General features: G+C 37.7%; 2 pseudogenes; both read right to left on the bottom strand.

Annotated features, from left to right (window-relative positions):
• Nucleotides 1-49701: 49701 nt before the first annotated feature.
• Nucleotides 49702-54178, bottom strand: LOC149146404 (glutamate receptor 3.5 pseudogene; annotated as a pseudogene).
• Nucleotides 54179-54188: 10 nt separating this feature from the next.
• Nucleotides 54189-55787, bottom strand: LOC149146403 (glutamate receptor 3.5 pseudogene; annotated as a pseudogene).
• Between the last annotated feature and the right edge of the window lie 16302 nt (nucleotides 55788-72089).

The raw sequence follows: 72089 nt of genomic DNA, 5'->3' as shown, positions 1-72089 counted from the left end.
TGAGTAAACTGCCTAATTTTAACCATGGTAGTGAAGTCTTTGGCAACTTGGTTTGGGTCAAACTATCAACCTGGAATTGTGGCTAGTTTTAGAGATGTAATATTCTCTATTTCTTTCGTTGTGTGCCCAAAATCATGCAGTTTGAAAGCGCCACACTGCAGCGGAAAGGTTGGCCAAATGGACTTTTTCATTTCCTTTACGGCTTTCGTTAAACCATTTCCTATTGTTTGATAAGAAATATCTCTTGCTAGTAGTTTCTCTGGAACATAATATGGAAGGACATGTGGAGCTGAAATGCTCCTAAAAAATTTGATATACGTAAATGTTTCTTCACCAAACCATCTTGCAATAGGAAAGATGTCTATCTTTGCCTCTTCGGAAAGCCTCGGGGCTGTTTGATCAAAAATGGTTTTATAAATGGATAACATAATACCATAGAAAATTCTCTAAAAATGGGAATTGAAATGGGATTCCCACAAAATTTTATGATACACATGGATGGGGATAGGGTTTTGTATAGTCCACTTCCAACCCATGTTTGGAAATTATGAGAAAAAACATATGGCATCCATTACATAAGCACTCATGTAAAAAGGGGGAATAGTTTGTGAGGAGATAATTCTCTTTTTCCTGTATTCCCTAATAGCCATAGCTAAATTATTTGACAAAATATGACTCCAATTCATAATCATTGTATTAAAAACTGCATCAATCAATGGAACCCACTCTATAGAAAATTTGGTACTATCAGCCTTCCCAAATAGTCTACACATCATCACAGCTGCGAAATTATGTGGAGCCAAGAGGGATGAAATTGGGTACATACTGGATTTCTCCCATTTGAATTTGCCAGAGCCCAACCTCCAGTTCTACATAACATCCATTGGTTCCTCATTTTCTTTGGCAAAATGTTCAAGAAAATATTTATCATAGAGCTTTTGTGGCTCTGGTAGATGGTACATCTAGCGCAAGTTGTCTGGTGTGAAAGATCCCATAACTTCATGTCTTGAATTTCTGAAAGTCCTATCTGAAATATTCACATTATCAATTATCCATTTCACCATATCTGTGTATGGTAATATCTTGGGCCTTACAGCTATTCTGTGTAGAAATGAACATGCTACCTTAAAGTACGAAGCCTCAGATGATTCTTTGGCATCAGTTGTCTTCCAGTGGTCTCGGTTTTTCTCCCTCTAGTAAGTTATACATGGATTCCCACGATGTGGTCCCTCCATCTATGTTGTAGGTCGTACCAGAGAAGAGTGGGGGCATGTTGGATAAACACACAGAGTGGAAATGACAGCAAAAATGCAATGACACATTTAACTCTGAAATATGACAAGGAAGAAGCTTTTATTTGAAAATATGGATGAAAGATATCAAATCTCGTCAAGCCATTTTAAACGTAAATTCCATTAAAACTCATTAACTACACACTAAGGTCTTTTCATTATTTCTTTTATGACTCATTTAAACCATTGCATCACAAATTTGTAAGTGATACTTCAAGTTGACGCGTTAAAGGGTGCGATGTCAATGATGTGATTGCGATTAATATTAATTATCACAATATCACAAATCGCAATATCGCAATATCAGTTATGTATCACTTCAAAGTCATTTAGTATTTTGCGATATGTGATGCGAGTGACATACCTTTTACCCTTTTGAGCACATTTTTCTTAAATGAATAATTATTCCATAAAGTAGTTGTTTACTATACGTCAGACCTGATCTAAGTTATAACAGTTTTCATAATTCCATCGGGTCCGGATGACATCACATTTCACAACTTTTTCATGGTTCACATGTTTGGCATTTGTGTAAAAGTTGTGATGCGATGAGCATTTGACTTATCATATTGCAATAACGCAAATCACATATCATTAAGGTTTTGTTTGTCTTGTGCTTTTATGAATGCTGCTATGTGATCACGATAATAAAAGCTTTAAGCCTTATTTTTAATGAAAAGTTTAATGATATGATAAGTCTACTACGATGGTCCCTTTTATCGAAATTCACGGATTCTGACTGTCAATTAACCTTTATTATCTAAGGTCCAGCAATTTGCGATAAAGCAGGAATGCCTAGTCACAAAGGGATTTCAGCTTGATATCTTAGGTTTATTCGAAATTTTATTTCTAATAGTTCAAAAAGGGAAGCTCTCATTTGCTAAGTTTTTTGAAAAATTTTAAAGGGACCCCATTTATTAATTGAGTATTATTTATTAAAGAAGTAAATGGGGGGGGGGTTGTTGAACAGTACAACATAACCATAACAAATCCATGCTCAAATCATTGCATATGCCAATTGTATAGAGTATTACAGGATTCACAAATGGCTCAGAAGCACACCAACAGGAGGATGACCAACTAGAAAAACATATATTTCTATGTGTAGGCCAACGATTTATGTTATCTTAAAATTTATGGGTCTAGGCAAGATTAGTCAATGGTGCTCTCGGAGTAGTCATGCAAATTTTATATGCACCAGGGCATATCCCTCCAAGTTTACCAACATATGTTTTTGCGGAATTTGATAAATATATTGGCCCTCCATGGGACCAAAAACAACCAAAGCATGTACCAATTCCACCCATACAATGAAGTAACAAGAAACAAATCCCCCTTAAGATTGCTTGGGTTTGAACTATACTTAAATCTCAATGAATGATCTTGACAAGGTTTACCATTGACATTGGTAACACTGAATGTCAAGGCTTGACCTTCACAACAATGTCACGCACTACTACTCTAGAAGGAATGTTGATATCAGCATTGTTCTCCTTTGAATGCTATGAGAAGATGAAGGATAATTCCTATGTCTCACAACGAACTAAAGAAGAGGCATGCTTACATGCTTTGTCGCTCTCATAATTACAATACCCAACCTCATCCTTACCATGTGGGACACAACATGCTAAATTTGCCTTTCATAATTTGCACATTTTCTCTCTTCATTTTCTCCTTTCAGCGTTCCCTTTCCCCATTTCGGGGGTATTCCAGTCATAGATTTCATGTGTTTGGTTGGACTTAATGCAACTTCAGTATTATTCATCCTAAATAGAGATTGAGGGTCGAGACTTTTAAAAAAATCCTTAAATATGTAATATGTTCATTTTATGTAATTAGGAGATTTAACATTAACTGCATTCTAATAGTATTTTTCATGATAAAAAAATTAAAAGATAATTGTGTTGTATTTATTTAAGAATTAAGGTTTCTTAATGTAGGTTTTTCAAAAAATAAGTATTAAGTCGAAGGCCACAATTTAATAAATACAAAATATTTTTTTTTCATTGTCCAAAATGGAATGAGGAGATCCAACTTAGTCTAATTTGTTAGAGTATGTAACACCTACTTGTTTTGGGTATAATCATATTTTGGTTATTAAGATTATTGGTCACTATTAGGTAAATTTAATCTCTATAGAGAGTTTGTTCCTGGTTTCTAGGAAGTAGTTAAATGTAATTAGTCTTAGAGATATTCTCCAACTAGTTAACTTCCTAGATTAGTGTGTGGTTTAGATATTCTCTTAACTGATCGATTATGTGTTCAATATAGTCTGTCTATCTTAAAACAACTTATGGCAACAAAATAGACTTAAGCAAGGATATGTGGATAGGAGGTGATGGTCTTAAAATAATCTCTTTGAATCTGGTAGTGGTGTTAAAATACAGTGTAGTTAAGGAGTAAATCCATACAGGTTGGTTGAATTTAAAAGTATTTGTGAAAAAAACTTTTTATCCATTTATAACAAACATTTTAGACTAACTAGGTGAGTCCATCATCAGGGAAATGTAATCTGCATTTTGAGAAGAGAGAGCGTGAATGCATGGAGGAATTAATAGTTTATTGAGGGAAATGTTTATTGTCGACTTATTTATGATTAATTGATTATAATTTAATCAGTAATTTAATTATGGTTGATTTTAATTTCACGATTATCAATAATATTATATATAAATGCTTTTAATATTAATTATGATTTAATGATTTAAGTTAAAAGAATATATCTAATCTAAAATTAAATATTTATAAAAGATTAAATTTATATTACTTTTAAATTTATTGTTGGCTTATTTATGCAGACTTTAATTAATTATATTTAAATGAGTAATTTAATTAAGGTAGGTTATTAATTATGATTAGGATTAATAATAATATTTATTTATGAATGCTTTTAATTATTAATTATGTTTTATTTTTTTATTTTTTTATTTATTAATAAGGGTTTCCATGAGTTACTTAGCTTTAGACCATCATCTCTGTTCATTGTGTTGGATGATTTCTCAATTTGAATAGCTTATTTCACCCTTGTTTTTAAATAATGTTCCTCTTTATGAAGGGTGAAAGAAGCCATTGAAATTGCAAAATCATCCAACACAATGAACATAGATGATGGTCTAAAGCTCATTGTGTTGGATGATTTCTCAATTTGAATAGCTTCTTTCACCCTTCTTTCTAAATAATGTTCCTCTTTATGAAGGGTGAAAGAAGCCATTGAAATTGTGAAATCATCCAACACAATGAACATAAATGATGGTCTAAAGCTAAGTAATTCCTGGAAACCCTTATTAATAAATATAAAAATATAAAAATAAAACATAATTAATCATTAAGAGCATTCATAAATAAATATCATTATTAATCCTAATCATAATTAATAACCTACCTTAATTAAATTACTCATTTAAGTCTGCCTGGGGTAGCTCAAGTGGCGATGGTCATGGAATGTAGTCTCACCGAACCGGAGATCTTGGGTTCGAATCTTGTGCTACCCTCCCCCGTAGCGGGGTGAATAATGGACATGTAAACAAATTGGAGAGTCCTACCAAGCCTACAAAAAAAAATACTCATTTAAATATAATTAATTAAAGCCTTCATAAATAAGCCAATATTAATAACAATAAATTTAAAAGTAATATAAATTTAATCTTTTATAAATATTTAATTTTAGATTAGATATATTCTTTTAACTTAAATCATTAAATCATAATTAATATTAAAAGCATTTATATATAATATTATTGATAATCCTGAAATTAAAATCAAACATAATTAAATTACTCATTAAATTATAATAAATTCATCATAAATATGTTGACAATATGCATTTCCCTCAATAAACTTTTAATTGTTCCATGCATTCATGCTCTCTCTTATCAAAATGCAGATTACATTTCCCTGATGATGGACTCACCTAGTTAGTCTGAAACGTTGGTTATAAAAGGATAACATGTTTTTTCCACAAATACTTTTAAAATACAATGGAATTTCTTTACTTTCTAAAATTTTTGATCCTGAAGCCAATAAAATGTCCCTAAGACTATGGAAATTAGTTAATGATTTGGGCCTTTAAGGGTATCTAGCATGGGAGGGGGCACAATTTGTCTTGTCATTTGCATAGAAAGTCATTAGACTAAGTAAAGACCCATACAAACTCATGTGGAAAATGAACAAATAATGCAGGGTTGTGATGATGAAAGTAACATATGAAGTGTTCATGACACAAGAAGTAGAGTCAGACCCCTTTCAATGGTATAAACTTGTTTGGAAGTGGATTTTTCCTTTACAAATTTTCCTATTTTTATGCTTGGTGCTAAATAACAAGATCCTCACATAAGATAATCTCTATAGGTGAGGTTGGGAAGGGCCTACAAGATGCCCACCCTACTGTAATAGTCAAAAGTCATTGACACACTTGTTCATGGATGTGTTTTTTCACAGGGGATGTGGAGAACGATTTTGTTCGAGGACGCCTGTGTATGGACGTGGTTGGGTAGATTGTTAGGGTAATTCCTCACAGAGTGGAAAAAAAATCCCAGCCTTGGAGCATCTTTCTAACCTTCCAAGACTGGTCCTTTGGAAAATATGGTTACACTAGAATAGAACCATCTTTGATAATCATATCCCAAACATTTGATAGGTGGTACACAAAATAAAAACAACAATGAAGGAGCTCAACTCTGAAGGTTTAAACAAGAAAATTAGAATTCCAATTGGACCCAGAATAGATACCTTGAAGGTGTGGGCCATCTTTGATGGAGCCAAAATTTGTGTTATAGTTGGATGCTGAGTGGGAGCTGCATTTCATCTGAATAACAACTACACCTTCCTTCTTGGCATGGGGCTCGGTCCTATAACTAATAATAAACAAAATTAATTGGGCTTTGGCTCTCACTTAACTTTTCAATGTATAGGCAAGTGAAATGTTTACAAATCTTTGTTGATTCTCAACTGGTTATTGATTGGGTTTTGGGGACCAATACATAATTTGGTCCTAAATCCTTGGCAACAAAGAATTCATCAATTACATGATTTTTTTGATGAGATGGAGGTATCAAATATCTATAGGGAACATAATATTGAGGTGGAAATAAGATCAAAGGAAGCTTTACTCTAGCTTGTTGAACATTTAATGATTATGGAAAAAGTTGTTGATGTCCATAGGATGTATGCCAACAACATTTTTTAATTTGATGTTGTTATAATTGTTAGGTTCTATCATGTTATTATGTTTGATTTTTTATTGTTGTGGATTAGGAGAATGCCATATCTCTTGATATACATATCTGGGAGATTGTAATTGAACAATAATATGTATACTTTGATTTCTATAAAATAATATGTGATTTTTTTCCATGAGAAAAGAAAAAGAAAAAAATCTTGAAATAGTTTTCATGTATTTATATTTGTATTATTACATTGTTTAATAGAGAATTTTAACATAATCTTTATAGTTATTTCCATTATTTTCCATTTTTTCTTTTTAGTTTTAAATATTTTAATTATGGTAAAGTGTCCATTTAGTTTTCAATAATAAATTCTCCTAGGCACGTGTAATCTTCCATATTTAATGTGATTATCAATGTGCCTTCTATATTTGCAAAGGAGAACATATAGAAACCAAATAGAGTACCCCACTACATAGGGCTATTCCACAATAAATGGTCATGGTGCAACATCATGTAGGCCCATTGCAAGTAGGATTGCATTCAATCCTCCCATCGAGTATTTTTGAACATCCTCGCAATGGAATTGCTTGATTGGATAGAAATACAGCAAGCACAAACTCATTCAAATGTCATCAAGATATCGACTTTAATGGATTTTAAATTTGGTTGATTATTTTAATCTAAAAGACAGCCTTGGGCAATCAGAAAAATGTAATAAAGTAAGAGAAATCACATCTTTTGGTAGTTCTTTGGCTTTGTATTACCAATGCATAATATGTGTTTACTAAAATAATCTATCCAACCATGAAAGATTTTATCAATACAATTTATTCTAAATTTATTATGCATGTTATTTGTTTATATGGTTAACTTATGGTGATTTTTATCGACATACACCATCCACAGCGATTTGGTTTCTATGGTTTATATATAATGGAAAAAAATGCCTTCATTTAGAAGGGGAAGGGGCGTAAGCTTGAGACCAATATATTAGAGCACTCAAATTCACTAACGTTTCTATTTCAAACTCTAAAGATCAACTAATTTGGGCCCTTAGTTCGACTGGGTCATATGCTCCAAAGTTTGGTTACCTTTCACTACTTCAAGGACCAGAAAATCCCCCCATGGTAAGAGAAAAAATTATGGAAACTTTGTTGTGTTCCAAAATAAAAGCTACTCATGTGGCTAATCCTTAGTAACAAAGTAACCACCTTGGACATCCTAAAAAAATTCGTTTCAAGGCTCCAGTATCCATCCCTTTTGTTGGATGGACTCAGAAATGATCTCTCACCTCTTCATCACTTGTCCTTTTACTTGAGCACTATGGGAAGTCATCAGGAAAAATGGAAAATTATCTATCCCCTAGGAAGCAGAGAATATAAACAACTATCTCAAATTCTATATTTCCCACAATCTCTCAGGAAAACCTCAAAGTTCTTCCTTTGTGCATTTGATAGGGGATATAGTTGGAACAGAACATTGTGATTTTTGAAAACCGACCTCCAAATTCGATAAAGGTGTCGATGACCAGTTTGGCCATTGCATCTTCTTTTCCTAAATCTTTCTCAAATGGATCCAGAGATCCTCCTCCACTAAATGAAACACAAATTGATTATGTTTGATTTTTTTTCGATGGATTTGCTTAGGGCACCCCTCCTTTGGGAAGGGTGGGGGAATTCTACATATCTCAACCTCTCATTTTCTCTCCTTCTCAGCCAACATTGATCTTGCTACAAACAATTATGTTGAAATTTTAGCTTTATATGGAATTCTTCTCCTAACATAGAAATATGGAGTTCATTCTATTTATATCTATGGTGACTCTCAAAATGTTATAAAATGGATGAAAGGAACAAAAAGCATCAGGAACTTCACATTGCTTCCTATTTTTCAAAAGCTCAAACAAAATCTAACATTTTTTCTCTTATCTTCTTTGATCATATATATAGGCACAAAAATGAGGAAGCCAATTGCTTGTCAATAAGTGGATTGGATATCGACTGAGGCACATGCTCGATCCTTGAAGTTAAAGAGGGCAACCAACAAGAATTTTTTTTTGACCCTTGGATCTGATTAAACGCAGCTACCATTTGATCATTTTCTCTTTTCATGTGGAAAAAATGGTTTACCAATGAACTTTTTTTTATCACATTGATTGTCTATTCAGGGTAGATGTTGCATCATTCTATCCCTTTATGACTAGTATGGGTATTATACTTTTCACATAGCAAATCATAAATCTATTGATTTTGTAAATAAGTTTGTAATACTCAAAGGTCTTGGGCCATCAAAATGCCATAGGAATATACTTATGTAACCTATTTATTACTAATAAATACAAGTTACAAAAAATTTTTCATGGAAAAAAATATATAATAAAAAAAAACAATTGAAAAAAGAAATCAAAGAAAAAAATTTATTAAATTGATAAGTTCTTTTTTCATCCCACTAACACAAAAATATTTTTCAAATACAATATTTCTCTGTCTAGTTTAAATTTTATATATATATATATATAGTCAATTGGGGTTATCTTAGGTGGTTGGGAAAAATGAGTGTTATTTCTCGACCTAGATTCAATTTCCGGCCAATGACATGATAATGAAAATTATTATTGTAATAGCTACGTGGCTATGCATATTGTTATATTGACCCTCACTCTAACCCTCAAAAAGAAAATATAAATACTTTATATGTATATTCTATTTGCAGTGAAAGTATGTGTCTCTCCTAGTTGATCTTTCCTCGTGTTCATTGTGTTGGCCTGACGCCTGTACCTAATCCTTTTGTTTATTCTTGTATGTTGTGATCTTCTCCCCCTATATCCTCATTGCGTCAAAACCCACAAAGGTGAGAATTTACTCTTCTATGAAGCCTAATCACTCAGGCATTCATGGCACACCCTCGATCTTGTCTCTTCCTCCTCCCGCTGAAGTTGGATCTCCATCCCATTTCACTTTTCCCTTTTGCCCTTCACAACCTACTCCTCTACTATATATCGCTCCACATAACCCTGCTAAGTGTACTAGGTGTAGGTCTATGCATACTTCTCTAGTTGTTGGTCATGATGTGTCCTTAGAGGCCACCCCTAATTTTTTAGGTAAAACCCTAGTCGAGAGATTTAGTGGAAAGGTCACCACTAAGAATCAACTCAAAAATTGGATAGATGGAAATTGGAAGTCAAGGTTGGGATATTCTTCATCCTATTTTCTCATGGATCGAGGGTGGCTGGCTTTTAATTTCAAAATAGAGGGAGACACTTCTGAAGTTTTGGTATTTCAATGGAATTGGGGACTCTTTGGCTTCTTTCTAAGGCCTTGGGTCATTTATTTTGACCCTATTAAGGAACCATTATACTCTCAGAGGGTCTGGACCATATTTCCAAAGTTACATCTATATTTTTGGTCAAAAGACATTCTCCATACTTTGGGGGACAAAATTGGTGTTTTCATTCCATTTGAATCCTCTAAGTCAAAGATATGAGACACATGATGGATCTTGATACAACTTGAGTTCGATTTAAGAGGAATATTGGAAGAAATTGAATCACACCTGGGGTCCTTTTCATGGAAGCATAAAATCAACTATTGGAGGGTTGCATTTAGATGTTGCATTTTCCACGACATAGTCCATCTTCAAGCACAATACACATCTTTTGGCCCTCAAGGAAAAATTTACAAGAAGATATGGAAAATGAAGGGCAGCCCATACCCTAGATCCCCATCTACCTCGAATCCATTAACTATAGCTACAGGGGATTCTTCTGCAAATGTGGTCCTCTAGACGTCATTATGTCTTTTTCTCCTTTGCCCTATGGTATGTTAAATCCCTTCATTTCCCCTCTTTTTAATGATTATGTCTCTGTAACTACTTATGCTTAGTCTCCTCTTGTCCCTTTTCCCCTATCCAAGCCCGACTCCTTTCAGCCTTTGGCCTCCTCCGCCCCTTCTCCCCCCATTTCTTGTTCATCCCCCTATCTGGTTATTCCTTTTGATGCCTTTTGACATTGGACTCCAAGCAAGGGCCTACATCCCCTCCTCTTATTATCCCTAAATATACTTACTCACCCTGCAATTCCTATAGCTTACGTACTCGTCTGAAACTAAAGGAAGAAATCCCCTCTCGAGGTGGCCTAGCCATGGACTCTATCCTCAACATCTCGGTTGGCTACAAATCTCATCTCTTAAAGGTGCAACAAAATATTGTCGCAGGCATTTACAAAGGGATATAATCTACTATTTCCACATTTCTTAGAGCCAAAGTGGCTCTCCAACACCCCATATTATTATTATTCTCTCGTTCAACATCAAAGGTTTAAGGGGGTGCCTATAAAAATATCACCCTCAAACAACTTGTCCTTTTGCACAAAATAAACATTTTAATCATCTAGGAAACAATGATTTGTGGCTTTTGATTTCACTTAGTCATTGAGTTGTGGCTCAAGGATTGGTCTTTGTAACCTTATATGTGGTTGGTCTTTTTAGCAATCTCCTCACAAGCTGGTTCCCAAAGGTAAGGGGTATTTCCTCCTTAATTCTTAATTCAACCATTCTGGTTTATTTGGAGTCCAAAGAACTTGGCACTGATGTTTCTATCCTCAACGTATATGGGTTATACACAAACCATATTCCTTATTGGGATGGTCTTGCCTCGTTATACACAAACCAGATTCCTTATTGGGAAGGTTTAGCCTCCTCGAGAGCTTTCTCATATCAAAATCTTATTACTGGAGGTGATCTAAATCTCACAGTATCCATCTATGTGTTCTGGGCCCTAATCCAAGAGTTGAGCGCCTCAATAGTTTTCTCTCTTGCCTTTTCGAACATTATTAGCTCATGGATCTAGAGCCACTAATGCTCTCTCACTCAAGTAGAAATTTTGTATCAAAAATGGTGTTGTTTCAAAACATCTGGATTCCTACTTTCAGTGGATCTCTTTATCTCATCGAACCTTGTTAAATCTTGGGTCTCCTTGGGAGGCCTATCAGATTATCTTCCCATTATTCTCTTATTGGTTAATGATAAGAACAAATATCTTCCTCCCTTATGTTTTAACCATTCTTGGTTTCAAGAAGAAGGATTTAAAATCTCAGTTTCAGAATCTTAGGTTCATCTATCTACTGCTAACTCAGTCTCATACATGGTCCAATTCATAAAGAACATTTCCCAGCTCAAGGGAGTTGTAAAGGCATGGTCATTCCACTTCAAGAAGAAACAATAAACTTGGTTAAGAGAGTTTGAACATCTCATTAAATCATCCTTCGAAGATAAATTACCTTCTCGATAGAGGAATTAACCTCACTTCACTCCTTGGAATAGGAAAGATAAACTCTCCTCGAACAAGAAGAATCTAAATGGAGGTTAAAAAGTTGAGAAATTTGGATTAAGGCAGGAAACAAAAACACCAAATGTTTTCAACATTTTTCCATTGGAGGAACAAAATAGCCATTAGAAGGTGTTGACCACTAGAGTACCACTTAATAATTATATGAAGACCCCATGCCCAAGGATGATCTGAAGGACACTTGTACCATCAGATATTATCAGTCAACAGAGTTTTTAAACTCTACTTCTATTTCTCATCATCTTTCTTGTACCCAGATTACACACCCTACGAGGAATTGTAATAATTGATACTAGTAATGATGATTTTTGAGTCTGTAACAGGCCTACGATGTTGTGACGCGATCATAAAATGAGTACACCTTGGAGTGTTTTTTTTACTTGGTTAATTATCGCTTTTTTTTAGAGGCAGATAATTTTCTACATTTTTTCACTCACTTTTTACCCCAAAGTCGGGGTGACGGTTTGAAGGTCGAGCCCCTAACACATATTAGTATCTAAATTCAATGCTTATTACCATGCTAGATCACACAAAAAAACTTGTGGAATTTGATTAGGTCTAAGTAGTCATTTTTTAATTTTTTTAATTTTCCGCAGTGCGGAAATTGCTAATAAAATTGTATTTGTAATGTAATAAGTTATGTCTAGAGAAATATGAGTAATAAAGTTTGCACCTCTCACCCTAAAATTTCTACTATTACACACTTTGAGGGGTTCAAAATGTGTTTTAAACTCTCAAAACCCACTTTTCCTAAGTTTAGTGCGAAAACTAGCAAGTAATTAAGCTAGAAATTAAATAAATGGAGAAAAATAAATATCCACACATGCTAAATGTTGTGGAAATGAGGTAGCAAATTATGGAGGAGTTAAAGTGAGGTCCCAATATGATGTGGACTCCTAAAATCAAGGAAAGAACATGTGCTAAAACAAAATCGAATTTCTGTCATTAAACGAAAAAGTTGCTTACTTGAAAATTCGAATTTGTAAAGTTAATGCACATTTGGGAGGATTTTGGAGAATATTTGGTGGAGATTTTTGTGGAAAATTGTCCCCTCATGGGTTACCACCCATCTACACTTGCCCTTCCATCATAAAATTTGAATTTGGCACATAAGGGAATAAGAAAATGATGTCCACTTGAAAGAATTTGATTTTTACACTTGGCATTGGAGCTCCATTCAATAAATTCGAATTTCTCTTTGGGATTGTCACCTCATGCCATTTGTTTAATCTCTCTACTTTGGGATTGGCTCCAATTCCATTTGTCATTTCCATTCTTCATCGGGATTTTCTCCCTGTTAGCCTCCTGTTGCAACAGGGTTTCATTTTTCATGATTGACATTTTTACATGCCAAATATGTCATACTTTGCAAGTTGCAGTGTTCCATATTTCCAGAAGAGACCAAAGAAGAAAGCCATGAAGTGTGTTAGTCCAAATGCCACTGCTGATTCCAATTTTGATGAGTTGTTCCAGTTTTGAAGAGTTTTCATTTAAGGGAGGTCCAAACTGTTTAATCTTGGTCTCCCTAGGTTTCAATTTCCTGTTTTAGAATATAGAGAATGATATCTGTCCAAACAGTTTAATCTTGGCAGATTTGTAGATAGGTAGAGAATCAAAGGGACCCAACTGTTTAATCTGGGCCCTGGCAGAAATAAGTGCAGATTTAGATAGGAAACATTCAAAAGAAAAATTGTAAATCTGGGTCTGCAAGTCTAAGTGCACCCAAACCAAAAAGAAGAAAAAATGTTAGGTGAGTAGGCCGAGTAGGTAGCTGTGAGGTTGCAGAATGGTGATTTATGATAAATTTTGTGTTTTGAAGTGTTATATCTTTACAGATCACAGTGCAGGCAGTTTTGCATTCACAAGAGCTCAAAGGTGGACATCACTAACTCCCCTTTCTTCTAATTCCCTAAATCACTTACTAACTTCCCAAAGAGGTCAAGATCTGCTTGATTCCTCTTAGTTTCATCATCATCCATATCAGTTGCCTTGGTGAAGATCTGCTTCACTCAAGGATTTTATTTCTTTTCAAGGTCTTTTCCCCAAAATAGCCTAAGGTCCCTGACCTTAGCGCTTGCTGATCACCTTCATATTAACTACTAACAGTATTATATAACTCCCTATCAGTTTTCCCCTTTCCCCTACTAAAACTTTGTATATAAAATTCCCCTATGTAAATATCCCCTCCCTGGCAATATAGCCATATTCTTTATAAGTCCAGGAAAAAATGGTCCATCCGGGGTTGTTTTTAGCCCATCCGAGTCATAACAGGGGTTAGATGACACCTGGTCATGCTAACAACCTCTCCCCTAGCCCTAAAAACCCTCAAAAAACCCTCTTTCCGCCCCTAAACCAAAGTTTTGTGCATAAACCTTTAAACCCGCGCGCAAAAAACCACGCTTTACCCCTTATCCCTAAGCCCCGACTGTAAATACATTAATCGCGCTCATTTTAAACCCATGTTTCACCCCTTACCCTAAGTCCCGAGCGCCAATACATTAACCCGCCCATGTAACTTCAAACCCCGCCTTTCCCTAAGTCTAAACCCACCCGCGTTCTTTATCAAATTCGGAATATCCTGCGCATATTCCCTACCCGTATACCCCCGCCAACTCACCATCGCCGCCAGCCGTTGGATCATCCGCCCCGCAGATCTACGGCTGACGGGCCCTCCCATCCCCGAACCGGCCGAAGCTTAGCGTCCGGGAGATGGGTGGTATTACCCGCCGTACTCTCGCGACGCGTCAAGCTCTGGGGTGTGGCGGAGCCCCCTCCCCCAAAACCACCCAGGTGCTAAGGCGGTGTGCCCAAAACCTCTTACCGCCCTCCCCTGTGACGTAAGCCCCACGTCACCCGCCTACGTCACCCCCCTACCCAATCACCTGCCACCGTACCCTGCCACTGTACATGCCACGTCACTGTCTGTACATGATGACGTCACCCGCTGACGTCATCCTGCCATGTCATCTTGCTGATGTCATCGCTGACGTCACCCACCGTACGAGGTCCCATCACTGACGTCATGTTGACGTCATCATCACTTTTTGGCGCGAAGGAGCAAAAATCGCACTTCGGAGCCCCGGAATCAGTTTTTGAGGCAGTTTTTGATGAGCGATTTGCGCCTAGATTTTTTGGGCCAGAATGGGGAATCTTCAGGGAATCTTTTCATTCTGCAGCCCCCAGGAAGCCCGAAAGGCGCTGAATGAACCATTTTTCTTCACGAAGCTTGCAGAAAGGAGAAGAAAACAATTTTGAAGGAAACAGAGGCCGAACAGCGGCCATTAATTTGTGATTAGACCCACATCACGTCAGAACAACATCGGTTTATTGCCAAAGAGTATCAGAGGAAGATGAAGATCCAAAGAGTATCAGCCGAAGATTTTGTTTAGGGGCTCGAAGCACCTGAACATTGATGAGCCCCCCAGAAAGTCAAATCAAGAGGCGTAAGCCCATCCTTGCCCTCAAATCACAGTTAAAGCTTTAAATGCAGACAGACAGCAAAGAAGCAGAAACCCATACACATTTATTGCAGAAAACACTGCACCAAGCCACCAAGGACTACATCATTTACTTAGTTTTGATACGGCAGCCCTGAGCGCAGCCCGAGATATTTTTTGCATTTATTTCTGGATAGGATTAGGTTAAGTAATGATCTTTCTTTCAGACCTGTTTAGGTCAAGTTGTAATAAAAGCAGTAGTAGAGAGTTTTTCCCTATATATACCGCCCTCTACATTGTTTCAAGGGTTGGTTGATTGAGAATTTTCACTAGAGACTCGCATTGTATACCTGAGTTTTTCTATAATCAAAGATTGTTGAAAGCTTGGAGAGCAAACTGACTGTTGTAAATGAATGTTTTTGGAGATATGAAGATGGAATTCTTGTGCTGCAGCCTGAAGCAATAAGTGCATCTTACCTCTGTCTATTGTTTACCATTATCTAAATAGCAGAAAGAAAGAATAGCTTAGAATTTGTTTAAATACACTCTATGCTCAATTTCTGCTATTTCTTTATGTTTTCCTCTGATTGAATTGGTTATGAATATGAATTCCTCCTAGCTCATGTTTACCCCGATTCACTTGTGTTGGCCAATTATCTAGGGATTCTTCACTGCCCCTAGGTAGAGCTCTGTTACCTCCATCTGTTAAGCTGATTGAGAGATTCTTAACTGCCTCTCATTACTTAGCATTCTTTCCATCATTTAAACCTGAAACATTGTTTCATGCGCAGCTATCTTGCTCCACTTTCCCTCTCTTGTGACCGAAGAAATGCACTAGCAGTTCTCCTCCTCGACTCCACGCCCAATGGTTTGAAACTTCCAGACTATGCCTTGCCTCTTTGTCTGAAAACATCAATTTTCCCACCAAAAACACACAAAAACCCTCTGAACTCAAGACCTAGCCTAAAATCCTTTTCAACAAAGCTAAATCATAAAGAGAGAGCCCTCTCTGATTGCAGGTTGGCTAGAACCTGCAGTCCAAAGTTGGTTTGTGGCTACCTCGGCCGTATCCTTTTCCGCAGCTTAAGGACAACCTGAGTGATAATACTCCCAAATCTCTATATAACAGGGCCATGGGCTCTTATACTGTATGATGTTATGAGCTATTGTGCTTGGGAAAGCTCTGCTCTCATGTACACTTTTTCTCAATTGCAATAAAAGGCTTTGGATTTCATTCATGAGTTTTTCTTCTTTTGGAGTATGATGATTGGCTAACTATTGGTATAATTTCATTTTCTTATGCTTTGATTTATTTTATTTCCTATTCTCTTGTAGATTTGTTAATGTAAAGCTATCTTACATTAGTAATTGATTTAGGAGTATGCTCTAGGTATGGAAATCTCTAGTTATTTTCCAATAAATTTCTATAGTTTTTTTATCATTGTTTATTTGCTAAATCTATATGGGATTAATGTTTGATTGAAGTTTTGTAGAGGAAAAATTTTTTGGGATTCAAATATCAAATGTGAGGGGAAGTCTTTGGAGAGACCAACCCACTCATGACACATTTTCCAAAGAGCTCTCATTGGTTCTTTGAATTTCCATAGTTTTATCTTATAAAGTGGTTTCTTGTAGATAATTGTCTGGACATAGCTTATGTGCAAGAAAATACTTCTGAATTTAATTTCTTTTAAAAAATTGTGCTTTCATTGATTTATTTAACTATTTAAGAGAATTTTCCAAGTTAGGCAAGTGATGGGGTTCAAACTTCACTCCTATCACTGTATTTGGTTTTGTACATTATTTTGTATCATACTTGTTCATTTTATATGCGTTCTATGCTAATTTTTTCTTGGTTTTGCATACAATAGTTGGAGTTTTGATTGGTGTTTTGACAATAAGTTCTAATGACAGCTTAGCTGCTTTGATATAGCAAAGTTGCATCTTTAAATAATTCGTACGTGGACCTGTGGTTTATGGGCCCACGTATCTATCTGAAGCATTCTTATTGGTGGAAACATAATGAAACCCGACCAATCACCGTTGGTTCATCTTTGAATGCATATGGCCGGAACCTAAAAGGAGATAAACCCTTGTTCATAACGTATCGGGTTCGCCAAAAATGTTAACCCATGCGCACATTCGAGTGCGATTACCATCTAATCATTCAATCAACAAATCATCTAGATGTCTGGAACTCAACAAGGGTTTAATCCCGTTGTATAAAACCTCATCGTGTCTGTTTTTGGAATTAACGGTCGCGCTTTTTTGCACACGATATGCGTCTGATCACATTTAAATGGACGGTGTGGTCACCTCCGGACCTTAAACTCGATTTAATGATTTTCTTGGGTCTATTAGCCGAGATAACTTGCTCGCAAGTTTCCCACACGATCACCATAGATCTTCTTCCATCGGATGGTTGTGATGGTTCCTCTGCCATTCCTCTTCCATTGTTATTATCCGTCGATATAGCCAATCCGATAGTTTTCGTTCTTTGCCATTTTAATTCTTTCTACGTCGTCAATCTTCCATTTTCAACGATGTGACTTAATCTCCACCATTCTTTCACCCTTCACTGTCTCTTTACAATCCTTTAGGAAATTGAGAAAAAGCCTGCGTCCTCCACTATAGAAGATAATTCTCAATCTTCCTCTGTCTACTGTGAAAACCAATTGCGCTCACTTCCGGCTAATCCCTCCATCCATTCAAAAGGGAAATCCTGATTTCTACATGCCTATACACAAGTTTTATTAGACAATTAAATTCTAATCTCGTAAAGGAAATTCCGTTAGTCATTCATACTATTCAACACAAAAATACCACAGTATTTCTCATATTCACAATCAATGCACCATAAGACGCTTAAGACACATACAAACACAAATTCCCACACATGATATATATAAATCCACATTGTTTTGTTATTTTTATAAAATATTTACAAGGAAAACAGTGACATTCGATTGTTTCAGTTCTTTTCCATAAAATCCATCTATTTCTCTTTCTAACTCCTCACTCCTTCTCTTACTATCCTCTAGCTCTCTAACCTCTAGCTAGCCTCTAGCTAACCTCTGCCTAACCTCTCGAATTATTCAAAAGATCACAATTTATACAAAAACGGATTCATGAACCAATTTAGTTCAGATCCAACAATCTCTCACTCTCTCCTAAAGTATCTCTCCAGCTCCACTCTTTTCTCAAATAGAATCCCAAATTAATCATTTAAATCCCTCAAATCCTCACTCTTCCTAGGATTACTTAACTGTCTCTAAGATCTCTACATTCACGACATATTCTCCATTAATCAAATTACATTCCAATCTCTTTAAAACTCAAAATAAACTTGGAAAATTAAATAAATAATTAAGGGAACCCACTCCCTTTAGTAAATGTGTGATAAGACTCTTAGGTCTTATAAACCTTGAAGAATTCTCCTGCATCAGACTCCCCAGGTTGAAATAATTCATGGACTCCTGTTCATGAGTCTTTCCACTTCCTCTATTGTAAACTTCATTAGATTTCATCTTCCAATTCGTTGTCTGACCTCTTCCAATTGTAGGTGCATTTACTGCCTTCTCTCTTTCTCCTAGATGCCAAACTCTATGTTGTGGATGTCCTTTTTCTCTGCTTTCATAAGCATCTCCTTTGCATAATGTTTTGGTGTTGATATCCTAACTGTATAGTCTAATTTCTAACTCAATCACTAGCATCTTCTTCTGTTTATAGTACATTTTCTTTATGTTGTCCTGTATATCCTTCCATCTTTCCTTGACTTGTTGACTTTGACAATTCCTCATGCTCATCACCTTTGTAGTTTTCACCATCCACCTATTCAATATCTTGAGTAGAATCCTCCCAATCTCAAAAGAAGATTGTTTCTTATTTGATACAAGAACATATACCTTTCAAGCACATACTATCCACCAGCTGCAAAAAATTTAGTTATTGAACCTTGTTCAATTGTCTCCATATTCATATTAAATTTAACTGAACTGTTCATCCCAATTTTCAATTGCAAATTCAAAATAAAATCTTTGTTATGAAACCAACTAACAAAAAGATAGAAAAGATAGATCAACGCCTTAGAATTCAGCCTCTTCGAGGGGGAAACCTCCTTTACATTACATAAATGAACAATTCTTGGATGATTCAAATGACAAAACCTCCTTTCTATATATAGGAGTCTAAGGTGTCACAATGTAACCCATCCGGCCTAACAATAATAATATAATGGCACAAAAATAACAATAGAGGGATTCTATGGGGCACAGTAATAACAATATGGGGACAATAGGGGCACCACAATATTAATAAGGGATATAACTACCATAGTAATGGGGTAATCACTAGTATTATAGGGACCTAACATGCCCCTCTCCTTCAAAAAAGTGTTGTCTTCAACGCTTGAGTAGTTTTGGATGCTTCTATATAAAATTCTCATCCTCCCATGTGGAATCTTCAGTGGATAAGTTCTTCCACTTGATGAGATACATTGAAATTGATCGATTTCGTAGCTGTCGAGTTCTTGTTTCTGTGACTGCTTCTGGTTCCAATATAATTTTTCCTTCCTCGTCAAATTCTGGCAATATTGTTTGAACTGGGAGCTTGTCACCTATAACCTTCTTTAAACATGAAACATGGAAAATTGGGTGCACTCGAGAAGCTGCAAGAAGCTCCAATTTGTATGCCATAGTACCAATATTTTGCAACACCTTGTACGGACCATAATACTTTGGTGATAATTTATTATCCTTCTTAGCTTGCTTTAGGGACATTTGTTTATATGGTTGTAGCCATAGGAATACCCAATCACCTACATCAAAACTTATTTTGTTGCGATGTTGATCTGCCTGTTGTTTCATTCTATTCTGCGCCAACACGAGGTTATCCTTTAAGAGTTGGAGGACTTGTTGTTGATGCTCGATTTGATGTTCCACCACTTGAACCTTAGAATTTTCTCTTAAATATGATATGATGGATGGTGGCTGATATCCATAAAGTGCCATAAACAGGGTCATTTTTGTTGCTGTATGGAAGGAAGTGTTATACCACCATTCAGCCAGAGGCAACCATTTGACCCATTATGTCTGTTTATCATATACAAAGCAACAAAGATATCCTTCCAAACATTTGTTTACTATCTCAGTTTGCCATTCAGATTGAGGATGATAAGATGAGCTATGAGCTAACTGAGTACCGAGACAAGAAAATAATTATGTCCAAAAATTTCCAGTAAAAATGGGATCTCTGTCACTTACAATAATATTTGGGTTTCCATGTAACTTTTTTTCTGCGACGTTTCAAAAGTGAGAAAAAAAAAAAACCCCATTTGAGATGAAATCGCACTGAACCTTGGGTCCAAATTTTATATCTTTTCGCACTATATTTGCAGAGATATGATCTGAGGAAGTTGGTCTTTTTGCAGATCCTAAATTACATTCCAAACAGGTGACCTGGGGAAAATCGTCATAACTTTCTCTCTAAGTATCGGATTGAAGTTTTGTAAGAAAGTACAAAAAGAGGATGGACTGTAGTTTCTTGTATATATTTTCAAAGCCAAAGGTCGAAACAGGGACACGTGGCATGTCGTACAAGTTCGCTTTGATACCAAATGTTATGAAACCAGCTCACAAAAAGATATAAAAGATAGATCAACGTCTTAGAATTCAAACTCTTCAAGGGGCAACCTCCTTTACATTACATAAATGAACAATTCTCGGATGATTCAAATGACAAAACCTCCTTTCTATATAGGAGTCTAAGGAGTCAAAATATAACCCAGCCGACCTAACAATAATAATATAAAGGCACAAAAATAACAATAGAGGGATTCTATGGGGCATAATAATAACAATATGGGGACAATAGGGGCACCACAATATTAATAAGGGATATAACTACCATAAATGGGGTAATCACTAGTATTATAGGGACCTAACACTCTCGATATTCCAATCTTCTTTGAATCAAGACCAAAACCTGTTTGTGGACTGTACTTTCACATCCTCTGCAATTTTATTTCTCTTCTACAATGACTTGTTTAAGAGCTATGCCAACTTTCCTTCCTTCTTCCTGAACTTCTGAGTCAACTAGTTGCTTACTCTCATCTTCTTGTGTCCATAAGGAAAAATATCTTTTTGCAATTCTGGAACTTACATAATCCTTCATTTATACTTGTGCAAACATATCTCTAAGAGAAATTTGTCCTTCATCCTGAAATCCACGTTCAACAATTAATAATTCAAAATCAGAAAATACATTATGTTTTCCATCTCTTTCCTCATTAACTCTACTCCAAGTTTTCTCTGATTTGTCATCCTCTTGATATGCATATGACATGCCAAACTTGTCATGTTGTCTTGTCTTGAAAAAGTCTTCTTGGTCTTCACTTTGCTCTGGATGCTGTCTAATTTTTGAATTCTGTTCTCTGCTCTTCTCTTTGGCCTTCCTTCCTTTCACACTTCTTTTCATTCTTCCTGTTTCTTCCCTACAAATCTGTAAGCCACTAAGTTGCCTTTTCCATTCCTCCTTCTTTTCAATCAAAATCTACCAATCTCTAATTCTCTTTGTTTCTGTACAAGAAACAAAATCACCACATACAATAGATTTTTCATTCCACTGTAGAGTCCCTTTTACAATAGTAAAAATTACTGTCAACACCATGAATATCACATTCCACTAAACCCCTTTGTTGCTCACTGCATATGCATAGTTCACGAAAGCATCCTTGCCTTCATCCTCTGAGATTGCCTGTCTCTTTCCAAGTTGCTGATTACATTCACCCTTACTCTTTTTGCAATTTGTACAAATAACATTGTCTTCAATTTTCTGTTGTGCATCAGCCTCTACCAACCTCTCTTTAAGTTCCTGATTGTCCTCTTTTCCTCTCCTCTTCATAGCCTTTTCTAGACTAACTGTACCTCCTTGGGCTGAATTCTCTTTATAAATCTCTGTTCTACTATCTTCCATAGTACATTCTTTAGTAAGAGTCCTTTCCATTAATGTTCCACTATGTCCTTCCAAGACAATTTCTTGTCCATTAACTATCAATACAGGTTCATAATTTTTGAATAAAAATTGAAGAGATAATTCCATTACCTCAAGTGTTTGTACTGCACATACACTCTTGCTTTCTCCTGTCATAAGGTTATCTTCATACCTCTTTTCTACTTCTCCTTTTGCAATCTGCACTTTCCTTTTGTCTTCAGACTGTCTGCTATCTTTTTTCCAAGTCTTACTAGATTCATCATCCTCAGCCTCCTTAGTAGTTTTCAACATTTGTCCATGTTCAATGTCTTTGAATACATTTTCAATCAAGAATTGTTTTATTACATCCATCTCTTCTAACAGTTTCATTTCTTCAGCAACATGCATAAACATGTCTTCTAAAGGTTGTTCATCACCTGCATACATACACAAATCATTAGTTTCAAAAATACTAGGCTCCTCTTCCTTTGATGTTTCAATCATCGCATCTCTCTGTTGATTCGAACTTGTCCAACAGTTCAGGAAATCATCAATTATTCCTTCCTCGGCAAGGTAAATCTCTTGCTTAGGTCTACAATAGCTATCTTCCATCTCTGACTCGGCTGCTTTGAGTTCCTCACTTAATCTTATGTACATTCTCCTCTTTATCTGTTTCTGCAACAACTTCCGCTTTATCTTCTTTATTTTCATATTCCAACCATAACTTTCATCCTTTTCACATTTTTCTAGTAGCATTATTATGGCATCCACACTTTATTTCAATTCTGCAATGTATCTGTCAAATATCTCTTGACTCATCTCCTCTCCTTTGCCATTTTCCTTGGCATCTTTATTTCTTCTGTTGTGGCTTCTCTCTGAACCCCTTCTATCAATAGTCATTTCCTTGTTATCTCTATGAGTTCCTCACTCACTATGAGCTGCACTAAGCCTATGCAACAAGTCCTCCCTGTTGTCATTTACCTCATCAATGCCCTCTCTGGACTTGCTATTTTGGTAAACACCGGTTCTCTATCTCTAGAACCTCTTGAACACTCTCTTCTGCTCTCTTTAGGCTTATATCCTCAACTCACCTTCTCTTGAGAACAGTTTAATTATCCTCTCTGTCCAACTTTCAGCTAGAATATTTAGGTTCACTGCCACTAACACAACTCCTCTCTTTCTTTACACAGTTTGCTACTGTGTGTTGCTACTATCATTCTCTTTCCCTATAGAAACAATTCAAATGAACCACATAAAAATACAACTCATACCTGATGATCTATCTCTTTAACCTTTCATTGGCTTGGCAATACACATGCTTCTTTACTTTTCACTGTCTGCACTTCAGTTCTTCTTTCAACTGAATTTCTGTTTCTTTCTGAGTACATCCATATTCACTTTAATTCCTTACAGTATCTCTGCTGCAATTTCTTCATTTGCTTCTTTGTCACAGCTACCTGGCTGAAACTTCATTACCTACTACTTGCATTCACCTACATACATCATTGAAATTTTAAAACCTACAAGATCCTTCTTGATCCTATCTTCCTCAAATCATTTTTCCACGGTTTATCTTGAATGAACCGACTGAATTCTTCATTGCTTGTAACATTTCAGGTTTCCTCTATGCATAAATTATTGTTTCCTATTCTCCCTTTGCATCGGATCCATTACAATGCAAATTATATATATATATATATATATATATATATATATATATATATATGTTGAGAAAAAAATTCAACCTCTCAACCAATCTCCACAAAGCATTAGTCTAGTTGTGATACCAAATTGATGACAACTTAGTTGCTTTGATACAGCAAAGCTACATCTTTAAATAATTTGTACGTGGACCTATGGGTTATGGGCCCACGTATATATCAGAAGCGTTCTAATTGGTGGAAACACAACGAAACCTGACCAATCACTGTCGGTCCTTCTTTGAACGCATATGGCCAGAACCCAAAAGGAGATAAACCCCAATTCATAACATATTGGGTCCGCCAGAAATGTTAACCCACGTGCACATTCGAGCATGATTACCGTTCGATCATTCAATCAACGAACGATTTGGATGGCCGGAACTCAATGAGGGTTTAATCCCGTTGTATAAAACCTCATCATGTCCTTTTTAGAATTAACAGTTGCGCTTGTTTGCACATGATATGCATCAGATCGCCTTTAAACGAATGGTCTGATCACCTCCGGACCTTAAACTCGATTTAATGATTTTCTCGGGTCCATTAGCCGAGATAACTTGCTCGCAATTTTCCCGCGTGATCACCGTAGATCTTCTTCCATCGGACGGCTATGATGGTTCCTCTGCCATTCCTCTTCCATCGTTATTATCCATCAATCTGGCTGTTTGGTCAATTTAGTGTGTTCTAAATTGCTGATTAAAATGTCAATCCGGGATTCGTAAACTGATGAAGTGAAGTGTACTATATGTACAAGATAACCATTTTCTTAGTCTTTTGTCGTTTTTGAGTTTTTTTAGTTTGTTTTTGGATTTATCTTTTATGGATTCCCTAGTGTGTGATGGCGAAAATGAAAGTTAAGTATGGATGGTAATGGTGATTTCTACAGTGATTTTTCAAACTTAAAAGTGTTCAAAAAGAAAGCTCTAAAATAACTGTAATGAAATCAATTCTTAAGAGGAAGTAAATGTATCAAACAGTGAACTAATGACAATGGCCCAGTATCCTTACTGTTGTATGAAAAAGAAAGTAAAAACTGAACTTAAAGCAACTCAAAGACTGAAAGCAAAGCAACTAATTCACACTACTTCAACTCTTCTGATCCTTTACCCTTCAACTCAATCTGCCTTATGGGAAGCAATCATGAACAAGTTAAGCAATATGATATCTAAATTGCAGGAAATTAAATTGCATAAAGGAAACTAATCACACTACTTCAACTCTTCTGATCCTTTACCCTTCAACTCAATCTGCCTTATGGGAAGCAATCATGAACAAGTTAAGCAATATGATATCTAAACTGCAAGAAAGCAAACTAAATCACACTACAATAAGTAATATTCTGATTCCTTACTAATAGAGTCACTTGACTATAGAAAGAAACCATAAACAAATGAGTAGTATGATGTCTAAGTAGCAGAAAAATAAATAAGCAAACCACAATGAACAGTCACAACCTCTGCAACCTCGGCCAGTCAATGAAGAGTCACAAAAACGAGCTCAGGAAAGTAGTCTTCTCATGTATTAAAGCAATAGCAAAACACGTAAAACAGAGTACAGTGGGGTGATAACAACAGTCAAAAATTACATCTCAAAAGCTTAACCACACAGCGTTTATCAACGCGTTATTTATAATGAAAAGTGTTGTAACTAACTCCTAAATCCTATGCTGTTAATTGCATTGCCAGAGACACGTAGATATCCTTAGCCCGAAATCTAGCATAATGGTCATCACGTCCATTAAATCCTCGAAGTGGTAGTTGTTGGATTCAGGTTACGGGGTTGATCTCCAAGTGTGCCGATATCTCCGTGAGCTGAGGACTGTGCCACGTAAACCTTCACGTGCTCAAAACAGAGACGTGCCACTGCTAAATTCCTTGGTTGGCTTTGCCTTTGACCCTTGTTGACCATGATCGTTTATGGATGATTTGGCTGATCTGAAGAGACACGTTCCATGTACACGTCACCTGTAGCTTGCCCATGTGGCTCATTTCTTCATAGGACACCTGTAGCATAGCCTTTAACAAAATGGTTGTGGAAAGTTGTGCTGGCTGCGGAAACCTATGCTGGCTGCGGAAACTGACAAGTTTCCGCAGCTGCCTGAACAAAAATCTAAACCAAACAACAGTCATAAGCATAGTTAGAAAACCATGTCAGAAGCTCTTTTCAGACTATAATGCAATGGTTTAACAGCTTGGTGGATGAAGTAAGTGGAAAAAGAAGGTTGAGAGGGTGTATAGGAAGGTGCAGGTTTGAGGCTCAACACTGGCCGATCCAACAGTTTCCGTTCTTTGTCGTTTTAATTCTTTCTATGTCATCAATCTTCCATTTTCAACGATGCGACTTAATCTCCACCGTTCTTTCACCCTTCACTGTCTCTTTACAACCCTTTAGGAAATTGAGAAAAAGCCTGTGTCCTCCACTATAGAAGATAATTCTCAATATTCCTCCATCTACTTTGAAAACCAATTGTGCTCGTTTCTGGTTGATCCCTCCGTCCATTCAATAGGGAAATCTTGATTTCTACATGCCTATAGACAGGTTTTATTAGACAATTAAATACTAATCCCGTAAAGGAAATTCCGTTAGTCATTCATGCTATTCAACACAAAAATTCCACAATATTTCTCAGATTCACAGTCAATGCACCATAAAGCTCTTAAGACACATACAAACACAAATTCCCACACATGATATATAAAAATCCACACTGTTTTGGTATTTTTTTAAATATTTACAAGGAAAACAGTCACATTCAACTGTTTCAGATCTTTTCCAAACTCCTCACTCCTACTCTTAATATCCTCTAGCTCTCTAACCTCTAGCTCGCCTCTAGCCAACCTCTGGCTAACCTCTAGCTAACCCCTCGAATTATTCAAAAGATCACAATTTATATAAAAACGGATTCATGAACCAATTTAGTTCAGATCCAACAATCTCTCACTCTCTCCCAAAGTATCTCTCCAGCTCCACTCTTTTCTCAAACAGAATCCCAAATTAATCATTTAAATCCCTCAAATCCTCACTCTTCCTAGGATTACTTAACTGTCTCTAAGATCTCTACATTCACGACATATTCTCCATTAATCAAATTACATTCCAATCTCTTTAAAACTCAAAATAAACTTGGAAAATTAAAAAAATAATTAAGAGAACCCACTCCCTTTAGTAAATGTGGGATAAGACTCTTAGGTCTTATAAACCTTGAATAATGCTCCTGCATCAAGTTCCTTGAGGAAAGACCATTGAAAACTATATCTTTCTTGTAGGACCTCTCAAACACCCAATTTCTAAGGAGGTCATGGACACTAGAAGGATATGCAAAGAAGGCTAGACTGTGGGCCTTTGGGAGCTTGTAATTTTCTAATTTTAGAAGGACTTCATTTCCCTTTAGAGGTTGCTATAGTTTGGAGGGATATTCTAGCTATTTATATCTCTCATCTTGTATAAATCTCCTTCATCTTTTGGGCAGCCCTTTAAGAGGCCTTTACACCATTGTAATATCTTAATAAAAGATCTTCTTCTTTATTTTTTCTTGTGGGAGCTTGGGTTTACCCAAGGCATCCTTTCACCTTATTTAGAAGGAGGGTTTTGTGTGGGTGGATTAAGTTTGGCATCTCATCTTTTCTAACTTTTCTTTTTAGTTCATTTTGCATGCTCTAAAATTAACACAGTCTCACCATCACATTTCAATTTCTAAGTTAACTTTTGCTACAAGTTTTATTTTATGCTTTGCCTTTCATTCCTTTTGCTTTGAAGTATAAGTTGATATTTTTCTTTAGAGTAACTCATTTATTACATGCAAGTATCTCAATTTGTGTAGAAAGTTTAATTTAGTTGTCTAACATTTTCTCTCCTTGTTCTTTTCCTCCTATAGGCTCATTTGTGGTTTTTCTCATTTACTTTAAAATCATACTTTACAGTAAAGCATTCACTTTTTAGCTTCATCTCATTTTAAATGGTTATAAGTTTATGGTTTATGAAATTTACTTGGAGTAATTTACAATTCCATTTATTTATGAAGCATATGTTTACATGTCTTGTACAACTTTGAAAGAAATTTTTCAAGTTACATCATTGTGAGCATTTCCATCTACTTAAGGAAATTTCATTTTTTGCAAAGCAAACTTGCATCAGTTTAATTCACTTACAAGCTAATTTACCTTTTCTAATTGAAGTTACATTTGAAATTTACTTTGAACATTATCTCATTTCCATTATTTTGAAGCATTGCAAATCTCCTTGGGAAAACTTACTTGCATATCATTCTAGCATAGTTTTCATTTTAACTCAATTAACCTCCAAGCATAAGCTTGGTTGATAGAAAGTATAGGGAAAAAGAATTTCTTGGAAAGTTCTTCCATTTGGTACGAAGTATGGTAAAAGTGTTATGACCCTGCAGTTATGAAGGTGGCTTGTCCCCTTGTAGGAATGAAGGCACACACTGGCTCATAAAAATCAAGGGACGAGTATTATTAATGACACCTTCGTGTCCTCGCCCCCTTTCTTACAATCGCCCCAATTTTTACCCTTTGGTAAGAGCTCAAGAGGAGGACTTCTCATTTAGATTAGGAATTTTAGATTAAAAATAACAAAGATTGATTTCATTCAAATCTAGTATAGGTGCATCCCATGCTAATACATCTTATGATTTCACTTGCATTTGTCCATTTTGCTTGTCATTATAGAATATTTTATATTGGCAAGCATTGTTTCATTTTCCTTTTGCAAGTAGAACACTATTTTTTTTTCCTTTTGCAAGATATCTCTATATGCTTTGATTTAGGCACTGATTATATTTTGAAATTATTTTATATCGTGTATCGATTATCGTGCTAACATCTTCGTCTCCATTTCAAGATTGCTTTTCATTCATTTTTGGAAGCATTCTACTTTTGTTTTGAGAAAATTTATATTTCATTCCTATTGAGCAATTTATCTTAAGGCACTAGTTTTATGGTTTTATTATGTTAATGATTTTTTATTCCTCATATCATATTTTTCTCATAATTCTTAAAAGTAATCCAATTTCACTTGAACATCTTTCTTAGAACCTCACATTTATTTTATCTTAGTTTTCCATATTAGGGACCACCCCCCATAGCTAACCTAAGAGATAGCTTAAACGAAGAGAGATGAGATTTAGTGTGACAACCCCTTCTCTTAGTTCCCTACCACCAATCACACCTTGTGGGGTTGAAGGCTTTTCTCACTGACTTGTAGGTAGGTGCAGGTGGCAAGGTCAATAGGGGGATCCAAAAGGAAGATGTTTCCTTATCCATTTATTTCGAAGATATCGCTAGAGGAGGATTCAAATTCTTTGTGTTAGGTTCCTATACCAATAGGAATCATAATTTTTGAATGGCTAAGGTCAAATCTGTAATATGTACATACCTTTGCTTTCTGCAATTGTTTTCCATATTCAAAAAATCAAAAAATTAAAAAATGTAAAGAGGGTATGTCCTAAAAGAAAAATCAATAAAAAATTAAAAAGAATAAAAAGGTCAAAAAAGATGAAAAAATGAACCCCAAGAAAGAAAAAAGACAATGAAAGTGTGCAAGTCAAATTGCAACTACTATTTACTTTTGATATAAAATAAAAGATTGTGTGCAGCTTGTTACCTTGGCCACAATCCATGGATGGTCAAAATGTTTAAACTTGGCTCTTTCATGTTTTCAATTTTATGCTTAGAGATAGAGAATAAAATCTGACCAAACTGTTTAATCTTGGCAAATAATTAGATTAGGTAGAGTAAATAAAAGGAGCTCAACTGTTTAATCTGAGCCCTTGGATGTAATAAGGTTAGATTTAGATAGATTCCTATTCTAAAAGAAACTAAAAGTTTTGATAAAGGGTTTGCCAGCTTAAGTTCACCCTAATAAAGAGAAGTAAAAAATGGTAGGATGACAGGTGGGTAAGTAGAAGAATGGTTACAGAATTGTGATGATTTATTAGATAAGATCATATTATTCACCTTCATCATTAAAGTTCTAAGTATGGATGAAAATTGAGCATTTATCAAAGTACACAAAGTCAATTGATTAAACTCCCTCATTCATTACATTTTCCACTTAACTAATTTCCAAGAAAAGTCTTAAAGTACCTAAAATCTTAATTTAAAGGGACTCAAAGAATTCCTCTGACTTTTGGAGAGATCGGACCCTCAGCCCAACGACTTATAGGCCCTGAGTACTAAAAGTCTCCTCATAAGAATTCACCCCCTTCAAATTTACTCATATTCCCCAAAAAATCCCTTTTCCTAAGAAAAACATCATTTTCCCCTAATAAACCCCTTTCTCTAAGGATAAAATCTTGTTATCCTAGAAAAGTAATCATTCCCCCATGAAAAGACCCCTTTTTCTCGTAAAACCCTAAAAAACACTTTGAAGCCTAAGTATCATGTGTTTACAAAAAAGCAAATTAACAAAATACATTATACTTAGCACTTTATTCATTCCCCGACATCATCATATTAATTTCTAACTTATATATATTAAATCCGAAAAAAGCAATAAGACACTTCCCTTATAGTTATATAATAAAAGCCCTTATATTAATATCCCGCCCTGAAAAGTTTGAAATATAAACTTTATATGAACCCTATCCAAAAGAAATTAATTAACCAGTCTACGGTTAATTAATAATCACCCTGCCAATGAAATCACCCCCGACACCCTTAATCCACTATAAACCATTCATTAAGTTAATCTCGTGCTCTTAAACCTTCATCGGGCCCCTCCATTTAACCTTCGTTCAAACCTTTCACCCTGACCACCATTTGATCAGCCCCCTTTAATCCAACGGCTATCAATCGTATCGAGCGGCCTCCGTAGCTTAACCTTTACCCGCCCAATTTGGGTGGTTTCGCTTTGGGCCCCAATGCTACGTGTCACCCAATAAATGGCATCGGGCGACCTCCCCCCGAAACCACCCCAGCCCAAAAGCAGTGTGACCTAAACCCGCTTACCGCCTCCCGCTAGACGACAAAACGTCTCATCCCCCGCTTAATGCCAAAACACACCTTTCCCCGTGTACCCACCAAATTGGTTGACTTTACATATAAAACTAAAAAACTCATTGTTTTTGGTTTTATCGTGAAAAATTCTCAAACCTCCATACGACTACCAACCCACGTTCAACCACAAACCTACAGAAGTTGTTGAACATCCAGTCCACTCTTCAGTCACATACGCCTCCTGCAAAGTGTGCACAGTCGCCCATCAACCCGTTCAGAGCCAAAACTAGGTATTTATCCGAATTCGCCGAGAAACCCTGTCTAATTCCCAAACCTATTACTCAATTGCTTTAAGTTATTAAGTAATTAAGTAAAACAATTGCTCAGCAAGCCCAAACCACTCTGAATTGAACCAATTTTCCCCCAATTTGACTGAAAACCCTTTGCCCCCATTCTTGAATCCACAAGAACCAAGGATGGCTGCTCCAGTTGCACTAAATGTCCTACCAATTACTACTCCCCACCGGGACTTAGACCATCTCCCTTTGGCAGACAAAGACTTTCAAATCAAAGACACCTATGTCCATGAATCCCCACTGAAGTTATACTGCAGGTACAGAGACCAGTACTTAAACCATGCAGACAAAATAGGTCTTTGGGAATCAAATTTTCCCAAGTACCAATTCCCTAGAGTTCATATCTTCCTTGAAATTGTCCACTATTTCCATATGAACTACAGTCCTGGCCAAAGAGCAGTGATGACTCCTGACCATACTATATTATTCACCATCACTGCTGAATCCATCAATGAAATACTGCAGTTGCAACCAGGGCAAAACCTGACCCCCATTTCTGTTAGAGACCTGCTTGACAGGTTCCCTACAATCACCTCCATCAAACTTGCTCAATTATTCCAGACCTTCATTAGGGAAGAGAAATACATTCCAAAGGACCCTCCCCCATACATGTGGACCATATTCTCTGAACTTGGTTGAGACATTATATCAATGATATCTAGTGTTTTAGGCCAGACTACCAGTGAGTTTGTTGATGAGATCATTATAGCCTTCATGTCCATTTACACTCCTGGACAACCCCCTGCCATCATGTTTGATTATGCCAAATTCATTGCAAATAAAATGCATGATCAATTCATGAGAATGGACAATGAAAGAGTATTCAAATACTCATCAGTTTTATATCATCTTTTCCTATACTATTAAGCTGATAAATTCTCATTCACACTTCAAAAGCTTGATACCAGAGGCAACCCAAGATTAGTAATCTTCTGGACCCCATTAATCCACCAACATGACTCTCCATATACTTATATAGATTTCATAGATCTTTTTGTGCACCCAGTGGCAACCATGTTGTTAGGAAGTCCTCCCCCCAGGATCAGTGCAGATATCAGAAGGGTCCTACAGCTGTCCAAACAATACAGAGTGGGAGATTGGTACTTGTACCAAAATCACACTGAAATCAGAATATATGGCTGTGAGTTAGCACCCTACAAACTACCAAGATACCTCCCCATAAGATTGTTTTCTCTAGAGTACTACAGGCAAGTGACTAATTCAAATGAGGTGCATTTTGTGAAGGCCAAGAAGGAAGCTCAACTCAGAATAAAAGACTAGCTTGGCCCCTCTATATGCAACAGTAGCGAAGTTGGAAGAGTAGCAAAAGAAATCCTTCAAAGGCTCAAACTGAAATAGAGCTTCATATGGATATATGACCCTTTTGATTTTATCTGCAATAGAAGACAAAAGAACAAATTGTCTCCCTACATCCACCACAGAATTCCTAAGATAGAACAATATGCAAATCAACTAGAATGGGTGTAGAACACTTTAGTAGACAGGGATAGCACAGAATTTGTTGTCGATAATGTATTGATTGATCTAGAGAGGAGACTTGATGAAGATCATTTTGTACAGGTGCCCGGAGAATCCATGTCCCAAATGGAAACGCAGGAATACAGTGAGCAACAAGTAGAGGAAGGACCTCAAGAGCAAGAAGAATCAGAACAACCAGGCATATCAGAAGAGTTGGCTCAGCCAGAACACATCATGAGTACTCCTATTGTACAGACTCCTCTAAATGAGGAGAAGAGTCCCAAAAGAGATAGGGAGGAGGCCACTCCTTCTAGCAGACCTATTGCACAAACTTATGTCAAAAGGCAAAGGTTAAATCCTTTTTCAGAACAAGAGTTTATAGAGGAAACAGTTGGAACCACAGGTACAGAAAGGGCAGAGAGCAGGCAGGCCACTCCCTCTGGAGGAACACAAGAACCTTCCACTACATAGGCTCAAATGTTGGAAAGACAACAGAGTGTGGAAGTATCCTCATTCAGGGCTCCAACTGGCCAGGACCAGGACATTAGAGAGAAATACAAAGAGATAAAGGCCAGAAATGAAATGTTGAAGGCCCAAAGCTATGCACAATACCTTAAAATGGCTCCCACTAATCAAACAAGGCTAATGTCAGCCTTTGATGTAAAATAAGGTAAGATGCAAATGACTTTTATGAAGCCTACCATACAGTAGCCCAGGTCTATAGCAAATTACTTGAAGACAGACTTTTATGTAATGGCAAAGGATATACATCCTATCAACCAAATAGAATTACACAAACAGACCGGAGAAATGGTCTATTCCACATTGACAACAAGGCCACTGTAGCACATCAACTACAAAATTCGTTGAATAATATATCAGCGCAATTCCAACTAGAAAAGGCCTCTTCACAGGCCAAGGATACCAGGATAAAGTCCTTAGAGGACTTTATCATAGAGTTGGGGCATGATCCCAAGGATGTAAAGGCTGCAGAAAGGCTAATCAAAAAGAAAAATGATGATATAGTCTCCTTGAAGAAGCAGCTCAAAATCCCTCATCTACATCATCCATAAACAGCTGAAGTATTGGAAACTCGGAAGGAACGGGAAGAGCTTATGGACTTAGTCCTTAAGCTAAATGATCAATTGAAGGAAACAGAGAAAGAGCTAGACAAATCGATGCAGTCTAAATAGAGTGAGTTGGCCACCACTCCACAAATTATCATTCCTACAGTCTCAACAACAGTGCCCTCTTGTTATGCTCTTAACCTGTAAATCAATACCCAAGCGAAGAAAAGATACCGAGAACACAAAATATGCGAAGAAAATATACCCAGAACACAGAATAGCAATGATTTTATTATTCAGAGAGAAATGTTCACAGGCCTCTTCGAGGGGGCAACCTCCAATAGAGCAGAGCTCGATTACAAAACAAGACACAATGCTCCTCGCAGGGAGTCTCTATCCTTTATATATGAATCATACATGCAATACCACGAGCCAATATCGTGGGTTTTATTAATACCATCTATCTAATACTTCCGCCCATTTGCAACTAACTGTGGTCCCGTCATTAATTGCGGGTTAACCACTTACAAATATTAATATGGGCTTTATTGACTCTTGACTATGACGTGATCCCAAGACATAAATAAGGGGGTTAGGGTGGGACCCTAAAATGCCCTCCCCCTTAAGACTAGCCTTGTCCTCAAGGTTGAAGCTGCGGAAACTGCTGAAGAATAGTGGCTGGTTCCCAAGTTGCATCTTCCGGAGAGGTGTCTTTCCATTTGACGAGGACCTCCTTAATCATGCGGCCGTGCAGGTGCTTGTCTCGTGTGTCTAGAACCTGTTCAGGTTGAAGCCAGATTGACCCTTCGTCGTCCAATTCAGGTAGACTGGTTTGAACTCGGCAATTGTTCCCAATCACTTTCTTGAGGCACGATACATGGAAAACTGGGTGGATTTTTGTTGTAGGTGGCAAAGCCAACTTGTAAGCCACTTCTCCAATGCGCTGAAGTACTTGGTATGGTCCATAGAATTTTGGGGAGAGCTTTTGACAACCCTTGTCTTTGAGTGATGTTTGCTTATATGGTTGCAGCCTCAAAAAGACCTGATCCCCTTCTTGAAATTGGCACTCTGAGCGATGTTGGTCAGCCTGTTGCTTCATACGGTTCTGAGCTTGATGAAGATTCTCGCACAGATGGGCAAGCATGGTTGCGCGGTGTTGTAGGAGTTGATCCACGGCTTGTACTTTGGAGCACCCCGTGAGATAAGAAGTAGGGGAAGGCGGAATTTGTCCATAGACTGCTTCATAGGGAGTCATTTTGGTGGTGGCATGATAGTTGGTGTTATACCACCACTCCGCCAGAGGTAACCACTGTACCCAAAGGTGTTTCTTTTCTGAAGTGAAACACCTAAGGTAGGTTTCTAGACATTTGTTGACGGCTTCGGTTTGACCATCTGTTTGCGGATGATATGAAGTACTGAGTTTGAGTTGAGTGCCTTGTATTCTGAAGAGCTCCTGCCAAAAATTACTGGTGAAGATTGGGTCATGGTCGGATATAATAGAAGTGGGCATGCCATGCAATTTGAAGATCTGATCCATGAAAGTTTGAGCAACCAAGGTTGGTGTAAATGGGTGGGGTAGGGCACAGAAATGAGCATACTTCGATAGTCGGTCCACAACCACCATGATGACTGACTTGTTCCCAGACTTTGGAAGACCTGTAATGAAATCCATGGAAACCTCTGTCCAAATTGACGCCGGAATGGGCAATGGTTGTAATGTGCCTGGTGTGCTGACGGTTTCCCCTTTGTGGCGATGACAGACGTCACATTCTGCTACGAAAGTAAGGATGTCCTGTTTCATGCCGGTCCAAAAAAATGATCTTCTGGTGCGAGCATACGTCTTCTGAAAGCCCGAATGTCCTGCAATGGGAGATGAGTGCAATTCTGCCACAATGCGACTTTTGAGGGTGGATGTTGGTGATATTACGACTCTGTCCTTGTAGCGAAGAATATCATTCTGCCACGAGTAGCCCTTGTTGGAATTAGGATCTACCTGCAATTGAGAAATGAGTTGGGAGAGCCCTGGATGTGAAAACCATTCCCTGCGAGCCTCTTCAATCCAGTCTGGCATGGGGAGGGAAATCGCGAGCAGAGTACTTTCCTCCTCAAATTGGCGCGACAATGCATCTGCTACCCTGTTGTCTTTCCCTTTCTTGTAAATGATCTCATAATCATATCCCAGCATTTTGGCTAACCATTTATTTTGTTGAGGGGAAGATAGGTGTTGCTCCAAAAAACGTCGCCCCAACAAGTAAGGTCTCCAGGTCTCGACTGCATGTAAGATGGCCATCATTTCCTTCTCGTAAGTAGATTGGCCCAGATTCTTCCCACTTAGTTGTTGGCTGGTAAAGGCCAATGGTCGCCCTTCCTGCATTAAGACCGCTCCAATACCTGTTCTCGAAGCATCACATTCAATGACAAATGATTTGGTGAAGTCCGGTAGTGCTAAGACAGGAGTGGAACACATGGCGGTTTTTAGAGCGGTAAATGCCTGTTGTGCTTCCTCATTCCAGAAGAAGGAATTTTTCTTTAGGAGTTGCGTTAGGGGCTTCGCTATGCGGCCATAGTTGCGGACAAATTTACGATAATAGCCTGTGAGACCCAAAAATCCTCTCAAGCTTTTCAAGGTCTTAGGTTGAGGCCATTCTTGCATGGCCTGGATCTTTTTGGGGTCCACCTTGACACCTTCGCGCCCCACAATGTGGCCCAAATACTCAACTTCTTCCATGCCAAACGAACACTTAGACATCTTAACAAATAATTTATGTGTTCGGAGCAGTTGCAAGAGTAGATCTACATGCTGAAGATGTGCCGCCCAAGTGCCACTATAGATGAGGATGTCATCGAAGAAGACAAGGACAAATTTTCTGAGATATGGTTTGAGGAGGTGATTCATAAGGCTCTGAAAAGTAGAGGGGGCATTACAGAGACCAAATGGCATGACGAGGAACTCATAATGGCCTTCATGAGTTCTGAAAGCTGTCTTGGGAATGTCGACTTCCTTCATGCGAATTTGGTGATAGCCTGAGCGAAGATCCAACTTAGTGAAGAATTGAGCCCCATTGAGTTCGTCCAGCAAATCGTCAGCCACTGGGATGGGAAATTTATCTTTGACTGTTAACTTATTGAGGGCCCTGAAGTCAGGACACATCCGCCACTCCCCATCTTTCTTGAGGACCATGACCACTGGGGATGAATAAGGACTAATGCTGGGACGAATGACACCTGCTTCCAACAATTCCTTGATGATTTTTTCTATTTCATTCTTTTGGGTGAACGGATATCTGTATGGCCGCACATTTGGGGGTTGGGCCCCTAGAACCAATGTGATGCTATGATCATGTTCCCCTCGCGAGGGTGGAAGCTCATGAGGCTTGTCAAAGACCGTCCGATGTTTATTTAAAATCTGTTGCATCTCAGGATGAACTGGCGGAGACATGGTGTCTACTACCTGGATGGCATTAAATTGAGCTACCACTCCATGATGGCCCTTTTTTAACAATTTTTCCATCCTATGCGAGCTGATGATAGAGGGGGCTCCTGCCTGAAGTCCACGGAGGGTATGTGTGGAGTTGTTCTGCTTAAAACTCATATATAACTCCTGGAAATCCATTGTGATTGGCCCAAGGGTGCGGAGCCATTCAGCACCTAGGACAATGTCGCATCCCCCCATGTGTATGGCAAACATGTGGGTTTTCAACTGATAATCCCCCATTTGAAGTTTGACATTTTCACAGCGGCCTTCACATTTCATTGTGCCCCCATCTGCAATTTGGACCTGGAAGTTAGAGACTGCCCGTACATAACAATGCGCTGCTTCGGCGATTTTTTGATGGATGAAATTATGGGTACTTCCACTATCAATCAAGACTATTACTGGGCGATGTTTAAGAAAACCCCTGATTTTGAGAGTTTGAGGGGAAGAGATTCCTGCCAACGCATTGAGCGAAATAACTGGGTCATCAGATACAATCTCCTTTTGGTTGTCTTCTTCGATCGCCTCCGGTTCCTCAAGAGGTGGATCTTCCTCGGTGGAGCTGTAGTCAGTGGCATCTATTTGAAAAAACTTGGGCTCCTTGCATTTATGCCCAAGGGAATATTTTTCATCATAGTAGTAACATAGTCCTTGCTTTCTTCTCTCGACCATTTCCTGAGTTGACACCTTTTGGACCTTAAGTGTCTGAGTCGTGGTATGAGCTTGTGGGGGACGACCTTTAGTGGGGAAATTGGGGCGGCTGTATTGGGCTGTTATGGCACGCTCCACCTTACGGGCTACCTGGCAAGCCTCCGTCCATGTGGGAGGGTGGTGGAGTAGAACTTGAGCTTTGATGGCTTCTTTAAGACCACTGATAAAACATTCCGTGTAGAACTCATCTGAGAGATGGTCAGTGCGGAAGGCCAAGGCTTCAAAAGCGGTGATATATTCATCCACTGTACCCGTCTGTCGGAGCTTAGTGAGACGGCCCAAAAAGGAGTCTCCCTGTTCAAAGCGATCTCGAAGAGCTTTGGAAAATTGGGCCCAACTCGAAAAAGGTGCATTGCGACGTTGATGCCATTCTGCCCATTGCCATCGTTCATTGTCCAAGTACATGGTCCCCACTCCAATCTTTGTCCAATCATCTTGGAGATGATTCAATTTGAAATACTGTTCCATTTGTGCTAGCCATGCGGACGGGTTAGAACCATCAAATTTCTGTATATCCAACTTGGGAGGTCGCTGACTATCCAACTTAGGAGGTGGTGGATGGGTGTGCCAGACGTGAGGAGAGTGGCTAGACTCACCCTCAAGGTGTATATGGTCATTATAGGGTACCTCAAGAGCTAGCTCCTTGCCCTTAGCGAGTGCTTGCCGTACCATGCTCGATAGGTTATCAAGCGAATTTTTGAGCTTTTTCATATCTGTTTCAAGTTTGTCTAGTCTTTCATTGGCCATTGCTTGAGCTCTAGTTTCTACCATACACCAACTTGATGAAAATTTGGGACCGCCAAAAAAAAATTTTCTAAGAAATTGAATGGTACCACCGTGCTCAGCTCGTTGTCCTGATGCTGATGGGCTAGGTCACAAATAAGCACTTCGGAAGATCTCAGACTTTTTTTTTTTTTTTTTTTGGAAAACTCCTAACGGAGTTTTACTCCTTCCTGATCAATACTGCAGTCGCCAAATCCTCAAACTGTCAATGCCGCCAAAAGTCCTGCGAAAATCATATCCAGGTACAGGAACCCTTCGCAACTACTCCGATCTGGTGGATCTGAGATATTTGAATTGTGGAACAACTGCTGCTGCTGATCTGGAATATCCGATCTGGTGGATATGAGAGAACTGAATGGTGGAACAACTGCTGCTGCTGATCTGGAATATCCGATCTGGTGGATTTGAGAGATCTGAATGGTGGAACAACTGCTGCTGCTGATCTGGAATAGATGATGTGTGATCCCCCGATAGAAAGGGAACTATGGTCTTGGGGAGTGTCAGGTGCTACAGATCGCAATATACATAAGGGTCTGACAGTAGTACTCGGCCCATTGTTTCAGGGCTCTAACTAAGGAGGATCGACCGTACCCTTAGCCGTACAACCCGACTACCCTATCGTACGGGCGAGTAATCTCTCCGAGTGCTGTTCTCGGTGTACTGTAGCAACAAGACGGCCGAAGGTTTATCTATGGCGAGGTTTCAAGGGAGCTAGGGGGCTTCCTATATACCCAGAGGGTACGTGGAAGACAGTCCGTGCGCGGTTCTGTCTAATGCGCTACTTACAAGGGAGTCCAACAGACGTGACCACCTCTTGTATTTCCTGCGTGCATGCCTCCCCAAATCCGCAGGTTTATGCTCTTAATGACAGATCCCGTGGTTTAAAGACGCCGGAACACGTCTCTAGCCAAAAAAAAAATTGCTAAAATTTGGAGATCCCACCGAGCCCTGGAAAGTGCTCTGATACCACTTGTTATGCTCTTAACCTGTAAATCAATACCCAAGCGAAGAAAAGATACCGAGAACACAAAATATGCGAAGAAAATATACCCAGAACACAGAATAGCAATGATTTTATTATTCAGAGAGAAATGTTCACAGGCCTCTTCGAGGGGGCAACCTCCAATAGAGCAGAGCTCGATTACAAAACAAGACACAATGCTCCTCGCAGGGAGTCTCTATCCTTTATATATGACTCATACATGCAATACCACGAGCCAATATCGTGGGTTTTATTAATACCATCTATCTAATACTACCGCCTATTTACCATCTATCTAATACTTCCCCCCATTTGCAACTAATTGTGGTCCCGTCATTAATTGCGGGTTAACCACTTACAAATATTAATATGGGCTTTATTGACTCTTGACTATGACGTGATCCCAAGACATAAATAAGGGGGTTAGGGTGGGACCCTAACACCTCTACATTGGCTACTTCCTTAGCACCAAAAGTTCCACCAGCTACAGCCATACCAATCAAAGGTACATCTACAAGTGCAGGTACATCTACAGAGAAGGCAGCAGAATTAATGAAAGCCATGGAAGAAATGACTATCGAGGCTACAGAGATTAAAAGGCTTAAAGAAAAAGTGTCAAGCTTGGAAACTGACTGTAAGCTTGCACAGATACAACAGAAAGAAGAAGCCCAGAAGAGTCAAAGAATGGGTGAAAGGATAAAATTCCTTGAAAAGGACTTGACATTGCAACAGCCACTAGGAGAAATAAAGATGATGCTCTGGTCCAACATCATTGACTTTGTCAATGATGTTTGGCCATCAATTCAAGTAATTTTTTAGCAAACTGAACTGGTGAAAGTGGCCACTGAAGCAATTCAAAAGACAAGAGAAGAGCTAGGAGACAAGCCTGAAGAGGCCAACCAACTGATAACACTCTTGAACAGCAAGAACAGGTATCAACTGGATGAACTGGGCATAGAAGATAGGACAGGGACCATCATAGAAATCAAGAAGGTTCTTACTAAAAGGAACCTTATGCTCAATCTTGAGAAGAAATGCCAAAGCATCCAAGCTGATATTGATAGGTTCATGACAAAGTTTGGTATTTTGAGGGAAAAAGGCCTCCCCAGTCCTATGGTCATCCATGACAAGCTTATGACCCAAGAGGACTACGTAGAAAGACTAAACAAGTTGTCGAGCAACCAAGCTAGATAAAAACTTTGCCCACAGGAAAGGTATTGTATGATAATCTAGAAAATCTGTTCTTCCTAGAGCATGAAGTAAAGCACTTGTTTGTCAACAAGCCAAATTTTTCCAAGTACACCGAAGCTGATGAAACATATAGAAAAATGTTGAAGACAAAATTACCTGAAGATGAATGGTGGGTAAAATTAACAGATTTACTATAAAGTTACTGCAGTAAATCTGATGGAAGCTAGGTAAAACAGATGAAACAGGGTCAAAGTGTAGCAGGTAAAGAGTGTCAGTGGGTTGAAGACAAAAATTGATTCCAGCACACAGATATCAAAAACTGAAAGAGCCAAATGCGAACAACAATAGCCAACACAATCATAATAAAAGGGACAGCAAGAAGCAGTTTTCCATCTATCTCTATCTTCATGCTTGAAGATATTTTTGATTTCCTAGAATAATTCTCAAACTGTTATGAGATATTGTGTAATATTTTTTGTATAAATTCTTCACATTTCGAAGTAACTAGTGTGGATTCAAAGAAATTTATGTAGACTTTCCATATCAAGTTAAGGAGCTATTGCAATCAAGATTGTATTGGCCTGCTGGATCATGAAATAAAGTTAAAGACATTTCACAGGATTCTTGTGCACAGTGGAATTCAAATAAGTATTATCTCTTCACATGTATTACTATTTTCTCTTCATGTTTATAAATATTCACATGTTTCTCTATGAAATATGAATGGTAAACAAGGAATGATATTTCAGAATTAGCTTTAATGCTCTATGTCTTGACTATTTACTTTCTCACTGTTTTCTGCTAAACTATCTTAGTTTGGGAATTCTTAATTGCTCCCTTACTTTCATAGTTCTCCCCCTTTTGGTCCATAGTAAAGGATTCTTAGTTGCCCTTTGCTACTGATCATCCTTCTTTTCTTCATCTTGATCCCGGTTTAAGGATTCTTCATTACCCTTTTACCCTGGTTAGGACTACCTCATCCATTTGAACTTGCAAATTTTCTTTTTGTTGTGCTAGCCTACCCTATCAACTCCTCCTTTAGCAATTGATCTGATTCAGTTAAGCCACTCTTTGATTGAATCCATAGCCCAATGGCTTGAAGGCCTGCTCTGCCCATCTGTTCCCAGAATTCCACCACCCAATCAAAATCAAACCTCTTGAGCACTAAGAACTAGCCTGAAATCACACCCAAAACAAAGTTAAATTATAAAGAGAGAGCCCTCTCTAGACTTAGGTTGGCTAGAACCTGAGTCTAAAAGATTAGGTTTGTGGTTACCTCGAATTATTCCTTCTTTTTATAACTTCTAGGGAAGACTTTTGAGTGATAACATAGTGGCGACCATACTGGGGAATCAAACCCTCAGTCTTAATAAACCTTTGAGAAATTTCAAATTTTTATTTTAAGCCTCTTAAAGGGTTATTAGAAGTTATTTATAAAAATTCATAAAAAAGAAAATAATCAAAAAAATCTTGAAATCTGGCTTCAAGGAGAACTCATTATACTAGGGCCAACCCTAAGCCAAATCCTCTCCCAGTATTTGACAATCCCAACCTTATTTCGAGAATAGCGAGAAGACAAGAAAGTTGAGCAAGCCCAAGACCTTTAATTAAAGCTAATTCCCGCCCTAATGAGTGGTTGTTTGTAAAAGACCTCCCTTTTGACGAGTATTTTAACCTTTCCCTATTTAGAACCAAGTCTGAGAGTGCACTTGATGACACAGTTCTAGATCCAGAATTTACAGCAGAAGTTGAAGTCCAAAAGGCAAAATTGTCAAACGATCAATACCTTCTGAATTCCCCTCAGTCATCCCTTACTACTGATAGGATCCCTGAACTTTCTGAAACAGCTTCAACTTCTTTTAGTTCACCATCATTTCCTCACATTTCTGAAGTTCATTCCTCATCTCCATTCATACCTTCACTTCCCCATCAGCCTATCACTACCCATCAAACACCCATTACCCCTGTTACCCCAAATCCCCCTGTTACCCCAAATCCCCCTGTTACCCCAACTCCTGTTCTCAATCCTGCCCAACTCAGAGCTATGGCAAACAGATATGCCCCTCTTGTGATGCCTGCTCCTCAAGGTGCCATGCCACAAGACTACCAGAGTAAAATTGTCCTATTTGATGGCACTGGATCTTACACAGCACAACAGCACACAAGAAAAATGATAGATTATTTCGAACTACATGAAATTGACATAGGAGATGTCCAAATGAGAATTTTTGCCCAAACTCTAGCTGGAGAAGTGAGAACATGGTTTAGAGCTCTACCTAACAATAGTATAGATAGTTTAGAAGTTTTTTACCAACAATTTTTACATAGGTGGGAGAAGAAAAAGAACCCTCTTCAAATTCTTTCTGAATATGAAAACATCAAGAGGGGACCAAACGAAACCATTCAGGACTACTGTACTAGGTTTAACAATGTATATAACGCAATACCACTTGACCTTAGACCTCCACCTGGCTTAGCCCTGATAAAGTTTCCAGATGGGTTTGACACTGATATGGCTTTCCAACTGAGAGAGAGGAATCCCCCAACCCTAGAAGATATGCAGAGTGTAGCAGTTAGTGTAGAAGCTAATCTGCTAGCCAAAAGAGCCAGGGTTAGAAACGAAAGAAGAACACCCTTGAAAGATGAAACCTCACCCTTTGATCAAAAAATGGATGCTTTAGCCAAAGGAATGGAAAAATTGATGGATAGGATAGAAGTCATTGAAAGGAAACCTCACCAGGATAACCAACAGGCACCTCCAGTGAGGAATCCAAACTTTAGGAAGAATCGAAACCAAAATACTGGTAAAAATGGGCCTGATCAAAATATCAGACCACCTTTCCAGGAAAACTATGCTGAAACTTCCCATTCCAAATACCTTGAGCAAGACACCCAAATTAACTTAATGGGATTGGATGATGAGGAAACTATCTTTCTAACTCAATATGATTAGGAATTACAAATGCTTCAGCAGTTCCAAACCCAAACTGGAGAATTCGACTACAAGCAAGGATATGATTCTGCTATCTTCGAAGTGCATAAAGAGTACAATTTGAGGAGAAAAAAGAACACTGATGCTCCAGAGAAAAACAAGAAAGAAATACCTAATCAACGTAAGAAAGTTAAAGTAGCTCCAGTTACAGAAACTCTCCAAATCCTTTCTAGATCAAATCAGAACCCTCTCGGTCCCACCGTTGAAGATGTAACCAATGACCAACCTTATAATGAGCAACGTTCCACTTCGGTTCCCTTCAAGGAAACAGTGGAACAGTCTCCAGAAATTGTATTAGAAAATCCAATAAAAAAGACTCTAAACACTGAAAAAGAAGAACAAACTACTCCAAACCCTATTGTTAATATTTCAAATGTTCAAACAGACAAATCCCCTTTTCCTTTCAATTTGGGAGCAGAGGTGGCCAAACTTAAAATCTCAATTCCTTTAACAGAACTGATGAAACATGAAACTTAAAAATCTCAAATAAGTAAATCTTTAAACTTCGTTGAGAATGAAGACTCCGTTAACTTATTTGATGATCAGCCTAAGTTAATTTTCAGTCCTGATGTTAATGGAAAACTAGTGGAAGGAGGGATACCACCCTTCTACTTTATCCTTAACATCCACGATAAAATCCTAAATAATGCCATGCTAGACTCTAGGGCTTCACACGATCTTATGCCTAAATCTGTTATGAAGAAGCTAAAATTGGATATCACTAAGCCTTACAAAGACTTGTTTTCATTTGATTCAAGCCAAGTTAAGTGCCTAGGACTTATAAAAGACCTGTGTGTTTCCCTAGTGCAGTATCCTACTAAGATCATTCTTATGGACATAGTTGTAGCTAATATACCACCTAAATATGGCATGTTGTTGTCTAGATCGTGGGGTGCCAAACTCCAGGGATCTCTGCAACTTGACATGTCATATGCTACCATATTAGTCTTTGGACATCCTAAAAAACTATATAGAGAGACTCTGATGAAGTATGTAGTGAGTACCCAGGAGAGGCCTCAAAACTTTCCTATATATTCAATGCATTCTGATATTGATTCTTTCATTCTTTACAATGTTGAATCGAACCAAGAAGACACTTCAAACAACATTATTTGAGAACCAAAAGAAATTTCAGTGGCAAAAGAAAATCAAAGTGTCCAAATTCAAGAGATTTCAGATAATAAAGATGACCTAGATACTTTAGTCAAAGAAGATTTTGTTCCCCCGCACAGTAGGAATTATGAGCATGAAATTCTATGGCATCTTGAATTCGATGGGTCAGTAAACAAACTAGGTGCAGGAGCAGGTGTATGGATTTACAACTTAGAAAATGATCATTCAAAAGGTCATGCCTATAGATTGAACTTTAAATGTACAAACAACATGGCCAAGTACGAAGCACTTTTTTTAGGTCTCAAATTGGTCAAAAGGTTAGGAGCCATAAGAGTCTCTATTATGGGAGATTCTGAGTTGGTAATAAAACAAATCAACATTGTTTATATGACTAGGGATCCTAGGTTAGGATTTTATATAGGAATAGTTGTAGAAATATTAAATACCTTTTTAGAAACAAAGCTTGCTGTTATTCCAAGAAAATACAATATGCAAGCTCACAGTTTGGCTATGTTTGCTAGTACTTGCAAGTTATCTTTTCATCCTAACCATCAGTACATTGCTGAGGTTAGGCACAAACCTGCTATTCCTAACAACTTAAAGAACTATCAAGTATTCACAAATGACCAACAAATTAACAGTTTTCTAACTTTAGATGAAGAATTTGTAAATAGCAACATAGATATTAACATAACATTAGATTTTGATTACACTGATAAAATAGAAATTAACAAGTATAAGATGAAAAGATAAATAGATTCCATCCCATGAAGTTTACAAAATCAGATATTCAAAATCTAAAACAAATTGAAATTGATGAGGAAATCGACGAAGAATCTGAAGTCATCAACCTTAAAGACAATTTTTTGCCCAAAGGATTAACTCCTTTGGAGGACTTGTTTGATTCAAACGATGTCCCTAGAAAGCTAAAGATGGAACCCTTAAAATCAGACATAGAGGAGTGCAACATAGGCTCTAAAGAAGATCCCAAACTGATAAAACTTACAAAGTCTTTACCTCCTGATGAAAAAGTGAAATACATAGAACTGTTAAAGGAATTCCAAGATGTTTTTGCTTGGAGTTATGAGGACCTTAAGTCCTATGATACCAGCATAATATAACACACCATTCCCTTAAAAGAAAACCAAAAGCCTTTTAGATAGAAGCTTAGAAGTATTAACCCCATTTTATTGCCTTCTATTGAAAAGGAAATCAAAAGAATGTACGAAGCCAAGGTCATTGCACCAATTAGATTCTCAGATTGGGTTTCTAATTTGGTACCTACAAGAAAGAAAACTGGCGAAATTAGATTGTGTGTTGACTCAAGGATAACTACCCTCTTCCTAAAATGGATCACATATAAAGAGGGTAGTAGCTTCAACCAGAATCTCACTGCTAGATGGGTTTTCTGGTTATAACCAGATTTTAGTCCACCCAAACAATCAGGCAAAAATTGAATTCACTACTCCTTGGGGCACTTTCATGTATGTGAAGATGCCTTTTGGGTTAAAAATGCAGGGGCCACCTTTCAAAGAGCAATGGACATAGCCTTTGATAAGGAAATCCATGACTTCCTTGTAATATACCTAGATGATATCAAGATATTCTCTAAATAAGATCAGCAACACCTAGATCACCTGAGGCAGGTCTTCACCAAGTGTAGGAAGTATGGAATTTCTCTGAATCCTAGAAAATCTTTGTTTGGGTTGGAAGAGGGAAAATTATTAGGCCACATAATCTCCAAAGATGGTATCCGGATCGGCCCGGCAAGAATTGAAGCCATTGTACAGATACCACATCCTAGGAGCATCAGAGGACTACAAGCCTTTTTAGGTAAAATAAACTTTTTGAGAAGATTTATCTCTAACTTAGCTGAAATAATTAGATTATTAAATAACATGTTAAAGAAAGATTCAACTATTAAATGGACACTTGAGGCTAAAAGGTCTTTTGAAGATATAAATCTAGCCTTAACACAAACACCAGTTCTCATCAGTCCAATGTTTGATAGGGATTTCATCATTTTTTCTTTCGCCTCAGAACATACCATTACTGCAGTCCTACTGCAGAAAAATGATCAGGGTTTTGAACAACCAATAGCCTTCTTTAGCCAAGCCCTAAGAGATGCACCTCTAAAGTATAATATAATGGAAAAGCAAGCTTTTTCTCTAGTCAAAGCCATTAAAGGTTTTAGAATTTACATCTTGTATTCTCATATAATAGCTTATGTTCCCAATGTTGTAGTCAAAGACATCCTAACGCAGGATGGACCAGATGGAAATAGAGGGAAGTGGATAGCTACCATATTAGAATATCACTTAGAAATTAAACATAAAAAATTGATCAAAGGCCAAGGTTTAGCCAAACTTATGGCTGAATCGAACTATCAGGCCCTAGACATTGATTTTATTGCAAAATTGGATAACAAAGAGGAGATCGCGACTCCACAGATCAACCAAGCCTTTATTGACTCACCATGGTATGCTGACATTATATATGTTCTACAAAACCTTCAAGCTCCTCTTGAGTTATCCAGGACTAAAAGTAGGTTCTTAAAAATGAAATCTTTGAAGTTTTGCATAATTGATAATGTTTTATTTTGGAAAAATCATGAAGGCATCCTTCTTAATTGTTTGTTAAAGGAAGAATCTGACAAAATATTACAAGAGTTTCATGCAGGTGACTGTGGGGGACATCTTTACTGGAAAATAAATTTGTAACCTCGCGTCATAAATGTTAGATTTTTGAAGGAAAAGGAAAACTATTACCATTACCTTTGAAACCAATATCTATCGAAGCACCATTTCAACAATGGGGTCTTGACTTCATTAGTGAAATTCATCCCCCTTCCTCTGCCCAACATAGATGGATCTCGACTGCTACATATTATTTTACAAAGTGGATAGAAGCCATACCCTCAAGACAAGCCATTGATACTGTAATAATAGGATTCCTTGAGGCCAACATTCTGTCCAGATTCGGTTGCCCAACCAAAATCATCACAGACAATGCAGCAGCTTTCAAATCAAAGAGGATGATTGATTTCTGCAACAAATATCATATAATCCTAGGTCACTCCATGACCTACTATCCCCAAGGAAATGGACTAGCAGCGTCTTCCAACAAGAGCTTAGTGAATATCATCAACAAATTGTTGGAAGATAACAAGAAAACCTGGAAAAAGAAGCTAGTAAATGCCTTGTGAGCAGATAGGCTAACCACAAAGAAATCCATTGGTACCAGTCCTTATCAGCTTGTCTATGGTGTTAGCGCTTGGAATTCACCTAGGCTGAGATAGACAAACTCTCAAGGCTACATCAAACCATTTCACCTCGTAGCTAGCCCTACGAGGTATGAGAAGGCTCTCTCGGGTCAGATTTGATAGATCTTTCAATAGGATTAGGCTGACCAATTAAGAATAAAGATTTTAGGCCAGTAAATTGATAGGGGGTTTGATTTAATGATTTTTGGGGTTTTTTAATGGAATGACGGGGCTTTTCTGGGCTGCATGGGCAAAATCACAGCTTCAAACAGAGAAATATAATGACTACACAGGTTATCAACTGAGGCAAGGTAGGCATGCAATTTAACACCAAATCTGGTTTCAAATGGGATGGCAAGACTGGTGAGGAGCTAAGGAGGGCAAATAATACTTCGAATCCTCCTTAAACAGAAGAAAACATTGAATTGAACAAACTTATAGGAGGAGCATATAATACTATGAATTCCTACCTAATCACTTCATTTGCTCAAATAGATATGATCATGAGGTGAATGAAACAAAACAGTTTACATATGAGACAAAGGGAAAAACTTATGCTAAATCAACATACCACATGAATCTCAGCAAACAGAGCTGTGAAATCCCATTAAATTCTCTGCAGAAAACTGTACAATACAAAGCTCTCTGCTTCTCCAGCAGCTCCCAGCGCTCAGAAAAACTCCCCTCTCTCACATTCTACTTACAAATGACATTTTTAATACAATAAATAAAACTGCTGCCCAAAACAGGGGCGTTGTTTTAACTAACATCACAAAAATATGAAACAAAATACAGCTGGGGGAAAACAAGTCGACCCCAAGACCAGGAATTTGTTTTTATCCTTATTTAACAAAATAAACTAAAACAAAACAATCAGCGCTCTTTCTACTTGATAACTGATGAAGTAGCATTTACATGTGTCAATCCCGACTGAAGACAAGCATAGGCAATCGCTCCTCGTTCTCTGCCACTTTGCATATGCTGGAAATTACAACTGCTCCCGAATTTCTGGAAATACATTGGCGATTTTAATAAAACAAACTTTAAACTAACATTCTGTTGATGATTTGGCTAATTATGAGGCAAAACTGGAGCGCAGATCTCCATAGGACCAAGATTGGAATCAAAACGCATTCTCTGGCTGTAATGGATAATCTTCACTTTAGTTTGGTTTGCCACGTTGCATAACCTTCAAGCTAGTAGTCCACCGATTCAGCTGATAATGACAACAATCACTGGCAGTCCCACAAAATCTCCAAAAGATTAATTGCTGGCGGAAATCATGGAACAACATCCTGTATGGGGTAATGAGGCCAGTCACACGATTTCGGTGGAGCTAAGATGTCGCTACAAATCGTTATCAAAAATAAAGGCAAAGCCCAATTACCGCCGTGGCAAACCAAATACCCAATCATTACCATGTTTTTCTTTTTAATGATACTGCAGCTTTTATATCAGCAACACGGAAACATCAAACAACAGCTGCTATGACAAGGAAAAATCCACCAGTCATAGACCACATCTCTACCGTGAATGGTTGCAGAAAAGCCCAAGCGTCACTGGAATTTTTCTCTCACAGCGGAGCCACCACAGCAAGGCCAGCTTCTATGTAAGGTTGCGTGAAGTCCACAAACCTTGACCGATGTGTCACAATCGTAATGTCCCCAACTACTGCATCAAATTTCTTTAAGGCAACCTGTTGCACAAGCTCGTCGTAATTGGGATTTTTATGGCCATTTCCAAAAGCTACAATCGTGTAGGGAAGAGCATAATATAATAAGCTCGCTGCAGCAATAAATACATTAATGCGGAAGCCATCGAACACATTGTTATCTTCTACTTTCACAAACTCTTGAAATCCAACCTTTCTGGGCACACCTATGACAAGATTTTTACCATTGTTTGGGAGGGCCCATCCTCGTGGCACAAGTTTGTTTTCACCCGGCCATATTACATCATACAGTTTCTGACCTACACTATGTATGGCGTGTGAGTTGGAACCCTTTATTACTGGAGGCGTAACAGATAGACCTGATTTATTTACCCAATAACCCACCTTGCGATACCCTGTTCCAACAATATTGATGATCTCAAAACTAGAACCATTTAAGTCCCCTCTGTTATCACACTCACTGGACCGGTTAATTCTGTAAAATTAGTTTGTGACACTATCTTCAGCAGTTTTGGACCTTCGTCAAAGGCCTTGAGTTTTGCTAGCTCTGTTTTGTTTCCACTTGCGCTGGATACCTGAGGATACTCTGTAAAAGACACAATTCCCCCTTCACTTATGAAAGTATGTAAAGAGTGAGCAATTGCCCAGACAGCATCGTAAGCATAGTATCCAAATGCATTTAAGCGAGCATCAACACTCCCAGCTTTATGTAGATTGTTCCATCTAATAGTGAAATCATGCTCCTTATCTGAAACTGGAATATGCCGACGTAAACTGATGACTCCTTGGAGTGAGTTCATGGTATCATAATCAAGAATGCTAGAATCCAAAGCAGAAAACAGCCAATCTGTAGCTATCCAAACATAGCCACTGTTCAACATTCCAAGGTACAGTGCTTCAGAGAAAAGATTCAGACCTGCATCGGGATTCATATGTACCACAAAGATTCGTGACTCCATCAATGCTAACTGTACCAAGACACTACCGATGTCACTTTCACTGGCTCCAGAGGCAACGCTTCTTTACGATAAATTTTAGATCTTACATCTCTAGGTGCATCACTGAGGGCCGATATTCCATTTCTCCCATAGTCATCATCTATATACACAGCGACAACATTCCTCCACTCATAAGAGCCAATCACGGCAGCAACTGCTGCCATTTCATAGAAATCACTGTGTGCTATGCGAAAAAATAAAAATAAAATAAGGGTATTGATATGAGGCGAGAGTTGGGTCTATTGCTCCAAATGACAGAGTTGATATGTGGAGTTCACTTGTTACATACGAAATCACATGAGCAAGAACAGAGTACTGTGGCCCTAGTATTGCCACATTGTTCCATTTCATTGTCTCCATAAACTATCCAAGCAAGATTACGAAGACCATAACGCCTCATTGTCTCTATTTGCAAGTGTTGCATCTTTATAACCATCCGTGTACCATCTTTCAAAATACCATCATGAACTTGTGCAATTGATACTGCTGCAATTGGTATTTTCTCCACATAACTCTTTGCCTCTGATTGCTAATGATATTTCTGAATTGTGCTTGTGCAGATAGGAGCTTTGAAGTCGCTACGGCCTTTTGAAGAGCTGGAGCATATTACATAATTTAAACAATACATTATGATTTCTTCTTCAAAACAGGGTTTTGAAGAAGAATCAATCTCTGACGTGAGACGGAGTCTAACATTGGCTCCATTTGGGATGGCAGCTGCAGCTTCCTGGAGGTGCCAAGAACCGCAGAACTTTGGGAGAGCGGACAGTGCCTCCACCATTGGGCAATGGAGTCATCATCAACACAACTCTTGACTTATTTTCACACTGAAACTGAACTGAAACAATCTTCAAACAAACTAAAACAAGATGCTGCCCTTATGGCTGCTTATTTATGTACATAACCTATTCTAATCTGCTGTACAAACAATAGATCAGGTAATGCTAAAATGCCATATTAACCATTCAATTAAACCTGACAATGAAGCCGCTTGAGAATGCTGCCACGAAGTCACAGATGCAATTGCTGGCAGCCCTTCATGCACATACTGAGCCCGGTCACGGAAAAGACAGCCTGATCTGTCCATCAGAGTGAAAAATATGTCCATATATGCCGCAATAGGATCACGGACACCGGACTCTGTTGGCTGCCCCAACTCTGCAATGCATACTTCCAGCTGCACATTATCAATGTATACATCTATAGGCAAGTCTGTTGTTTCTTGTTGCGAAGGAGGAAGGATTTCCAAGAACTTTTTAGGGTCTTGGAAATCATAAGACTGAATTTGCTCATCGAGATACTGAATCTCATTTTCAACTCTTTCAACAACTAACTCATAAAATCTAGTTTTGCCTTCAAGATGAAGCTTCGGAGATTTCAAACATTGAAGGAAAATACTGAAAAATTCTTCATTAATTTCAATATCCGCTAAAAACTCTCTATCGCCATCTAGAGCTTCACAAAGTGCAGGGTCTGCCACATACCCTACCATTGCATGAACATATCAACAGGCACTGGAATGTCTGGATCGAGTTGGAGTCGCCAGGTGAATGGTTCAGCCTGCATAAGTATTTGACTGCTGTCCACCATCAGCATCAGATCTGAAATTGATACATGTACTGGGGTAAAATGCAATCGAAGTGGTCGTATTCACAAGCTCACGGAGATTGACTGAAGCAGCGTTTATCTACTTGCGCTGATGTAAAACAAGAGCGTTTTCGAAGGCTTCTGGCGTAACTTCAGGCTCCGTCTAAGACTTATGAAATAACACGACAATGAGCAAACGATTAATATGTTCTCCCCAGTATGGTCGCCAATATGTTAGCGCTTGGAATTCACCTAGGCTGAGATAGACAAACTCTCAAGGCTACATCAAACCATTTCACCTCGTAGCTAGCCCTACGAGGTATGAGAAGGCTCTCTCGGGTCAGATTTGATAGATCTTTCAATAGGATTAAGCTGACCAATTAAGAATAAAGATTTTAGGCTAGTAAATTGATAGGGGGTTTGATTTAATGATTTTTGGGGTTTTTTAATTGAATGACGGGGCTTTTCTGGGCTGCATGGGCAAAATCACAGCTTCAAACAGAGAAATATAATGACTACACAGGTTATCAACTGAGGCAAGGTAGGCATGCAATTTAACACCAAATCTGGTTTCAAATGGGATGGCAAGACTGGTGAGGAGCTAAGGAGGGCAAATAATACTTCGAATCCTCCTTAAACAGAAGAAAACATTGAATTGAACAAACTTATAGGAGGAGCATATAATACTATGAATTCCTACCTAATCACTTCATTTGCTCAAATAGATATGATCATGAGGTGAATGAAACAAAACAGTTTACATATGAGACAAAGGGAAAAACTTATGCTAAATCAACATACCACATGAATCTCAGCAAACAAAGCTGTGAAATTCCATTAAATTCTCTGCAGAAAACTGTACAATACAAAGCTCTCTGCTTCTCCAGCAGCTCCCAGCGCTCAGAAAAACTCCCCTCTCTCACATTCTACTTACAAATGACATTTTTAATACAATAAATAAAACTGCTGCCCAAAACAGGGGCGCTGTTTTAACTAACATCACAAAAATATGAAACAAAATACAGCTGGGGGAAAACAAGTCGACCCCAAGACCAGGAATTTGTTTTTATTCTTATTTAACAAAATAAACTAAAACAAAACAATCAGCGCTCTTTCTACTTGATAACTGATGAAGTAGCATTTACAGGTGTCAATCCCGACTGAAGACAAGCATAGGCAATCGCTCCTCGTTCTCTGCCACTTTGCATATGCTGGAAATTACAACTGCTCCCGAATTTCTGGAAATACATTGGCGATTTTAATAAAACAAACTTTAAACTAACATTCTGTTGATGATTTGGCTAATTATGAGGCAAAACTGGAGCGCAGATCTCCATAGGACCAAGATTTGAATCAAATCGCATTCTCTGGCTGTAATGGATAATCTTCACTTTAGTTTGGTTTGCCACGTTGCATAACCTTCAAGCTAGTAGTCCACCGATTCAGCTGATAATGACAACAATCGCTGGCAGTCCCACAAAATCTCCAAAAGATTAATTGCTGGCGGAAATCATGGAACAACATCCTGTATGGGGTAATGAGGCCAGTCACACGATTTCGGTGGAGCTAAGATGTCGCTACAAATCGTTATCAAAAATAAAGGCAAAGCCCAATTACCGCCGTGGCAAACCAAATACCCAATCATTACCATGTTTTTCTTTTTAATGATACTGCAGCTTTTATATCAGCAACACGGAAACATCAAACAACAGCTGCTATGACAAGGAAAAATCCACCAGTCATAGACCACATCTCTACCGTGAATGGTTGCAGAAAAGCCCAAGCGTCACTGGAATTTTTCTCTCACAGCGGAGCCACCACAGCAAGGCCAGCTTCTATGTAAGGTTGCGTGAAGTCCACAAACCTTGACCGATGTGTCACAATCGTAATGTCCCCAACTACTGCATCAAATTTCTTTAAGGCAACCTGTTGCACAAGCTCGTCGTAATTGGGATTTTTATGGCCATTTCCAAAAGCTACAATCGTGTAGGGAAGAGCATAATATAATAAGCTCGCTGCAGCAATAAATACATTAATGCAGAAGCCATCGAACACGTTGTTATCTTCTACTTTCACAAACTCTTGAAATCCAACCTTTCTGGGCACACCTATGACAAGATTTTTACCATTGTTTGGGAGGGCCCATCCTCATGGCACAAGTTTGTTTTCACCCAGCCATATTACATCATACAGTTTCTGACCTACACTATGTATGGCATGTGAGTTGGAACCCTTTATTACTGGAGGCGTAACAGATAGACCTGATTTATTTACCCAATAACCCACCTTGCGATACCCTGTTCCAACAATATTGATGATCTCAAAACTAGAACCATTTAAGTCCCCTCTGTTATCACACTCACTGGACCGGTTAATTCTGTAAAATTAGTTTTTGACACTATCTTCAGCAGTTTTGGACCTTCGTCAAAGGCCTTGAGTTTTGCTAGCTCTGTTTTGTTTCCACTTGCGCTGGATACCTGAGGATACTCTGTAAAAGACACAATTCCCCCTTCACTTATGAAAGTATGTAAAGAGTGAGCAATTGCCCAGACAGCATCGTAAGCATAGTATCCAAATGCATTTAAGCGAGCATCAACACTCCCAACTTTATGTAGATTGTTCCATCTAATAGTGAAATCATGCTCCTTATCTGAAACTGGAATATGCCGACGTAAACTGATGACTCCTTGGAGTGAGTTCATGGTATCATAATCAAGAATGCTAGAATCCAAAGCAGAAAACAGCCAATCTGTAGCTATCCAAACATAGCCACTGTTCAACATTCCAAGGTACAGTGCTTCAGAGAAAAGATTCAGACCTGCATCAGGATTCATATGTACCACAAAGATTCGTGACTCCATCAATGCTAACTGTACCAAGACACTACCGATGTCACTTTCACTGGCTCCAGAGGCAACGTTTCTTTACGATAAATTTTAGATCTTACATCTCTAGGTGCATCACTGAGGGCCGATATTCCATTTCTCCCATAGTCATCATCTATATACACAGCGACAACATTCCTCCACTCATAAGAGCCAATCACGGCAGCAACTGCTGCCATTTCATAGAAATCACTGTGTGCTATGCGAAAAAATAAAAATAAAATAAGGGTATTGATATGAGGCGAGAGTTGGGTCTATTGCTCCAAATGACAGAGTTGATATGTGGAGTTCACTTGTTACATACGAAATCACATGAGCAAGAACAGAGTACTGTGGCCCTAGTATTGCCACATTGTTCCATTTTATTGTCTCCATAAACTATCCAAGCAAGATTACGAAGACCATAACGCCTCATTGTCTCTATTTGCAAGTGTTGCATCTTTATAACCATCCGTGTACCATCTTTCAAAATACCATCATGAACTTGTGCAATTGATACTGCTGCAATTGGTATTTTCTCCACATAACTCTTTGCCTCTGATTGCTAATGATATTTCTGAATTGTGCTTGTGCAGATAGGAGCTTTGAAGTCGCTGCGGCCTTTTGAAGAGCTGGAGCATATTACATAATTTAAACAATACATTATGATTTCTTCTTCAAAACAGGGTTTTGAAGAAGAATCAATCTCTGACGTGAGACGGAGTCTAACATATGGAATGGAGGTTGTTTTCCCATCTTCCTTGGGAACACCAGTGATGAAGTTGCTCCAAGAAGTACAGGTTGAGCCAAACGATATTCAAAGGAGGATCAACCAGATAATTCACCTACAACAGACCAGGGAAGAAGTGTATATCATATCCCAAGTTGTGCAGGAGAGAATCAAGAAATATTTTGACAAAAGGACCAAGGCAAAAGATTTCTATCTAGGAGATAAAGTTTTGAGATGGGACTCAAGAAGGGAGGATAAAGGTAAACATGGGAAGTTTGATTTCCTATGGAAAGGCCCTTACATCATTTATGCTTTCAGGTGTAATATTTCTTTTTTCCTCAAAGAATTGGATGGTACAGAAGTAGAAGGAGGACCATCTAATGATCGAATTCTTAAGCACTACATTGATCCTAGTCACCGATTTCACTAATCACTTGTACATATTTTATTCTTCAAAAATTTTAGTGTTGATTGGATGGTAATTTTGGAGTTGAAGCTCGAAGAGAAGGCCCTAAGCTTCAAAAGTTTCACTGTCATAAATACCAATAATGTAGCAAAGTAAAAGGGAAAAGTTGCAGAGTAAGATCACAACAACTCAGAAGGCCATTGATCTACTAGTTCTTGATAAATACCAATAATGCAGCAAAGTAAAAGGGAAAAGTTACAGAGTAAGATCACAACAATTCAGAAGGCCATTGATCTATTAGTTCTCGACATTTCACCAGGAAATGCCATCCCCAAGTGGAGCCACTGTTAGGTTCCTATACCAATAGGAGTCATAATTTTTGAATGGCTAAGGTCAAATCTGTAATATGTACATACCTTTGCTTTCTGCAGCTGTTTTCCATTTCCAAAAAATCAAAAAATTAAAAAAATGTAAAGAGGGTATGTCCTAAAAGAAAAATTAAAGGACAAAAAAGAATAAAAAGGTCAAAAAAGATGAAAAAATGAACCCCGAGAAAGAAAAATTACCATGAAAGTGTGCAAGTCAAAATGCCACTACTATTTACTTTTGATGCAGAATAAAATATTATGTGTAGCTTGTTACCTTAGCCACAATACATGGACGGTCAAAATGTTTAAACTTGGCTCTTTCATGTTTTCAATTTTATGCTTAGAGATAGAGAATAAAATCTGACCAAACTGTTTAATCTCTGCAGATAATTAGATTAGGTAGAGTAAATAAAAAGAGCTCAACTGTTTAATCTGATCCCTTGGATGTAATAAGGTTAGGTTTAGATAGATTCCTATTCTAAAAGAAAAGAAAAGTTTTGATAAATGGTTTGCCAGCGTAAATGCACAACTAATAAAGAGAAGTAAAAAATGGTAGGATGAGTAGGTGGGTAAGTAGAAGAATGGTTGAAGAATTGTGATGATTGATTAGATAAGATCATATTATTCACCTTCATCATCAAAGTTCTAAGTATGGATGAAAATTGAGCATTTATCAAAGTACATAAATTCAATTGATTAAACTCCCTCATTCATTACATTTTCCACTTAACTAATTTCCAAGAAAAGTCTTAAAGTACCTAAAATCTTAAGTTAAAGGGGCTCAGAGCATTTCTCTGACTTCTGGAGGGACCGGACCCTCGGCCCAATGACTTATAGGTCCTAAGTACTAAAAGTCTCCTCATAAGCATTCACCCCCTTCAAATTCACTCATATTCCCCAACAAATCCCTTTTCCTAAGAAAAACATCATTTTCCCCTAATAAACCCCTTTCTCTAAGGATAAAACCTTGTTATCCTAGAAAAAGTAATTATTCCCCCATGAAAAGACCCCTTTTTCTCATAAAAACCCAAAAAAACTTTGAAGCCTAAGTATCATGTGTTTACAAAAAAGAAAATTAACAAAATACATTATACTTAGCGCTTTATTCATTCCCCGACATCATCATATTAATTTCTAACTTATATATATTAAATCCCAAAAAAGCAATAAGACCCTTCCCCTATAGTTATATAATAAAAACCCTTATATTAATATCCTGCCCCGAAAAGTTTGAAATATAAACTTTATATGAACCCTATCCAAAAGAAATTAATTAACCGATCTGCAGTTAATTAATAATCACCCCGCCAATGAAATCACCCCCAACACCCTTAATCAGCTATAAACCATTCATTAAGTTAATCCCGTGCTCTTAAACCTTCACTGGACCCTCCATTTAACCTTCGTTCAAACCTTTCACCCTGATCACTGTTCAATCAGCCCCCTTTAATCCAACAGCTATCGATCGTATCGGGCGGCCTCCGTAGCTCGACCTTTACCTGCCCGATGTGGGTGGTTTCATTTTCGACCCCAATGGTATGTGTCGCTCGATAAATGGAATCGGACGACCTCCCCCCGAAACCACCCCAACCCAAAATCGATGCAACTTAAACCCGTTTACCGCCTCCCGCTAGATGACAAAACGTCTCATCCCCCACTTAATGCCAAAACACACCTTTCCCTGTGTACCCGCCAAATTGGTTGACTTTACATATAAAACTAAAAAACTCATTGTTTTTGGTTTTATCGTGGAAAACACTCAGACCTCCATGCAACTGCCAACCCACGTTCAACCGTCAACCTGTCGAAGTTGCTGAACGTCCAGTCCATTCTTCAGTCACATATGCCTCCTGCAAAGCGTGCACAGTCACCCATCAACCCGTTCAGAGCCAAAACTAGGTATTTATCCAAATTCACCGAGAAACCCTGTCTAATTCCCAAACATGTTACTCAATTGCTTTAAGTTATTAAGTAATTAAGTAAAACAATTGCTCAGCAACCCCAAACTACTCTGAATTGAACCAATTTGCTCCCAATTTGACTGAAAACCCTTTGCCCCCATTCTTGAATCCACAAGAACCAAGGATGGCTGCTCCAGTTGCATTGAATGTCCTACCAATTACTACTCCCCACCGGGACTTAGACCATCTCCCTTTGGCAGACAAAGACTTTCAAATCAAAGACACCTCTGTCCATGAATCCCCACTGAAGTTATACTGCAGGTACAGAGACCAGTACTTAAACCACGCAGACAAAATAGGTCTTTGGGAATCAAATTTTCCCAAGTACCAATTCCCTAGAGTTCATATCTTCCCTGAAATTGTCCACTATTGCCATATGAACTACAGTCCCAGCCAAAGAGCAGTGATGACTCCTGACCATACTGTATTATTCACCATCACTGTTGAATCCATCAATGAAATACTGCAGTTGCAACTAGGGAAAAACCTGACCCCCATTTCTGTTGGAGACCTGCTTGACAGGTTCCCTACAATCACCTCCATCAAACTTGCTCAATTATTCCAAACCTTCATTAGGGAAGAGAAATACATTCCAAAGGACCCTCCCCCATACATGTGGACCATATTCTCTGAACTTGGCCAAGACATTATATCAATGATATCTAGTGTTTTAGGCCATACTACCAGTGAGTTTGTTGATGAGATCATTATAGCCTTCATGTCCATTTACACTCTTGGACAGCCCCCTGCCATCATGTTTGATTATGCCAAATTCATTGCAGATAAAATGCATGATCAATTCATGAGAATGGACAATGAAAGAGTATTCAAATACTCATCAGTTTTATATCATCTTTTCCTATACTATCAAGCTGATAAATTCCCATTCACACTTCAAAAGCTTGATACCAGAGGCAACCCAAGATCAGTAATCTTTTGGACCCCATTAATCCACCAACATGACTCTCCATATACTTATACAGATTTCATAGATCTTTTTGTGCACCTAGTGGAGACCATGTTGTTAGGAAATCCTCTCCTAGGATCAGTGCAGATATCAAAAGGGTCTTACAGTTGTCCAAACAATACGGAGTGGGAGATTGGTACTTGTACCAAAATCACACTGAAATCAGAATATATGGTTGTGAGTTAGCACCCTACAAACTACCAAGATACCTCCCCATGATATTGTTTGCTCTCGAGTACTATAGGCAAATGATTAATTCAGATGAGGTACATTTTGTGAAGGAAAATAAGAAAGCTCAACTAGAAATAAAAGACCAGCTTGGCCCCTTTATATGCAACAGTAGGGAAGCTGGAAGAGTAGCAGAAGAAATCCTTCAAAGGCTCAGACTGAAACAGAGCTTCATATGGAGATATGACCCTTTTGATTTCATCTGCAATAGAAGACAAAAGAACAAATTGTCTCCCTACATCCACCACAGAATTCTTGAGATAGAACAATATGCAAATCAACTAGAATGGGTGGAGAACACTTTAGTAGACAGAGATAGCACAAAAGTTGATATCGATAATGTATTGATTGAATTAGAGAGGAGACTTGATGAAGATTCCTTTTTACAGGTGCCCGGAGAATCCCTATCCCAAAGGGAAACACAGGAACACAGTGAGCAACAAGTAGAGGAAGGACCTCAAGAGCAAGAAGAATCAGAACAACCAGACATATCAGAAGAGTTGGCTCAGCCAGAACACATCATGAGTACTCCTCCTATTGTACAGACTCCTCTAAATGAGGAGAAGAATCCCAAAAGAGATAGGGAGGAGGCCACTCCTTCTAGCAGACCTATTGCACAAAATTATGTCAAAAGGAAAAGGTTAAATCCTTTTTCAGAACAAGAGTTTACAGAGGAAACAGTTGGAACCACAGGTACAGAAAGGGCAGAGAGCAGGCAGGCCACTCCCTCTGGAGGAACACAAGAACCTTCCACTACATAGGCTCAAATGCTGGAAAGACAACAGAGTGTGGAAGTATCCTCATTCAGGTCTCCAACTAGACAGGACCAGGACATTAGAGAGAAATACAAAGATATAAAGGCCAGAAATGAAAGGTTGAAGACCCAGAGCTATGCACAATACCTTAAAATGGCTCCCACTAATCAAACAATGCTAATGTCAGCCTTTGATGTAAAAGAAGGTAAGATGCAAATGACTTTTATGAAACCTACCATACAGCAGCCCAGGTCTATAACAGATTACTTGAAGACAGATTTTGAGGTAATGGAAAAAGATATACATCCTATCAACCAAATAGAATTACATAAACAGACTGGAGAAATGGTCTATTCCACATTGACCAGCAAGGCCATTGCAGCACATCAACTACAAAATTCGCTGAATAATATATCAGCGCAATTCCAACTAGAAAAGGCCTCTTCATAGGCCAAGGATACCAGGATAAAGTCCTTAGAGGACTTAATCATAGAGTTGGGGCATGATCCCAAGGATGTAAAGGCTGTAGAAAGGTTAATCAAAAGGAAAAATGATGACATAGCTACCTTGAAAAAGCAGCTCAAAATCCCTCATCTGCATCATCCACAAACAACTGAAGTATTAGAAACTCGGAAGGAACAAGAAGAGCTTATGGACTTAGTCCTTAAGCTAAATGATCAATTAAAGGAAACAGAGAAAGAGCTAGACAAATTGATGCAGTCTAAACAGAGTGAGTTGGCCACCACTCCACAGATTGTCATTCCTACAGTCTCTACAGCAGTGCCCTCTACATTGGCTACTTCCTTAGCACCAACAGTTCCACCAACTACAACCATACCAATCACAGGTACATCTACAAAGAAGGCAGCAGAATTAGTGAAAGCCATGGAAGAAATGACTATCTAGGCTACAGAGCTTAAAAGGCTTAAAGAAAAAGTGTCAAGCTTGGAAACTGACTGTAAGCTTGCACAAATACACCAGAAAGAAGAAGCCCAGAAGAGTCAAAGAATCAGTGAAAGGATAAAATTCCTTGAAAAGGAATTGACATTGCAACAGCCACTAGGAGAAATAAAGATGATGCTCTGGTCCAACATCATTGACTCTGTCAATGATGTTTGGCCATCAATTCAAGTAATTTTTTAGCAAACTGAACTGGTGAAAGTGGCCACCGAAGCAATTCAAAAGACAAGAGAAGAGCTAGGAGACAAGCCTAAAGAGGCCAACCAACTGATAACACTCTTGAATAGCAAGAATAGGTATCAGCTGGATGAACTGGGCATAGAAGATAGGACAGGGACCATCTTAGAAATCAAGAAGGTTCTTACTGAAATGAACCTTATGCTCAACCTTGACAAGAAATGCCAAAGCATCCAAGCTGATATTGATAGATTCATGACAAAGTTTGGTATTTTGAGGGAAAAAGGCCTCCCCAGTCCTATGGTCATCCATGACAAGCTTATGACCCAAGAGGACTACATTGAAAGACTAAACAAGTTGGCCAGCAACCAAGCTAGTACTTCAGGGGTAAAATCTTTGCCCATACGAAAGGTATTGTATGATAATCTAGAAAATCTATTCTTCCTAGAGCATGAGGTAAAGCACCTGTTTGTCAACAAGACAAATTTTTCCAAGTACACTGAAGCTGATGAGACGTATAGAAAAATTCTGAAGACAAAATTACCGGAAGATGAATGGTGGGTAAAATTAACATATTTACTATAAAGTTACGACAGTAAATCTGATGGCAGCCAGGTAAAATAGATGAAACAGGGTCAAAGTGTAGGAGGTAAAGAGTATCAGTAGGTTGAAGACAAAAATTGATTCCAGCACACAAATATCAAACAACTGAAAGAGCCAAATTCGAACTACAACAGCCAGCACAATCATAATAAAAGGGACAGCAAGAAGCAGTTTTCCATCTATCTCTATCTTCATGCTTGAAGATATTTTTGATTTCCTAGAATAATTCTCAAACTGTTATGAGATATTTTGTAATATTTTTTGTATAAATACTTCACATTTTGAAGTAACTAGTGTGGATTCAAAGACATTTCTGTAGACTTTCCATATCAAGTTAAGGATCTATTGTAATCAAGATTGGATTAGCCTGCTAGATCATGAAATAAAGCTAAAGACATTTCACAGGATTCTTGTGCACAGTGGAAATAAAATAAGTATTATCTCTTCATGTTTATTACTATTTTCTCTTCATGTTTATAAATATTCACATGTTTCTCTATGAAATCTGAATGGTAAACAAGGAATGATATTTCAGAATTAGCTTTAATGCTCTCTGTCTTGATTGTTTACTTTCTCACTGTTTTCTGCTAAACTATCTTAGTCTGGGAATTCTTAATTGCTCCCTTACTTCCATAGTTTTCCCCCTTTTGGTCCATAGTAAAGGATTCTTAGTTGCCCTTTTCTACTAATCATCCTTCTTTTCTTCATCTTGATCCCAGTTTAAGGATTCTTCATTGCCCTTTTACCCTGGTTAGGACTACCTCATCCATTTGAACCTGCAAATTTTCTTTTTGTTGTGCTAGCCTACCCTGTGAACTCCTCCTTTAGCAATTGATCTGATTCAGTTAAGCCACTCTTTGATTGACTCCATAGCCCAATGGCTTGAAGGCCTGTTCTGCCCATCTGTTCCCAGAACTCCCCCACCCAATCAAAATCAAACCTCTTGAGCACTAAGAAATAGCCTGAAATCACACCTGAAACATATTTAAATTATAAAAAGAGAGCCCTCTCTGGACTTAGGTTGGCTAGAACCCGAGTCTAAAAGATTAAGTTTGTGGTTACCTTGGATTATTCCTTCTTTTTATAACTTTTGAGGAAGTCTTCTAAGTGATAACACCATTTTTAAAGATCTGGTTGCTTTTCCCATCTAGGAAGTATTGGAGGTTGTCTCTAAATCCCCTCCATAATCAATGAGGAAATGAAAAAGGCCCTAGAAGAAGAGGTATTACAAAATGAGCTAAAAGAGGTGATATTCTCTATGCAGAAGGGGGAAGAGTTTGGGCCCTGATGGATTGCAAGTGGAATTCTATATGTATTTTTTTGAATTCTTAAAAGATGATATACTTAAGGTGTTGTTGGAATCCCACCATTACAGGAATGTGTTTGGAGCACTCAAATCTACCTTCCTCAATGTTATACCTAAGAAACAAGATGGGATTATGTTTCTAGACTTTCTTCCAATCTCTTATTGCAACGCTGCCTGTAAAATCCTTCCAAAAAATATTTCCAAACAAATCAAACCTCTTATGAGTGACATCATATCAAAGGAACAAGTTGGGTTTTTAAATGATTGGAATATTTATGATGTTGTATCCCTCGCCCAGGAAACTCTTCATTCTATTAAGACTCATAATTTGTTTAAAATGGTGTTACCCAAAGAATTTGATAGGGTAAGTTGGACTTTACTACACTTAGTGCTTATTAAGATGGGAATGGGGCTTAATTTTGTGAATTGAATCATGAGTTGTCTTAAGTCAACTTCCTTAATGGTGCTTATAAATGGAGCCCCATTCCCTTTCTTTTAGGGTTCTTGAGGTTTAAGACAACAATACCCTCCTTTTCCCCTCCTATTTCTCCTTGGAGTAGAATCACTTAGTGTTCTCATACATGAGGACAAGTTAGATGGATATTATAATGGTATTGAGGTATCCTCGAATAATTTTCTCATACACCTCCTTTTCATTGATGATATATTAGTCTTCTTTGTGGGGAATCTAGGGGATCTGTCCCATCGAGAATCAATTATTGATCTCTTAAAATCAGCTACTAGGATATTGATTAATACACAAATATGTTATTATACCCCTCTCCCTCAACGATCAAATTTCTTTGTAAGTTGTCCATATTTCCCCTTTCTCTCTTATTACGCTAGATACTAGCTTCAAACACTTAGTTTTTCACCTTAAAATCAATGCATACCATTATGTGAGTTGGTATTGGATTGTCAAGAAAATCAAAGAAATGATTTCATTATGAGTTAATAAATTACTCTCAAGAGGTGGCAACTAACCTTTCTGAAAGCTATGCTAGAAAGTACACATGTGTATTGGTGCTCAATAACACTAGTTCTCAAAGGCATTCTATATAAAATAAAAATAAAAATCCACCTTTCATTTTATTTGGGTGGGAGCCCACTAAGCAGGAAGCATGCCCTTGGTGAACTGGGACAAGATAGCTATCCCCAAGAATATAGGTGGCTAGGGGGTTAAGAATATATTATTATTCATTAAATCATTGGCCACCCATAATCTCTAAAGGCTTATTCACAACACATCACTTTGGGGAAGGACTCTCAAAGCCAAATACATCCCCTCTCTCTCCTTTTTAGACTGGATTAGGAAACCATAAAAATCCTCCAAGGAGTCCAATGTGTGGAAAGCCATGGTTTCGACCTTCCCCTTATTAGATAATGGACAGCATGGAGAATAGGAAATGACAAGTATGTCAAATTAGGTCTTAACCCATGACTAGGATCAAGGAATGACTTGTTTCTTTCTCCTCCTCTTATCAAACTCATTCGTTGGGAAGGTTTCTTTTTTTAAAGTAGATATCAAATCCCATTCACCCCAATCTTAAGACAAGAGTTGGATGGAAGTACGCTATAGCTTTGGGGCTTCTAGGAATTTTGTTAGATGAATGGAAAGGAATCATAGGCCTTATGTCTACAAACTTCTGACTAAAATTTGATATCGCTGATGACCTAACTTGGTCAAAAAAGCCCAAGATGAAGATTTTACTTCCAAACTTTGTCATAATTCTTACATTGACTCTCTTTTCACAAGCCACAAATTTTGGTGGTGTGAAACTATTTTGAAAATCCATGCCCCTCTTAAATGCAAAATTTCTTTCTAGTTAGTGTTGAATAATAAACTTCTTGCTAAGGAAAACCTCTAAAAAGAATCTAGGAAGGGCCAAGAAGGTGCCCTTTATGCATATCAACAAATGGATCCATCACTCATCTTTTCATTTTTTGTCCCTATATAATGTCGGTTACTATACGACTTATATAGTGTTGGGATTTTAGTCTTCTTGATTCCAAGATGAACTTTTTGAATGTTTAAAAAAGTGGTGAGAGGACACAACAAACTCCTCAATTTGAATCCTTCCCATGCATTCTTATAAACAACATGGTGCTTAAGGTATAGTAGCATTTTCTCATGTGTGAAAGGACACAACAACTCCTCAATTTGAACCTTCCCATGCATTCTTATAAACAACATATGGAGGTTAAGGAATAGTATGATTTTCTCGTGTGTGAACTTAATGTTGATATAAGAGTGGGATTGATCACAAAATTATGTAATGAAGTCTAAATTGATCCAAAAGAAGAAAAGATTAGAGTTCTCATCATGCCACCTCTCAATCAATCCATTCCATGGGGTTATTTTGATGGTGCCTCACAAGGATACCATGTTATATGTGGAGTGACTATAATATTATTTCTCTTTTCATCTCATTATTTATAGGTCAAATATGATCCAAGGATTTAGTCTAATAATTGAGAAGATTTTATTATTGTTGGAATTATGATTATACTAAGAGGTGGGATGAATGAGTATAATGGCCAATTTTATCATTATAAAACAATTCAAAACACTTAACACATTATTCACAGAAGCATCACATGCGATAAATTCAAGACTGCATCAAATGCATTCTATTGTGACTCGGACTGAAAAAAAAAAAAAAAAAATAAATAAATAAATTAAATAAAATAAAATAAAATTTGCTCTTACTCCACCCTTGGTCAGTTTACTTAAGGGCCAAGAAATATAATAGAACCCAAACACGAATATTTGGTACAAGTTAGCAAGGCCCAAGAAGCTACGAAGCTCTGTTAGAATCATTGGGCCTGAGAAATCCCAAACGACTTGGATGTTGGCTAGATCCACAAGCACAACTTGCTCATCAATAATGTAGCCTAGTTAAAGGACCTTGTCCATGTTGAAGGATCGTCTTTCCAAGTTAGAAAATGGGTTATCCTATTCCAGAGAGTGAAATACCTACTAAATATGTTGCAAGTGTTCTACCCAATGCTTGTTGAAGATGAGAATATCATCTAGATATACAACATAAAAAATTTGGTGAGAGGCCACAAAATATCATCCATCAACCTCATGAAAGTTGATGCGACATTTTTCAAACCAAAGGACATGACCAACCTATTAGAAAATTGAAAAGGCAAAAAAAAAAAATTATGTTGATAATTAATTGTGATATTATTATGTTCTTATTAATTTATTTATGTTCTTATTTTATCTTCTTCTCATCAAGCAATCATCAAAGAAAACACATGAATATCAGGGACACCAGAAGTAGGCACTCAGCCAGGACTAAAACCCCTTTATAAGGGAAACCCCAGTCAGAACTCTTCCTTCAATAGATTCAAATTAAAATAGACCAATACCCTAGACCAAAAGACCTTCCTCCTCCACCAAGGTAGCTCTTAAATTTTTCTTCCAACCTTCAAAGGCTGACTGCAACAATATGGCATCAATGTTGCTTCAATATTGCATCAAGGACAGATTTTCAACCCTACTGCATTAGAATTTTGGCCCAGCTTCAAGACTGCAACTTTGGCTCTCCTGCAGCTTCAGTTCCTTCGAACGTGCGAGATAAGACAGAGAAAGTTTCGAATTCCTTAGCCAAATAATGGCCTCCTTCTTCTTCATTAGCCCTTTCCTGCTTCCTTCTTGAATTCCGCGTTCTTTATTACTTCCATCAACTGCAATTCAAATTTGTGAGGGATGTGCTCCAAATGAGTTGAGTTTCTCCTATATATAGTGAGTCTGTGAAGTCAAATTCCCTTGTTGAGGCCGACTTGTCCTTCCTTGAGACTGACTAGGTGGAGGAGGCCTAATTGACCTATTTTACATTAAAATAAATTTATTTCTTGACAAATAAAACCCAAGAAAGGCTTACTACAATATGAAATGGATAAGGACACTTGACATAAACCATAGAATCTTACAATGGAGGCTTTGACCTATAAACAATTGAGCCAAGCATGAAACCCATGCTTTAATAAGTCAATTTTATTTAAAATAAAATTTATTTTTCTTTCTTTTTACAAATACATTACATCATGACTTAAATACAATTATGAAGACTAACACTAGTTACATTCTTCAACACTCCCTCTTAACTAGGGAGGTATTCATAATTACATATATATAGAGGTACATGGAAAATCTCAAAATTAACCACGAAGACTTCTAATAACTCAGTGTTGTAGACTAGATACCTAATTATGGTATTCTATCCTAGTGGGACTAAGGGGACTCAAGCTTTAGCCATCTCTAGGTACCATCAGGATTTTTAGCTCTACCACCAACCCAAGGAGGTGTGTATCCTGGGTCGGAGCTCCATGGCCAATGCCACCCTCCCTCTTTGGGATCTAGACATCAACACTAGGCCATTAAGATGTTCTCCCAAGCATCTTGTCATTAGATGCTTTATCTCTCCCTGATAAACTAAATCAGATATATCCATTTGTCCAAGCATGCTTCCAGAGTGTTCAACCTTCTTATGGAGATATTTACTTGTACAAACACAGCCCCAATCAATAATAAACTTTCAAATATACATACAAGTAAGCAGAAACATTTGGGGTCCTCATTCATTCGAATGTTGCTTATATCATCATCAAGTTATCCAACTACAACTTGTCAGGCATTTTCTTCTTCTTTTACTTCTTCAACAGCACCAACTATAGCCTCAGTACTTCTCAAGTCCTTTTCATGAACATTCATTTGTAATTTCATTCTTACTTTGAGATTATGATTTTCATAATATGCCCTCCCTCTCAACTTAGGAGATATACCTTTTCTTCTATCCAAACTCCCTCTTAACTTGGGGAGCCTTTATAACGTTGGAGAAACTTCATTCTTTCAAGACTTAATTTCTTTCTTATGGCATCAAGGTCATCTTGATCATCATAACTTCCTTCATCATGCTTATTATTATCATACAAACATCTTCATCATCTTGAAGATTATGTACCTTCAAAAAATTTAATAGCAAGTACAACCAAATACAAACATATAAAATCATGAAGTTAACTATATCAGAATAATATTATAATGCAAGCATTTAGACTTTAGATATCAAACACCTAAACTTAGTTAGGTTCATAAGAGACACATACTAGACTTTGACTTCTTGCTAGGGTTTTGTCATAAACCCTAGACTTCATCTTCAAGTCACAAAGCCTTAGATATCAATAATTCAATTTAATAACAATCCTACTATACATCTAAGGTTTCAACAATATTGTTCTACATGTCAAACTCTACCAGGGTTTGTTGCAAATCCTATATTTTATCAACAAAGCTAAATTATATTGAAAACAATATCATCATATGCTAGAATATCAATCTCTACTAGGGCTTTGTCCAAAACCCTAGAATTCACAAACTAAAACATGATTATCAAAAATTAGGTTAACATACTCGCACATACATATCTAGGATTTCATGCACTAGCATTTCTCATTAATCAATACATCAAAGTTAGATATACAACAAAATTTCTCAGGCTAGGGTTTTGATCAGATGAATATACACCTAGGGTTTCATTCCTAATATTTTATTATAAACATTACAAGGGTTTTTCTCATAAACTATAATTCACCTAACCCTAAATATCTAAGGATTCAATACATAACTTAGACATTAATAACAAACCCTAAATAACTAGGGTTTATATCTTAACAATACCAAAACCTAAACATCAAAAGAAGAGGATTTCTAGATTTCATCAACAACCCTAAGTAGACTAGGGTTTCATAATAAATATTGACATACCCTAAGATGTTAGGGTTTATAGTGAACCCTTAGAGGTTAGGGTTTCACAAGGATGATCAAAATGATAGTATAACGAGGGTAGATTCAATCTAATGATTAATCACCCTAGCAAGAATCTTTAAGATTCAAAACCCTAGGCATAACAATGTCAGTAATGTAAAGCAAATTTCAAAAGAGAATGAACATACCTTTTCTATGAAGAGAGCCTTGCAACACAACTTGTAATTTAACACATACCTTGAATTGTTCTTTAGAAAACATTGTAGGACATCAGATCTTGACGGGCTTTCTTTGCAATATAACTTCTTCCATGCTTTAACTCTATCTTTGAAGTCTCCTCAATAATCTTTGAGCATTTAGCAAGCTTTCCTAACCTAGGAAAATATGAAAAGGTTAGTAGCATATAATATAAACAAGTCTTTATGTGAGGAGGAAACCAAACTTGAAAAGATGAAACAAATAATAAGATACTTATCTTTTGGTAAAATGGTGAGGCTCCCTCTTAACCCAATACTTTTTAGGGATACCTACAACCTATCAAAATAAAAAATGTTCTAACAAGACATGTTAGACTTGAAAATTCTAGAAATCAAAACATGAAGGAAAACAATTCAAATATTTAAAATAGAATACTAGAGAGATATGTTAGAGTGAGGACTTAGTAGTATAAGTCCTTAAATTTTGATTCTTCAGTCTTCTTTTTCTTGTGTGGAGCTTCATCAGTAACATTTACTTGATCCCCATCTCTCTTCTTATTCTTTGGATTCTCTGGACATTGATTTTTGTACTGACCCATCTTGTGATAGTTGTAACATTCAATCTTGGATAGGTCAACTTTCTTCTTTGGTCGTTTGGACTTCTTGAAGGTTCCATTCTTTTTGTGATGAGAAAAATAGGCATTAGAGGTATTTTCTTCTTCAATCCTCCTTCTTAATTACTAATGATATTTGAGCTTCTTCTTGACTGCATGCATTCCACATTTCTTCAAATGTTGGAGTATTATTAATTTTAGATAAAAATGGTATGTTTTTTGCTTCAGCACAATTTACTTCAATATTCCTTTAGCAACCCAATGACAATTTCCAATTATATCGTGTAGTAATCACATTGACAATAGATGCAGATAGAACATAAAAACATGTGTAGAAGACAAGCCAAGACAAGAGGACACAAGATTTTGTGAATGCCAGGGAAAACTGTAATGTGGGGAAAACCATTTGACCAAAACTTATTACTATTATTCAATAGTTTAGCAGAGAAAGTGAGAGAGTACATAGATCAAATTCACTTTCCCAATACATAGTCAAAACAACCCTGTCAAAATCAACAATCAACTTCATCCCTAACCAGAAATTCAATGTTTGTCAAATCAACACCAAAAGGTCCTCCAAGCAGCTCGGCCAATAGCAGTACAATTCAGCCTTCAAGGAGAGTTAAAGTCATCCCAAAACAGTTTGTTCAAACCCAGTCAAAGGAGATAGAAACACTATTGTAATTTTCTACAGTCAAATATGAAGTCAATGCAGAAGTTAATGTTGGTCAAATTTCCCAAAACATCTTGATTTCTATGCCCAACAACTCAGCCAAGGAAAATCAAAATTCTTCCCTAAAAACTAAAGTGAAAGAAGGTCAAATGATCCCTGGTCAATACTAGTTTGTTTCTCTAAAATTTGGCCTGCACTTAACCCTAAAATTTTCGGCCTCCTGCCACACGTGTGAAGAAGAGAGAGAGGTTGCCCATGTTGTACGAACCAATCAAGAGAAGAGAGAGAGATAAATGATGTGCTTAGTGATGTCCAAATGAGGGGATAGGTCACTCCTATTTATACTATTCATTGAGGGTGAGGAGACACGTTCATTTTGCCTCTTAAGCCTACAGTTGACTGAGGCAGACTGATCCGGACTTAAACAGGAACGCAATAAAATACAGAGATAACCATAAACACAAAGATGCAGCGGAAATAATACTTCATTTTCATTACTGTAAAATACTGAAATATGCTTACAACCAGAAATGGAAATAAACCAGCTAGGGCGATGGTAGCTTATCTCTGAGAAGAGATGTGCGGCTACATGCCTCTGAACTGTTCTCAACTGTGTTACAATGAGGTTCGAAGGCCTATTTATTGTTGAGAAACAATGGAAAACCCTTCACATCCCGAAACCTAACCCTAGAAGATGAAACGCCAAATTGTGGGCCCCGTTTGGGTAAATTGGTACATCAATCTTCCGGGGTTGTAACTTTGGCATACGATCTCCATTTGACGCGTACGATAGCTCGTTAGAAAGATCTATCCGAGTACTACCACTTTGGGAGGCAACATCGGTCCATGGACCCATGTTGCCCGAGATTCCCAAAAAAATGTCGTTTAGGGCCTCAAAACGACTCCGAAAGTTCAGAACCCGAAAAACTACTAAAAATAGTAAACTATGCTACAATTTAGGAAACTGAAAAAGC

Source organism: Pinus tabuliformis, chromosome X, assembly GCF_031772625.1.
Source record: "Pinus tabuliformis cultivar Carrire ecotype Pingquan chromosome X, CPIR1, whole genome shotgun sequence".
NCBI lineage: Eukaryota > Viridiplantae > Streptophyta > Pinopsida > Pinales > Pinaceae > Pinus > Pinus tabuliformis.
This window is presented reverse-complemented; position numbering and strand designations above follow the sequence as displayed.